The following is a 60,948-nucleotide window of genomic DNA, read 5'->3' as shown; positions in this document are numbered from 1 at the left end:
GCTGTTGGGAGTGTAGCTCTGGGCTTCAGGTGCCTTAGCGCAGAGGCACCGCGCAGTGGTGCAGCTCGAAGAGCAGGGCTGCACCTCGGGGTGCTACCGCAGCCCTTCCAGGGGGCGCGGAGAGTCCCGGCGCCAGCTGCTCACGACGGCCCTGCCCTCCTCGGCGGGGGGAGCAGAGGGCTGCGCCCCCGCCCCCGGGCCGAGCCCGCCCTCCGCGGGGTGTTCCCGCCGGCGGTGCGGCGCGCCGGGAGCGGAGGATGCTGCTGCCGCCGCTGCTGCTGCTGCTGGCGCTGGCGGGGGGTCGGCGGGCGGCGGTGCTGCGGCTGGAGCTGCGGGGCAGCCCCCGCAGGGAGGTGAGCCCCGCTTTCCTCTCCCTCACCCTGGACGCCAGCCTGGCCCGGGACCCGCGCTATGTCGCCTTGCTCAGGTGAGCCGCCTCCCTCCCCTTTTAGGCAAAGGAATAAAGGGCCCTGGGGCGGGGGGGGGGGCTTGGCGGCAGAGGGGTCCCCCGGAGCGGGGGGGCGAGGGAGGTGCCCGGCAGGCAGAGGTGTCCGCGGGGAGGGGAGCCCGGGCACCCCGGCGGGGCGCCGGCGAAGGCGCGCTGCTGCCCAGCGTGCTCCGGAGGGGCAGGGCAGGGGAACGGGGAGACCCCATCGCTGGAGCTGGGGCCGGGGGAGGCTGCTGGACCCCCTCTGCTGCGGGGTTCACCAGTTCCACCCTCCCGCAGCAGCAAGGCGGTACCTGCCGCGGGTGCGAGCCGCGCCGTTCCGCTTGTGCTCGGGGAAGGAGCGGGAGGGCGCAGCTCGGGTGGCCCTCGCTGGGAGCAGCTCGGGGGTGAACTTGGGAGGGGAGCTGCTTTGCGAGCAGAAAAAAAGCAGAAGGAAACCGCCGAGCAGAGGGGTTACGTGTGGTGGGACTGGGGGCTGCCAGCCCTGCCGCTCCACGAGGTAAGCTCTCGGGCAGCTTGGCAGATGTTTGCCGGGGCACTGTCAACGTAAAGCCAAATAAATGCTGAATCGAGAGATCCTAAAAATGAAATATTTTTTTCCTCTTTGAGTAACACTGAAAACTGCCCACCTCGTGTAGGTGTTCCCTGTCTGTTCTTTTGACTCTGACCTCTGTCTTGCCTTTTCTTCCCTGCATTTGCTCTCTTGTATTTTGGTTTTGGATTTTTGGGGTTTTTTTGTACTCTATTCATTTTGACTCTATCTTTCCTTTTCATCTGCCTGATCCCATTTTTCAGCCCCATGGTATTTCTCCTGTCCTGATTTCCCTCCTCCCACCACTTTCACCTTTTCCTTCTCACCACGGTGGGGAGAAAGGTGACACCAGCTTTATTGGAAAGTGCTCAGGTCCCCAACTTCCAGCCCCAACTGCACACCTTGAGGTTCAGTCTAGGGCCAGCACCGCTGCTGTGAAGAGCGGGAAGTACTTGGTGGCCTCTAATCAGCTTGTGTGTCACCACGGAGCAGATAGTGCTTGTACACCCGGCGTCCCCTGATGCCTCGTGGTTTCCCCCAGCAAAGGCCGGGTGTCAGTGCTGCATATCCTGTGCAGGGTACGCGCAAGTCACAGAGGCAGGGTTTATGTTACTTTATAAACCTGCTCTGCTAAAGCTAACGCTTGTCCTTGCGTGGATTCTTAATCTCTCTTGGGTACAAAAGCAATCACTTTAGCTCTTGTTGATGGAAATTGAGACTGATGGTGTAAAGTCAGTTTTAAGCCCACCTTCTCATGGGACTGGTATGTTAGTTTTGTATTAACAAACCCAAAAAATTCTATGGGAGAAGGATGCTTAGAACAAAAAAATACCTGTTTTGATGTATTGCCCCCAGGATTTGACTCCCTGCCTGTGAGCCTCTTCCCTGGGGCATGTCTCCCCTACACTGATGCTCTCCTGGCCCACTCAGCAGCACCTCTGTTGCACAGTGCAGAGGTCCAGTGAGGTGTCAGCAGTACCCTGAGGCTATTGGGTAGCCCCAGGTCACCTGCTGCAGCATGTCCCTCTGAGCCCTTGTCACACTTAGCCTCTACACCAAAGCCATAGTCTGCATGAATACAGTGTTTCTTCTGTTTCTGGATGTCCTATGCTCAGCAATCCCAAACTGCGTGCCCTGGCAACGGCCCTGTCCCCAGGCTTCCTGAGGTTCGGTGGCACCGAAACAGATTTTCTCATCTTTGATCCCAACAAGAATTCAACTTCAGAAGAAAAAATTGTCTGGGAACTTCAGGCCCAGCAAGGTAAAACAGCCATCAACATGTTAGACTAGAAACCGTCCTGGGTTTAGGAGGTGGCTTTGATGCAGGCTGGGGATGGCACGAGGGCACAGCAGCAGCGCTGGGGGTCCTTCATGGGGTCAGCATTGCTCTCCTCCGTGGAGAGGAGATCCATGGCCCTTCAGCACAGAGCATGGGAGGAGCTGCGCCAGCCGTGGGGAAGTGAGGAATGGCGTGGGGAACCTCATGTCCACCCTGGCATCTGCTGCGGCTCTCCCTTTGTTGCCCTGTGCTCCCCACAGCAGCCCTGGGAGCTTTCCCGCCACCTGGGAGGCGGTCAGGTCAGCTCAAAAATTGTGGTTCCATTATGAAAATTAAGTAACAGATAGAAGAAATAATCTGATGATTTCTGTTTTCTCTATCTTGGCCAAAGCCAGAGCTAGGCTGGGGGTGCAGCCTTGCCCTCCTGTCGTTTCGACAGGGCAAGTGCAAATCCACCGGACCACTGCCAACGGCTCAAGCTTGGTCCTGGCATGCAAGGTTTCCCACTTCATTAAAGTCCATTTCCTCTTTAAACTTAGCAAAAGCACATAAACCCGTCTAGAGTTGTTTCAGATGAAAAAAAATCCATCTATTCCTGCAGTACATAGCACAACAGTGCAATCATATATCACTGTACAACTGGTGATGCTCGGTTTTGAAATAGAGTAGTACTTTTCCCCTGGGACTGCTTTGCTGAGTGGCTACCTCCTCTCTAGGTAACTGTGACTCCAGCACGTGCCTTTCTCTCTGGTTATGGCTTGTTAGTGGTTTGCATGCCAAGAAAAAACATGGGCTTTGAAGAAAAAGTGTCTTATGACTCCTGCTGGCTTTGCTGTTGGAGCCATGTGGGCTAGTCGGTACTTTCCCCTGCATGAGACAGGCAGCACAGGAAGCATTGCCCTCTATCTGCCCACAGCAAGGCAGGCCATGAACCCTGCCGTACTGCTTCATGCCGGGGGGGCTTATCTGCTCCTTGGGCACTGCAGCCCATGCTTTGTCAGCTCACTGGACCAAGGGTTTCCGGATGGTGCTCCAGCTAGAATAGTTTATTGGGGTATGACTGCCACGACACCAGCCTCCAGAAGGCCAGCTCAGTCTTCTGCCACCCCCTCATCTCCATCACCTTAAAGCAGGAAATATACATTATATATATAATGCATATTTATGCATCAAGCCAACCCTCTTTTTTCTATGTGGTTAACATTGTGAAAGTAGGGGTGCATTTCACAGAAGTGCACAACTGGCTCTAAGCCTAGCACCAAGCAGTTTTACTTCCTCCTGAGGGATGCAGCGCTTTGCATGCTGAACCCTGGCCATGAAGACGAAGAGTTAATTGCTGTCATCTGTCTTCTGCCCTACAGAGGCTTGTGGCTCGAGGCCTGCGTTTGCTGCTGTTGAGAAGCTACTGCTGGCACAGTGGCCCAGCCAGGAGAAGCTGATTCTTGCAGAGCATAACTGGAAAAAGCACAAAAACACCACTATTACAAGTAAGACTTCAACGGAGTTTTTCTGCTAGGGTTTATAAGCAGGGGCTGCAAATCTGCCCTGCAGTAAATGGATCGTAGGCTGTTAGGAGCTGAAACCACTGAAAATTAATATTTTTCTAAGTGGGTGAAATGTTTCTAAGAAATCTTTTTCTACTCTCTGCCACCTCATATTTAATAGTGTTCAGCTGCTGCAGGAGTTGGGAGGATCTCAACACCTTGCAGGGTGGTGCACAGTAAGCTGGGCTCTTTTGCCTAGCTGGAAGGGCTTGGCACATCTGCAGCACCAGGCTAAATACCTACAGGCGGTAAAGGTTGTCGCCTGGCCTGAGCTTAACAAGCACGCCATAACCTTGAGATAAACATCCCCCTTTCCCCTCCACACAGGAAATACGCTGGATATTCTATACAGCTTTGCGAACTGCTCAGGGTTTCACCTGATCTTTGGGCTCAATGCCTTGCTGCGGAAAGACGAATTGCAGTGGGACAGCTCGAATGCCCATGCACTACTGGACTACTGCGCCTCGCGGTGGTACAACATCTCCTGGGAGCTCGGAAATGGTAAGTGTAAAGCCTGCTTGTGGGCCAGGCCAGCGGTCACCTGGAAAGGTACCCCATGATATGGGCTGGTAATTTTGGATGTTTTGGATGACGGCCCATAAAGACACGGTGATGTCTTATTGGGAAACATTAAGCTCTTAATTTGTGAGGAGGGATTTCACAGAAGGCCCAACAAATGAGCAAATTGAGATGATTTTGCTGTTCCTACCACGGCTCTGAGATGAGGTGAATGATGCCCCATGAGGCACAGGATGTCACTGATGGGGACGGACTGGGACAGAGTGCTGGAGAGCAGCACATTGTGTCACCTGAGGTTTCGGTTTCATGCTTATGGCTTTCAAATATCTTACCCGTACTGTGCCAAATCATGTGAAGCCATGAAAGGTTGGTACTCCCAATGTGGAATGAGCTGCCCTATTTCGTGCCCCGGAACTAGAGTGGGGTGCTGATATGCTCGTGTCTTTCCCAGAGCCCAATAGCTTCAGGAAGAAGTCTGGCATCTACATTGATGGCTTCCAGCTGGGGCAAGATTTTATTCACTTACGGCAACTTCTGAGTAGCTATATGCTCTACCGGCACACGAAGCTCTATGGTCCTGATGTTGGACAGCCCCGAAAGCAGACGCAGAGACTGCTGAGAAGGTAGGGGTGTGGGGCCCTGGCAGCACCCCTGGGGCGGCCAGGTGTGGATAGCAGTGCCTCATCTGCACCCAGATACAGAAGGCATCTGGGCAGGGTTATAAGGATTTTCTGCTCTAGATCAATAGTAAGGAAGTACAAATGGATACATCCAGTCTATTTAAGAACTAATTTCCTGCATTTTTCCTTAAATTAGAAACATGGAAATTTTTTTTCCTTGGCTGGGGATGACTGAAATCTTACCTGCATGCATGAGCTCAAGGCTTTTTCAACTCAGCCAGTTGAAACTAAGATGCTAGCAATTCTTCAGTAATCCGCACACCTTCAATTGAGCACTGGCTCTAGCGCTGTATTAACAAGGGCTTTTAACCCTAGAAACTTCCTTGTGTTACACAAGCATTAATTCATCCACCCAGCAACCCAGTGAGGCAGCTGGGCTGCCAAAAGCCCACCCATTTAAAAGCCATTGCAAGCATGGCCCCAAACCCATTCACCATCACTACTGCCAGCTGGGGGAAGAGGGGAGGGCTGTGCATGGCAGCTTGCTCATGGAGGACTACAACCTGTCACTGGTACCCACTAACCCTCTGCTCTCCACCACATCCCCTCTGGTTGCAGCTTCCTGAAGTCGGGAGGGAAGGTGATCGACTCTGTCACGTGGCACCAGTAAGTACTGCTCAGATACCATCATCACTCTGCTTATCATGTTTTCTTTACAAAATGTCAATTTGAACGTCTCAACAGGACGGAGCGGGTGAAATACCCCTTTCAGCAGTTCCTTGGGTGCCTCTCTGCAAACTCCTCTGCTCAGAATAAGAGATGAATTGAGGGAGCGCGTTACAGAAATGCAGAGAGTCTCCAAAGAGGGTGCAGAGACACAAAAGCAGTGGTGGGGGCTTGTAATGTAGGTACAGCAGTGGGGAATGCAACATGTGCGGGATGGTCATATTGCTTGCTAAATATGTGCACTGAGAAAAACAGAAGTGGGATGTGGAGAAAAAGATGTCATGGCAGCTTTATTTCTCCGAACAGTGTGAGGAGGTAGGTCACGGCTCTCCCCCGCACCAGGGTAGTTTCTGCAGTGGTTGAGCCTTTTTGTATATGCTGTGTTTCAACATGTATCAAAAGCTAGTGAGATCTGAGCAGAAGCCTCAGTTGTCTCAAAGCTCCAAGTTGCCAACCCTTGCAAATAAAATGCACTTTCCCATGGGAAGAAGGGGGTGTCATATAAAAGGAAGAGAAGGTAGCTCAGAGTTACTTGGCAGAGGTGCTTCTACTGAACTTCTGCAAGAGCAGAAGGTTTTTAACTAAGGTTTAAAATAACCCATGGGTGACTGGGCTTTGAAACAGAGTCATTGCCCTTGAAGTTGGTGCTGTCCTAGCCATTAGGAAGGCTGAATCTGCTTGAGTGAAAGCTTTGCTTCCTAAAAGCAAATTCAGGGTCACTGATGACCCCGCTGGCAAATGCACCCAATACCTTATAAAAAATGCAGCAGAAGCCTTGTTAGCTGATGTGTTACATCCTGCCTTTTTTCTCTATGTTTGTTCGATATAAACAAAAAGACCTTGAGGTCTGGCTGACCCATACCCATAGAGAAGTGCTAGCAGCTTCTCCTGCTCCCTTAAGTTTACTCTCCAAGTCAGTTTGGGCTGTGTGTGGGCAACTTGCCCTTGGATCCCACCCTCAGTGCAAACAGCACAGTCCCAGCCCTTTGCTCTTGTGCTGTGGCTTAGAGAGGCAATTTTAAAGTTCTCTGGTGGGCAGTGGGGTATGTTGACCCCAGGGCACCTGCTCTGAACTCCACACATTTGAAAGCAATTTCCATGTGAAAGTGGTTTTCCTTCCTGAGTTGAATGCAGCACAGTGATGTGCAGCAGTCAGGTAACAGTGGGAAAATATGCACATGCTTTATTATATATATGTATACATATATGACTTATTGGACATATTTGGAGCTGCTAGCAAGGCATAAAATGTGTCCTCTCCCCTTCTTGGGCTGTTCTTGCCCTGTGGCTGCCATTGCTTTAAATGGCATGCGTTATTTCCTTTACTAATTTAGGATTATCGGGTTTTAGCTTCCTCTTGTGGCTGGAAGACTTCAGCTACTTCTGGTAGGACTGAGTGATAGCACAGTGAAATGCAGAAACCACAGAGATCCCAATTTCCCATACTTTATTCAGACAAACCAGACTTAAAAGCTCTTCTGCTCATGGTAGAGGGCAACCTTCATCCTGTAGGGATGCCTCCATCCCGTTCCCCTCCAGTTGGCCAAAATAATCCAACCAGAGGGACAGAAGCTGGGATCTGATATTTTTAATACGTAACTTGATACAGTAAAGCAAGTAATTATATATGAGTGTCAGACTCCTCAGCAAAAGAAGATGTACAGAAAATGGCTCTTATTCAGTGATGTTTTCCTCATTCTAAATGAATAGATGCAAAAAAACGTAATACTTCTGTTGATCAAAATTTCCATGATATCCTGCCTCCATTGAGGTAATTATACCTGATAGTCCCTCAAATACAAACAATATACCTACACATTTTGAAACAAAAAAGAACTGGACAGAAAAATAGTGCTGTGGATAAATGTATCAAGCAACTGAGTACTTTCAGTGGTGGTTGTACCAGTGGTGGTGTTTTTTCTTCAATTTCCAGTTACTATGTGAATGGACGAAATGCAACAAGGGAGGATTTCTTGAGCCCTGAAGTGTTGGATACCTTTGCCACAGCCATACGCAAAGTCCTGGAGGTGCTTTGTCCTGTTCAATCATTCCCGTGTTCAGTTTCCAGGGGGTTAGCAGAGAATTTGGAATAAATTTCTCACTAGCAATAAAGAGGGATCCTCAAAGCCTGGCTGCTGCTGTCGTTGTAAATGTAAAAAAAACCCCACAACATTTAACAATACTAATAATAAATGAGTTCCGGTCGTTTGCTGTGCAGCAAGCATGGTATCAGATACATCACAAGCCAAAAACATTTTCATTTATTGATGTAGTCATTACTCAGGGATGTAATTTATGGTCATACCTGTCCATGTCCGTGTGTCATGTCCCACCCCCCACCCCCCCCCGCCCGATTTCTTTGTGTTTTGAGATCCTGAGGACAATATATCTTAAAGTATGCTACTACTCAGTACAAGAAGACTTACAGGACCTCACTTTTAGTGATGTTTGCCTTGTTCTACATGTGTGGACATGATTGTTTGGAGCAGGGGGAAGTAAATATGCTTCTAGTCCTTTTGATTAAAAAATTTCTGACATTCTGCCTCAGTTTATGTTATCCCTTAAATGCAAACATCATACATAAGCATTTGGCTGAAGTACAAAATTTTGATTGTCCATTATTTCAGTAGCCAAAAAACTCAGCTCTTGTCTCTTTCTCTTCTTCCCTATGCCACACTGGTCAGGTTGTTGATGGGACCATACCTGACAAGAAGGTCTGGCTAGGAGAGACGAGCTCTGCCTATGGAGGGGGAGCTCCCAGGCTGTCCAACACTTATGTTGCTGGCTTTATGTGAGTACCATGTCACAGATATGGGGAAATTACACATTTTACCAGCTGAAGGGGGTTGCATACATGGCCCATGGGAGTAACATCTCCCTAAGGCTTCTCAGGGTGTGCAGGTGATGGGTGAGTTGAGGATAGTAACCCTCCCACCGCTCCCTGTGTGCTTCCCCCATGCTTGAGGTTTGATGTAGGCCAGGTAATAGCAGACTCCTACAGGAAATGGGGGATGAGAAGTGTGAGAAAGTTGTATTTCTGCCCTTGAATCTGCAATGCTAACTCTGCTTTTCTGAGGACGGAAAGTCGTTCGCGAGGTGGGTGTCCTTTTCCAATGTCATCCTTCAATCACCGTGAAACAACTAACCAAAGGGAAATCTAGTCCTGAAAATAATTTTCTCCAAGGACTTCAGTTGTAGTATTTTGTTGAAATGAAAGAATTCAGGCTTTTCTTAGTACCTTGATCAGTTTGTAGATTCAGGGAGATAGAATTGCATGGGAGTGTGCAGTTCACACTTTGAAAATTATGTAAAAGTACAGCTGCAATGTATTTTTTTCCCTCCTATAAGGCATGACAATCTTTTCTTCAGGGCCTGGTGGGTCAGCAAGTCAAAACCTGGTACTAGCAGGCAACCTTGTTGTTGGTGTGATGATTTTTCTTAGTCTTCAGGCCCTTGGCCAGTTCAGGAGCATCCACTGCTGCTCCTGGTTTCCACTGCCTGCAAACAGGGGAGTGGAGCAACTGTTCCCACTAACTTGGACCTCCAAAGGTGGTCTGAAATTATTTTTTAAGGTGATCAATGAAAGACTTAAAATCACTCAACTAATTTCAATTCAAGGAAGTCATTGTTGTGCCCTAATTCTTGCTTTCCTACTTCCTGAGCTTGTTGGAGAGGGGCAATGGTGTACAGCTGAAGTCAGCAATTTCATCTGCGTGTTGTTTTCCTCATTTTTTGGCAGGTGGTTGGATAAACTCGGGCTTTCAGCCAGGCAGGGGATTGATGTGGTGATGAGACAGGTTTTCTTTGGGGCAGGGACCTATCACCTGGTGGATGCCAACTTTGAGCCTTTGCCGGTATGTATGCAATCCCGCTAACGCAATCTGAATGCCGCATGTATTTCTGCACAGGCAACACTGGATGTGGAGATACAAGTCTGCTATTTTAATAACACAAGATAGCAACAGATTTTGTAGGATAGTTGCAGTAATCCTTGTGCCTGACGTAGGCTCATGTTTCATTATGCGTTCATGTATTATATATAGATAGAAATACAAGATAATTACTGCAACTGCAGGGATGCAGCTAGTCTTCAACACAGCAGAGAGTGATTTCTGGGACATGATACTCTGATTTGTATGCAGACGCTTCTGGAGTTCACAAGGCTTTTCAGGATGGACTGTTTTGGTTTGAGTACTCCTCAGCTGAATGATAAGTAGGTTTTAAACAGTAGTGATACAAGGTATTATAATAAATTATATCCCAAGTGAAAACCAAACCAACATGAAGTCAAGACTCAAGCATTTCTTAGGTCACGAGCATGTTTAGCCTTCAGTAGTAGCTGAAGGATAATTAAATTAAAACATGCATTTTGTATAATTTGATTTACTAGGAAATAACATTCTGCTGTGACGAAACATCATTATTTGAACTATACATTGTTATTGCTTGTACAGCAAGTTTCTTTGTGCTAGTAGCACTTACCTTGGGGTGAGAAGGATAGCGTCTCTCTTTTTAGCTTTCCTCTCATTTTCCTGTTTCCAAGTCGTGATTTTCACAGGTTCATGGAAACCATCTGAGAGGAAACCCAGCATATGGGGATTTTCTGACCTGCCTGTTCAGCTGGTTCCTATGCCAGGGGCTGCATTGTCAGTCTTGTTGCTTTGGGCTTTTTATTCCCTCATTTAAAATAGATTTCATTTGGACTGAAAGGGTGTGCCTTGTTCCTCACCTACAGGCGGTACTGTTGCTAAATCAAGCTAATAATGTTTTAGAGGCAGGGAAATCCACACCCAGGTCCATCAGTCTTAGCATGGAAACGAAGCAGCACAGCAATGTCAGAAGGTTGCACCTCTTTGCAGAGAGGCTGAGCGTACAGGCCAATAGGAAAACTCACTTCCCTGGGCTTGTGGTGAGTCAGGAGAGAAACACAACAGTTTTCCTTCTAGGAAAACCTCAAAGAGACTAACAGATGAGCTGGGAGAAGCTCTCTGAAACCCACCAGCTGGAGCACATCCTCCCCTGGGGCTGCACTCAAAGAAGTCATGTTGCAAAATGCAGCCTGCCTGCAACCTCCTAGTCCCAAAGCACATCTGCACAAACCACACGCTCTCTTTAGTATGGTCACGGGCTTCATAGAGGAAAAGTAGTAGTCAAGATGCAAGAAGAAGCAGACCTGGAAAAAAGGAGTCTGCACTGGGTATCACTCTGATCTTGGGCATCGTCCTGGGGTGTCAGAGGATTTACTCTTGACCGGCGTTCAGAAATTAATCCTGAGACCTGTTCAAAAGCATGATGGTAGTGAAAGTCTTAAAAGTTGTTGGGGGTGCTTCTGGCATTGCAGCTGTGGATTTGGCACAGGCTTTCCTGCAGGAATCCGCTGCAGGTTCAGCCCTGAGATGCTCTGTACCCTGCAGAAAGGCATTTCCAAAACGCAAACTCCCCCACAGAAAGAGCTCTGAGGTTTGTATATGAAGGGGAAAGTTACTCTAAAGTACCTTGTAAACACAGCTGCTCTGTGGCTTGGAGGCAGGGTTTTCTCTTCAGCTATGCTGTTTGTGGGAATTTAGATCGTATGGTGAAAAATTTGGTAAAGCAACAAAATCCTGAAATTACCAGTAAAATGAACATTACATTAAGCACCGTATGGAGTACCCGGCATATTCACAAGTGCTTACGTGTGTTTTTGTGCCTCCCAGGACTACTGGCTGTCGCTGCTCTACAAGAAGCTGGTGGGTACCAAGGTGCTGCAGGTCAGTCTGACGGGAGCCGACGAGAGGAAGCTCCGCGTCTACCTCCACTGCACGAATGCCCTTCAGTAAGCCTCCAGAAAGGGTGAAATATCCCCAAAACTGAGCCTACAGCTACCCCCAAGCCAACAAAAGCAATCTAGGACAGCGCAAGGATGAACATTATTTCTGTGAAATCTTTCTCTCTTGATCCCCACCATCATCTTCTCTTGCCTTGCAGCCCAAAGTACAGAGAAGGGGATGTGACGCTGTTTGCCTTAAACCTCTACAACATTACCCAACATCTGCAGCTACCTGATTACTTATCAAGCAAGCACGTGGATCAGTACCTCTTACTGCCTCATGGCAAAGAGAGTATACTTTCCAGGTAAGCATGCAATTCCTCAAAACCTCACCTTGTTCAATTTGCAAATGTGGGGGGTGGGGGGGCAGGGAGGAAGAGGTAACTGATCAGTCATCTTTTTTTTTTTTTTTTTTTTTAAGTAAAGTTTGCTGTTAAATCAGGTCTCCTAAAATCAGGCTGCTAAAAGCCTGTAAAGGTACCAGGACACTTGTTTGATGTTAATTGGGAAGCTTTTTTGTAGCAGGCTTCAGGGCTCTGTTTGAGCTGCTAAAGTACTTTTCCTTTTGCACAAGCACAGGTATATTGCTTTCTCAAGTGCTGGCTCCTGATTTACAGCCACATGTTCAGGCTTTGTATGGTTTCTTTTATTGTTACCGTTAATGCATTGGCACAGAAAGGATCTGCTCTGTGGGCATAGAAGATTTCTTAATACTTGCACAAGATAAACCAATTAAAATTTGTACTTTTCAAAGCATGGTCTGCTGTTAACCTGACTAGAAGAGTAAGAAATGTGCTTTTCAACTTGATTGTGCCACTACTCTAAAGGAGTCCTTGCAGAGGGAATGCAGCAGATGGTCTCTGTGTGTGCACACATAAACCCTCAAGGGAAGTTTAGTTTGGCTTTGGGCTGAGTTTACGTTTGCGTTCAGGTCCAGAGCTGTGCTTGAAAGCAAACAGAGCACAGCTGCCCGAACAGTCTCTCTGTCCCTCTCCAGGTCTATTGAGCTGAATGGCCGTGTGCTACGGATGGTGGATGACAAAATGCTGCCAGAGCTTATCGAAAAACCCCTTGGTCCCGGCAGTGTACTTGGCCTTCCAGCCTTCTCTTACGGCTTTTATGTTATCAAAAATGCCAAAGCTATGGCTTGCATTTAAATGATTAATTCATGCACACAGGATAAATGTAAAGCACTTGGCTAGTAGGGAAGTTTAATCCTAGAAATTTATGTTTCTACCGTGAGATTTAATTCTGACGAGGCATGCAAATGTGGCAGCACTGGTACGATCTGTGGGCTGAGGAAAACATGAGGTCCTGCTGGGTAATTTATACGTGAAAGGTGCTCATTAAGCTCCCGGGATAATTATCCGGGTACACCAAGCCCAGGCAGGGGCTGGTTTTGCTCTCTATCCAGCCCGGTTTGCTGCACTCAAGCACAGGGCCCTTCTCCATGCCACACAGAGCTGAATCAGCTTCTCGCACTGTGCTTGGGGCTCTGGCAGCTGGGAACTGCAACTGCCCCTCTCCCTTTCATTTCTGCAAGCACAGGTCCTAAAGCAGTTCCTTCAAAAGCTTGCCTTCAGAAAGGATGAGCAGGTGTTTTATTTTAGCTGTACAGCTGTGATTTTGCCTGCACCATGTAGGGAAGCCTGAGGAAGGGTTGTGTTGCTGAGGGCATCTCAGGGTAGAAAGCTGGGACACACAAAGCAAACCGAGGTCAGTGTGCCTGCAGGGCAAAACGCCTTGCTGAGAAACCAGGTCCTTCATGTGATTTGGGGCAGCACTGCATATTTTTCCCAAGCTAGAAGAGTTCAGTCACAAGATGGAGCTGTGGCCACGTGCTTTCCAAAGGTGAGGTTTTGACTCTCTGAAATGCAGGCTGTTCCTGCAGGGTGGTCTACCTCTGCCCTCACACACTCCATCTCTGGGACAGAGAGGAACCGAGCCCACCTGCAAACCCTCCATGGTCAGTGGGCTGCATGGCAGCGGCTCAGGACTCCTTAACCTTCACCACACTGCAGGCAGGTCAGCTGGAAAGGACTTCCCTGAACCTGTTTGCAGGTGAAGCTCTGCTTTATGCTCCCTAACTCGCTCAGGTCTCTTCTGTTCTTGAGGAAATGGGCAAGTAAAGAGACTGAGCAAACTACCCACCTCTTGACCATCAAGGGGACGTCAGTGGCCTTAGAGCACCCTGGGGACAAACCTACATGGCCAGGCTGACATCTGTCCTGCTGGGAAAACAGCCATTTTGGCCAGAAATCTCTTCACCCTGGCCATGCCTTTCCTGTGAGCAGTTAAGTGAGCCTCTGGCATGCAGGCTGCCGGTCTGCAGGGTAGCAAAACGCCTTGGAGAATACCTGCGGTGTCCCACACAGATTTATTTGCATCTACTTTTTTTGAAGATATATAACCCATGCCACTGTCAATGCCTTACAATGTTTTGAGCACAGCAGGGGAAAACAACACATCACTGTATTTCCCTTTTTAAGCTTTAGAAGGGTGCTACCAGCTACATGGGGTTTCAATGCAGGGTAGGGAGTGGAGGGAAGGTGATGCTTTTTAAATAAGAAGACATTAAAAACAGATGTACTTTTGAAGCTGTGATGAAAAATTGCACAATAAGAAGGTTGTATTTAAGTTCAGTGTGTCGAAGACATCCACAGTGCAGATGCATTCTATGAAGGGTTATGTATCGGGGGTAATATAGATCAGAAATGAGAATAAAGAAGGCTAGGTTTGTTTACATTGTCCAAGTTCATTAAAGGAAGTAAAGAGAGTGTAAAATTGAGTGGAAAGTGTTAAATAAAGTCCACATAAAGTTAATTTATCATCATTATTATTATTATTATATGTTACAACTAAGACATCAAAGTTACTGTTTGCCTGGTAGCTTCTTTTTAGAACTTTTCTAACAGTTTTGCTTATTCTAATGCTTGTGACTTCTATATTTGAAGATTTTTAATTACAGTGGTTTATACCAGCTTTTGGCAATCTTCCTTTTTTTAAGACTCCTCTTTGGCATACTGATACCGTGAAACTCCCTACATTACTTTTGGTCATACATCATCTGCACTTTGTATGATTCCCAAGTAAATAAAAATGAAAGAAATCACACACAGGTTGGTGTGTTTCAGTGGTAGTTGACTACCAGTTTAGAAGTCTTCCACCCCACTGTCTGACTCAGGCACACACAGGCTCATGATTGACATGCAGGAACTACTAGGAGGGGTACAGGGCTGTCCAGGTGTGCAAATGATGGCTGCTCTGGTTTCACCTCCCAGGCACATCTCTCTGAGCACACAGCCCGGTTCTTCGCATGGTGGGGTGGCGAGAAGCATGATTTATAGCTCACGTAACTGCTTTCAACGTAAAAAGCTCTACACACACCCAGATGACTTCTCTTTACAAAGTGCTGTATATTAAGCTGATAGCTACTATTAGTTCTATACAAACAAAGGAGGATGGAGAGGAGTGAAGGAAACAAGATGCTGGATCCTGGCACACCAAGACAGATACGGTTGAACAAGAGGCGAACATCACCCTTGCAGGACCTGTCTGCAGCAGCACCACCTGCCCCACAGGCACTTTATCTCAAGAATATTGTTTCCTCTGTGAAGGTTGAAAACCTTGGGGTCTCAACCCTGAATGTCAAAGTGTATATCTATACACACATTTATCTGAGACCTGCAACAACAATTACATCTCACGCACATTCCAGATTACTTTTGACTTTAGAGCTTGGACTACTCACCTTGGATTTACTGTAAATCAGTTCCTGGAAGGTGGAGTAAGTTGCTTCATGAGACCTTTGTAGAGAGGATCTTCTAATGTATGTGAAAATAAGGAAACTGATAATCTCCTTAGAATCAGGGGCAATCTGGCTGGGAACTCAGATCTGAGTCAAAGACACTGGGGCCTTAATAGCTTTTGGTGATTTTTTGAAGTCTGAAATGTACTATCCCTAAATTTCTTTTTCAATGAGGGGCCAGGCCACCTTACAATGAATATAAATCCAGTGGAAATAACTTTGCTTTTATGCTTGACTTTCATGAACTCCTTAAATTGTCTGCAGATAGTCCAGGGCTGGCTCACCACATCACACATAGAAAAAAAATAATGCACACAGTGTCTGCATGGGAGCACCCGCCCAATGAAAATTGGTGTTCCTATAGATACAGCAGGCAGAAGGGCTGTGGGCATGTGTTGCTGGGACTCGCCTGCTGCCCTCCAGGATGCACGGCTCAAACATGCCTCAGGCACTTGGTCTGTCACTGTGAAACACAGCAAAGGTCACAAGAGAAACCAGTAATCACACTTCATCAGAGTTAAGCAACTGATTCTTTTATGGCCCTATACAAATCATTTGACTGCTGTGGAGTTCCGCTCATTAAAACAGCAAATGGAAAAGTGTGAAAGTGATTTCTCCATCACATTGGTTTTTTACTTCTTGGTAGTCACCATTTTGAGAAATTAGAAGTTCAAAATGGTTTCCCTTGGTTTTTGTCAGTGTCAGTCATTCGAGCTGAAGGAAGTGTGGAATGAGAGAGGAGTTACACACTTCAGGGACACCAAAATCTCCAAGAAATCTTTGAGCAGCAAACCTGTGGACATTTAATCTCTGAAACTATGCCATGCAAGACAAAGACATGGCTCTGTCCAAAGCACCCTTCCCTCCCTGGTTTATGCAATAACTGACATAAGACAGTGGGAGAACTGAGTGATGAAGGACCAAGATCCAAAAGCCATATATGAAGTCAGAAATTTTTTTAACTACAATCTGGAAAGGTTTGGGAGCTGAGAATATGCTGACGCATAAACATGTATGTCTTGTTGATGATACATTTGATGCTATACAGTCATCTATGGTATTTCAACAAGTAGCATGGAAGAATTTTAAGAAGTTTAGTAGTAAAAACAGCACACATGCTTTTCGTGAGGTGCTGAGGTACAGTAACTAAAGATTACAGGGTTATTAAATCTGTGCATCGTGTTGTTTTGCCACCAGCCCCCTCGGGCGCTCTGTCAGTATTTACTGACCGGAGCTGACGGCAGGCCAGGCTCCAGCCTTCCTCACATCCCGTACCAGGAGACTTGGCCGCCGCCCTCCGTACCTATGCCAGGGCCGCAGCACGCTGATTCCTGCCGGGCCCCGCGGCCTACGAGGAAACGGCTGCTCCAGCGCCCGGCCCGACCCAGCCGCAGTTTCGATTCCCGGTAGGGACGGACCAGCCCGGGCGCGCTTCAGCCCCCTCCCGCTCCCGCCGGCGGGGAGGATGGCGACACTACGCATGCGCGGCGCACCGCGGCGCCGAAATGGCGGCCTTCCTGGCGAGGCTCTGCAAGGGTGCGCCCGGCCTCCGCGCTGCCCGCCTGCCCCTCGCCGTCGCCGCCGCCGCCCCGCCGCTGCGCCGCCCCTCTGCTGCGCCGCCGGGACCCCCGCGGCCGCTCAGCTTCTCGGCGGCCGAGCTGGTGCGCGCCGCGCCGGGCCCGCTGCGGCCCTACCTACGCCTCATGCGGCTGCACCAGCCCACCGGTGAGCGGGGCGGGGCGGGGCCGGGCGGGGCGGGGCGGCAGCCCTGGTGACGCCGTAACCATGGTAGCGCGGCAGCCCCTAGTGACGCGGTAGCCTCTGATGCCGGCCCCGGGGGGCTACGGCCACCGGCAGAGCGTTGCCAAAGAAGCGCGCGTCTGCTCGGCCGCGCCGTTGCTCCGCAGCGAGCTGCCGGCCTGCCCCGCGGGCGCCGGCTCCTCGTTTCCCCCCTCACCCCACCCGCGGGTTTTGTCTTCCCTCAGGGACGTGGCTGCTGTACCTGCCGTGCACCTGGAGCGTCGGCTTGGCGGCCGAGCCGGGCTGCCTTCCGGACTGGCACATGCTGTCCCTGTTCGGCATCGGAGCGGTGCTCATGCGTGGAGCCGGCTGCACCATCAATGACATGTGGGATCGCGACTATGACAAAAAGGTGGGGAAACCCCCCGCCCCGTGGGCTTGCAAAGACCTAGGGAAGTGAATTGCTGGTTAATTAACCAAGTACGTGTCGGCTCATCTCGAGCGCCACCGGTGATTCCTTGCTGAGTGCAGGCATAGGGCTCCAGGTTCAGAAATTCTTCCATGCTTCTATCTGAGATGCGTGCAGTTAGTTTGTCTACGCTTCTTCCTAGAATAGTAGAAATCGTTTTATTTTTATAACATTTCTCTGTCTAGGACTACAATAAATCTTCTAGATTACTTAACTCTGTGTAAGATAAAATATATATTATTGTCAGCTGTAGGTGGTATTTGAACAAGTTTATTTTTCAACTTTGTTTTTGCATGACAGAATTTGCTACACTTGCTGGTTATGATTGTCCTGGTTTTGGCTGGGTAGCATTAATTTTTCTTCCTAGCAGCTGTTTGAGTACTGTGTTTTGGACTTATCATGAGAATAATGTGATAACACACTGAAGTTTTAATTGTTGCTAAGTAGTGCTTACACTAAGTCAGGGACTTTTCAGATTCCCTTGCTCTGCTAGTGAGGAGGTACACAAGAAGCTGGGAGGGGGCACAGCCTGGACAGCTGTCCCGAACTGACCAAAGGGCTATTCCATACCATATGACGTCATGCTCAGTATGTAAAGTGGGGGGGAGTTGGCCGGGGGGCAGTGATCGCTCCTCAGGGTCTGTCTGGGCATTAGTCAGCAGGTGGTGAGCGGTTGCATCACTTGTTTTCCCTGTGTTTTATTCCTCTCTCTCTCTCATGGTTTTCCTTTTCATTACATTTTTTTGTTATTATATTTCATCTTATGTCAATTATTAAGCTATTCTTATCTCAGCCCATGAATTTTCTTTCTTTTGCTCTTCCAGTTCTCCCCGCCATCCCACCAGGGCAGCAGGAGGGTGAGCAAGCAGCTATGTGGTGCTTGGTTGCCAACTGGAGTTAAACCACGACAACAGTCTACCTATGAACTACTATTTTTTTTTAATTCTTATTTTTCAGGAGCAGTGTTTCCTTGAGTATTGTTAACTTCCTCATGAGAATGGCTGTTAAGAGTATCACGCTTAACACTGAGCTAATCCTTTTCTATTGTGTTGTATTTTTAATCTCCCTTTTCTTCAGAAAAGGGAAATAAGCAAAAGGCAGTGCCCAGTGTCAGATGTTGAAAAGTGCACAGGTGCAGACTTGAAGGGGAGTATCCTGGTGACGCATCACTGTTTGCTTGTCCTGTTTTCTGTTCCTATGTTGTTCCTCTGGTTTGGGGTTTTAGGTGCGGGCAAGAGACAGGATAATGAGCTAATCTGATATGTGAAGTTCTTACAGCACTGTTGTATTTGTGCTCCTGGGTAGGCAATGAATCAATACGCGTTTTGTGGCCACTTTGGATGGTTTAGGGTTTGGAGGTTATTAACAACTACATATGTGAAAGATATTTGACAGGGTGGGGGGTGTGAGTAATAAGATGGAATTTTCAATATACTGAATTAATTTATGCATTAATGTGATGTGGTTAGATTTAAAGCTCTGAAAATTCCCATTGCAGCTCTTGATTACATACCTTAAAACAGAGGCAGGGTCAATAGCCGGATGTTGACTTGTGTTGGTGATAGTCGTTTGGGGGTTTAGATTTTATTACTGATTATTTGGTAAATCTTTTATTTTCTTTAAATGAAAGATCCTATGTTTGATTATGATGTGCAGTGGAATTGGTCACAAATATATTAAGTACACATTTAAACTGCAAAAGCAGTATTTGAGATTTCACGTAACTTGATTGGCAGAGGCGGGGGGCGAACAAACTAAAAGAGTTTATTTAAATTCACATTATTAAAGCATATACAGAACACTTCATACGTATGTAGTATTCTGTAAAAAGTTGGGTTTTGGGTTTTTTTTGGCAGTGGTCACCTTTGGCAAGTAACTCACCATACATGTCACTCTAACATTTTTCTGATATTTGTTTCTTCTTTCAATTTGCCTTGTATGATTTCTTGTTCCAGACAGAGTTTCTAAACTCCGTTTTATCCTGACTAGGATTAAATTAGTTGCCCTTTCACTGTTACTGACTATAGTTATGTGTGCTAGACAAGCCCTGAATCTTTATATTTTACATGGTAATTGCTTTAAAGCGTTTAAGCACAGAAGCACTGCTCAAAATTGGGATAGTTAGCCCACAATTTTTTAAGTCTGATTTTTTTCCCCCTAAGGTAATAAAGTTCATATACAACATGTCTTCAGTGTTTCTGATCAGCCTCACTGCACACAAGTGACACTTTATTTCCGCTCTAGTTTTTAAAGCCTGCATGCTTCCATTATAAGCACTGCTGCTCAGAAACACAACTCATGTCTGTGATGATATACTAGGCTTGCATCGTTGAAGGAACCCCATCTCACACATTCTGAGACCTGTTTCTGTTTATTTTTCTGCTTATATGCCAATGGTGTGACTTCTAGTTTTAACATACCAAATCCAACATAACATATTCCAATGTATTAACATTATTCTTTCCATTTTTAGGTTTCGAGGACAGCAAGTAGGCCCCTGGCAGCTGGAGACATCTCCACTTTTCAGTCCTTTGTTTTTCTTGGGGGACAGCTTAGCTTGGCACTTTGTGTGCTTCTGTGTCTGAATTACTATAGGTAACATACAAGTTATCTTTTGTTTTTTTAAAATTTGATTCTGGGTCCAGAGTTAAGCACAGAGGTTTTCCACAGAAAAGGTGGTAGGGGCAGAGGGAGGCAGTTATTAGTCATGGAATTGTATTTGAAAGTAAAAAATCACTTCAGTACTATGTACAGCTCCTGTAATGCTGCACTATATCTTGTGATCTTTAGACTGGCAGACAATAAACCTCTTTCTACTTTTTACAGTATCGTTCTGGGAGCAGCCTCTTTGTCTCTTGTGATCACCTACCCTCTGATGAAGAGAATAACATACTGGCCACAGTTAGTTTTGGGTGAGCTGGAAATATTTTTACTATTTTTTTTCTTCAGATGTAGTTTTTGGGGTGTTTTACGAATTAGTAATTGAACTTCAGCAATCTGATTTTTTTATAACTTTATATTAAAATAAAAATACCTTATAGACAAAGTTCTGTTGTGCCAGAAGCTTCTTAAACAATTTAACACATGTAAGAGTTGGTGTTTGGGTTTGGGCATTTTTGTATTAAAAATCAGCTACTTGTTTTGACAGTGAGAGGAAGGAAAAGGGGAGGGAGAAAATAAATATTTGTTATTTGAGAATCAGCTTTAGTTTCAGGGTTGTCTCAAAACCTTTCTTAAACATGCGTTTGTCCTGCATTTCAGTCTTCAGCCTCTAAAATAACACCTGTGCAGAAAGTGATGGTACTTGTATTTCAGGTTGAGTGACTAAAACATATCTGTGTACCTTGGCCTTCACATTCCAGCTGCCCTCAGCTTTTTCAACCAAAATTGTCATTTTCAGCCTTGAAACACCATAGTTGGCTGCTGTGCACTCTTCTGCAGTCAGTTATACCGACATCTTTTGTTATACTGACATCTAAGTGTTTTAACTTTAGACCCATTGTTTGAGTACACTGGCATAGTTCTGTGCGAATGTTTCCCTATGCTAATGAAGTCAGACTTAAATTAGGGAAAAATGCACGGCTATATGTGTTTCTGTTTGTATGTCCAGGGTATTTAATGTCAAATTACTTGTATTTATTACCTGACTGAAAATAAGTGGTAGAAAAATAGAGATGCCAGCATTGTACTAAAAGCTGCTGATATGATATACATTCAAGCAAATAATATTTAATTCTATACATGACATTTAGATTGCTCCTGGCAATGTTGTAACTTTTTTTCTTTTGTTTGTTTGGTATTTTTTTTCCTCTATGTTTTTAGGACTTACATTTAATTGGGGAGCCCTTCTTGGCTGGTCTGCCATCAAAGGGTCATGTGAGTGGTCTGTGTGTTTGCCCTTGTACTTAGCTGGAGTAATGTGGACACTGGTATATGATACCATTTATGCACATCAGGTATAGTAACAGTGGGAAATTTTAGATACCTGTGTATGTTTGTGTGTTTAATTTACAACTTTGTTGTCAAACAGCAGTACTAACCTGTTGCAGTTCTTCACCCTCAGCTGAGCTAAAACAGCACCAAAGAAACCCCAGTCCTTGGACTTTTTATTTCTGTTTGCAAATGTTTTACATATCGGGTAGAAAGCTGGAAGCATAACACACACTGTCTGCTTAAGCATTTGCATTGTGTAAATAAATTTAATGCTGGTTTTAGCTCTTGGCTGCTAAAGGAGTTCTAAGGACCAATCTGCTCATTTAAATTTTAATGTAGGGACCTACAAATGCACTTAAATTGGGTTCCTAATAAGGAGTGCTGGAAACTTAAGCAAGGTCCCCCTTTTTATTTTTCTAATGAAGTGGCAGTTGGATTGTGGATATTTTGCTAATTCATCCTTTCATTCTAGGATAAGAGGGACGACATCATTATTGGTGTGAAGTCAACAGCATTACAGCTCAAGGAGGATACAAAGCAGTGGCTCAGTGGCTTCAGCCTTGCAATGCTCCTGAGTTTGTGCATGGTGGGAATGAACTGTAACCAGACGTTCCCGTATTACTCAGCTGTGGCTGCCATAGGGGCTCACCTAGCGCACCAGGTTTGATGGATTTATTTACACTTTTTCCATGTGGAAGTTCTTGATAAGAAATCAGAGTGCTTTACAACCCCCATCAATTCACCAACCACCTAAAAAACCCAGTTCCTGTAAAGATGTTCTGACAATAAGCTTGCTTCTCTTAAGTACCTTTTGCAGACCTTTTGACCGAAGAGACCTCCAGTGGTCCACAGACTGTAGAGCACTGTTTTTCAATCTGTTCCTAACCAAAAAACTGCCTTGTGTTAAGCTGTGATCTCAAGGGAATGGTTTTCTTCTCACTTCCAGTAGCAGCTGCAGCTACATCCACTTCAATATCCTGCGAGATTGTGCAGTTTTTACTGTTCTGATACAGCTCTTGCTATGTCTGGTGCAGATGATCTGAGACTGCAATTGACGTACATTATGATTGTTCAGTTATTTTAAAAGATTATATGGTCTACAGTATCAAGTACACATGCAGGCTAACTTTTTAAATAACATGCTGTACAGTAGCTGTATGAAAATGAAAGTTGCATGTTCTGTCTCTCAGATGGATAATTTTCAACAAAATAATTCTTCTGTACTGTGTCTGGTCTGGAGCTTCAGTCTGGGATCTGACTAACAAAATTTTCTGTGGCTTGTTCACTACCACCATAATTTTATGGTAATTGGCAGTTCTAATTCACAGTTCTTTTTATAGGAGAGACCAATCCAGTTCAGCCTTGGTAGTTGTATTAGTTTAGAAATTTTAATGAATAACAGAAAGAAATAAATTAGTTTTGTCAGTAAAGGAAGCAGATAGGGTCTTGTTACCTTGTTCTTTCTGAATCCTAACAGCTGTGTTGCCCAGTCTTGTAGTGACAAGTCAGTCTATTTGAAAATAAATAGTTGGTCTTGATAGGTGAGTGATAGCAAAGAGGTTTGTGCATTGCAAGTAGTAAAACCATCGACAGTCTGAGAAGGTAAGTCTGTGGTTAACATTAAACTTTTTAAAGCACATTAGACTTACATTACACTTTAATGGGGGGAGCTCATGCAGGTGATGGATATTAAACATTACCTCTGAGTAAGAGAATTCTTGTGATGATGTAGTCTGGTACTTGTCAGCCAGTCTGGTACTTGGAAATCTATGAGGGAAAGAATACTACATTCTGCTGCATAATAATTTACAGTTTGAATAGTCAAAGAGGCCTTGTGTTGTAGTTTTGGCCAAATGGAAATTACTTTCCTGCAGGGAGGATTTTTCTAAGTGAGAATGCAGACCTATTGAATGTAAGTGGTGAAGAGTGCACAACAATTGTGTAGATTGCCAAAGTCACAAGAGCAGCATTGTTCTGTGTACCACAGAGTAACTTCTTTTTGAGTGATTGTTTTAACAGTAGTTCTGCCTAAACGCTCTCATGCTTATCTTCTTGTGTGGATAACATCATATCTTAGAAGCTTGTGGACAATGTTTCAGATTATTTCATCAGGACCCAGCCCTGTCAACTGTACAACTGCAAATGGCAGAGGAGCAGGTTTCCCAGGGAAAGTTTCACTTCTTTTAGTCGGATACATTCTGTTTTGACTTCTTCAGAGGCTGAATTGCAAAATTTGAGTGTTTGTGGGGTACTTATCCATTAATCCTTTCTCTTTTTTTACTTAATATTTCCTCTTGTCATCTTTCTCAAGACTTCTGCACCCAGTTTTGTTTCTGGGAATATTTTCCAGTAACTTCGCTCCTGCTGCAACTCTGTGGTTTTTTACCTTTAGTTGTGGCTCACAGCAGACAGCTGCGAAGCTGGGCAAGCCTTGCTTCTAGCTGTTGTTGCAGGTGTCCTGGTTCATTTCTGCAAGAGAGCTGAACAGACATGGCTAAGAGCGACTGGACTAAACCAGCCCTGTGTGACTAGGCAGGGCCAGACATGTTCCTGTGCATTCCGGTTAGCCTGGGTCACTGCTGGCTTTCTAGTGCCTTGTCTCTACTGAAACATGGAGCAACACCTTGCAGCAGAGATTTAAAGGTGCAGGCAGGTTTTGGGGGTTTTATTGTTATTTAAAGTTCCCATTGAAGAAGTAGGTGGCTGTCTACTGAGGAAAATCTCAAAAAGACTTATTTACATGCCCAGATATTTTTATATTTTTAACTATTAAACCAGACACACCAGTATCAAGGCTGTTTATACAGTCCTTCATTGAGAGTGTCCAGGAATCGTGTTCATATGTGATCCTTGACTTCTCTGCTGTATGTTGACTAAATCTGTCAAGTAAACTTAGATGCCAGTTATGCAAAAAATCCTTTGTAAGCACAGAGTATCCTGTTTCTTGTGGAGGTGAGGGTAGACTTTAGCATTTGAGATTCAGTTTTTGAAGTTACAGACCTTTTTGCGTCTTTTTGTGATGTGTCAAATATTTATGAGTCTGTAGAATAATAATGCTAGAATGTTATACTGTGCTTTTGCAGATTTACACTTTGGACATAGATAAACCTGAAGACTGTTGGAAGAAATTTGCTTCAAATCGTACTGTAGGAGTTCTGCTCTTCATAGGGATTGTACTTGGAAATTTGTGGAAACAAAAAGACTCAAAAAATGTAGAATACCGTGTAGAAAACAGGTAGTTGAAATTACTACAAATACTGATATTTTAGTCCAGCTAAAATGTAAGTACTGTAAGAAGGAAAACACTTTTAACATAACTATAGCTGCTTTATATTGTTTATTTATAAAAGCTGGTGAAAACATTCTTGTTCCTAAAAACATGCAAATGAGGTTATCCTGCAATGTAAGTTTTGATGATCCTTAAATGAATTCAACGTCCACAGACGCTTCAACAGGTGAAGCTGCTCTGCTGGTCCTGTGTAAACATCTGTCAAGCCCTCAAGACTCTGAGCGCAAGATTTTATACAAAACGGGTGTCTCTTAGTGATGACATGTTATGAAATGCACAGTGATTTCAGATGTAAATAAAATATGGCTGTATATGTTTGGTGTTCTGTTATATTACATGAACGATTCTCAGTCTGAGTTGGAGCTTGTTGCATGAAAGAATTGCAATAACAATCTTTATCCTGAGATGCCTAGAAGCAGTCAGGACTCTGAGTGTGTGAGGTCCAGGATAAGAAGTCAATGGAGAAGTATTTAAAATTACCTTTTGCTGTGATTGCTGGCAGTGGTTTCTTTTAACGTGAAAAGAACAGGCTTCTACAAAAGTTGCTTGCACAGAGTGGGCCCAGCCCATTTATCAAGTATGATTTGAGCACAGACTACTGACTTAAAACAAAAATAGCAGCCCAGAGCTATTGCCAAGTGTTTGTGACTGGTGGTTAACCCTGAGCTACAAATTCATCATGCAAAGTGATCCTCTTTTTTTATTATTATTATTATGTTTTAATTCTATTCATTTTAATTTATGCCTACTGGCTTTATTTGTAGTCTTACAGGAAGAACTTGTTTATAGGAGGATCCCTATAAACAATTTTGGGGTTCTGACCCTGGGACCGGACTAACATCAAGGGTCTGCTGAAGAGGGGAACGCCACGATGAGGCCAAAGTGAGGGGTGGAACTAGGTGAAGACTCAGTCATCACCCCTTGCTTAGGCCACAGCCCCAACTGTGCAGACTCCGATAATATGCCTCTACCACTCCCTACGCTGCTTATATGCTGCCAGAAAATTAGGCCTAAACTTATGTCAAGAGCCTAGACAGTTTCTAACAAAACACCCTGAGGGAAGTATTTAAACCAAATCAAGAAGCTGTCACCCACTCGCCGCTAAACACTAATCACAAGCATAGCTCGTGGTTGAGGGTTTAGGTGTGTTGCTCCTTTAAATCATGGAAGCATGAACATTTTCACTGAACCATCAGGCCTTCCTCTCTCTCTTTTCCCTCATTTATCTACCCAAACAGCCCCTGTTCAGCTCCAAAAGTCATAGTAGGGTGTGCTGTGGCATTCAGGACTTTGAACCCAAAAGATATGTGGGGACCAGGGGCTTCACATCAGCTATAAAATCAGAGAATGGGAGCAAATTGGTGGAACTCCCTCTCAGATGGTCTGAGCCCCACCCCACTTTTGACCTTACTGTGGACTACTAGACCACTGAACAGTCATATCCCCCTTCCCCTGATTTCACGTATTTTCCTCTACCACTTTCTATCTTATTTATTGAGCTTACTATATGGGTTAAAGCAACTTGCTTAAGGACAGTGGAAAACTTAATGAATTGTGGTATATGTTAACTGCCTGGCATCTCATCAGTGAAGCACATTAATAAACAGAATCTGTCACACTGTGGATAATAATCCAGGAATGGTGTATGACAAAAATAGCAACTGTAGGCTAACAATTGTAGTGCTCCAAACTGTTCATGCTTTCAACTGCTTTATGCTCTCTCGGTTACATGATTTGCGTGGTAGTTAAACTTTTCTTTGAGTCATGGTGTTAAAAAGCTTGTGTGGTGTTCTGGAATTAATTTCTGTGGAAGGAGCAACAGACACGCCTGTTCTAGGAAAACAATACAGTGGAGTTTACCTCAGTTTAGATACCAATAGGCAAACACAAGCATGCTTTTCTCCACAGGTGGCTTAGCGTATGCCTGCATGCAGGGCTGTGGTTCGGTGATGCAGTGTGTTTGATTGCCAAACTCATTATGGTATTCCAACAACCTTTCCTGATGTCTGCTCTGCTCCTTGAGTGGTGGGGCACAACTGTGCGTGCAGTCACACTGAAAATAAGGCTGCGTACTCCTCTAGCTCTGAAGATGGGTATCATATTTTAAGGTTATTTGAACTGGTACGTGTGAGAGACATTGCAGTCCAGAGCCATGCATTCAAGGGTTTGCTAACTGTAGTTTTGCATTGCTGATGATGCTGAACTGGCGAAGAAGTTCACGTTGCAGGGAAATGAGAAGACATATAATGAATCAATGGCTTTGGTCACAGGAGATCCTTTTGGGGTTGGAATGGACTTCTGTGGTTTCTGAACACCTTTTAATGTACACCTTGTAAAGTTGTTTTTTCTTTTACTATTTAAACAAGTGACGTCAAATGTATTTTAAGCAAATTAGAAAGTGTAGATTTTTCAGCCTGACTGCATGTAAGATAGAAATAGCGAAAATGTTAGGAAGCATAACTGCTTTTAGGGGCTCCTTGGTCCTTACACAGAAATTGTTCTTAAATAGGGTTTATAATTTTGGGGTGGAGGAAGTATTAAGTTGAAGAAAAAGCAGTTTAAAAATGAAGAATAATAAGGTTATGAACATAATGTGGCAAAGTTGCATTTTGTAGAGTGAGAACTGGATGCATCCACTTGGTGTTGGACTTTGGTTATAACACATTTACTAGTAATAAAAAAGCCTTGTGATGTAATTAGTATGGATCTGTTTCTTAATACTTGCAATATTACCTTAGAGGTTATGGCAAAAGTTATTCCTCCATTTTTAACATATTAAAGTGTCTTTAAGTAGCTTAGATTTGGGAAGAGCTCACGTTTTGTAGTGCCTTCGAATGTACTGGTGTCTTCTGTCTGATAACAACTTGTCACAAGTGTTTTTCTTGTAATGAGAGGAAGAAGAAGGTGTAGCTAAATAGAGTAAAAATTCAAGTTTTAAAGCAGTCCTTGTGTCCTAAACTTGAAAATCATTGCATGTCTTCTGTGAGGGTTTTCCAAATTCATCTCAAAATGCATTTTATGAAGATGAGCCATAGCTGTATTTTAGGTTCATTGCCTGAAAAATGAAGGAAGGTTTAGGCTCTAGGCTATAATACTGAGAGTGTTATTTATGTGAGCATTTTATGATTAATACACAGAAATAAGAAATAACTTATTAAGTGCAAAAGAGTCAAAGGCTGAACTACTACTTGGCTAAAACCCTGTTTGTATCTGCTAGGAGGTATATGTGTGTATCTTCTCTTCTCCTTCCATTTCCAGGCTACTCTTTTCCAAATCTTCACAAAGACACTCTCCACTCTATTTAGATACAGTCTGTTAAAAAATTGTCAAATTGTCAAATACACCTATCTCTAAGCAGCAGCTTCATTATCAGCTAGCATGCTTTTGCACAAATATACAGTGTCCTCTAGAAGTTTCTCCTCCACTGTCAAATGCTGCATTTCTCCTCCCCTTCCTTTTCCAAATGTTCCTCCACAGGATGTTGAGATAACAAATGCTTTTGGAGGCAGCAGGAAGGTCAAATGTGCCTTGCAAAGGCAAATATGAAATGCTGGCAGTTGCTCAGTGAAAGAAAACTCTGTAGCCAACACAAACGCTTGCCTTTGTGTGTTCCCGTTGTATTTTGTAGAAAGGTATATCAAAGCAACACCAGCTCTTTGTCCAGGAGGAGCTGGTATGTGTAGGAGTGCTAGTTCCTGTTGGGGATACAGGGAGGGGTTGCCAGGGCATCAGCAGCGCTTTGTGGTGGGGCTGGATCTTTGACTCAGAGCTGCTTGAACACTGGCACACAGCAGCTTTCACACTCACCGTTGCCGGGGAGGGACTTGCCATAGGGTCATCCAAGTTGAATTGTGCATGGATTTTGCTATTCATGTGTTTCTTGGTAAATGCGGTATCATTAATGCAAGAAGGTCGCATTTTTCCCTCCTCTTAATTTCAGGAAAGTATGTGCTTCAGGCACCTAGCTCAGGAACCATGGTGTGCAAACTGCATGGGCTGGAGGACACAGGGCAGCCAGCATGGCTGGAAGTCAGTCTGGCTGCACGGTGTCAGTAGGTCAGGCATAGTGCCAGCCACTGGTAGCATGACATGGGAACAAAAAGGGAGCTTGACTCAAAGTCAAAGGTGTGTCCGTGTGTCGAAAGATCCTGTGGGCTGAAGTCACTAAAAAGCCAGCTGAAAATTGAAGTAACCCATCAGGTGTACTAGCACGGCATCATGGTTAGCCGGTATTCAGGGAAGACACTGAAAGCACAACCATACTGATGAAGGACTGGTGTGGTAAACAGAAGTGGGTGTATGTACTTTGTGGGCACTCCTTTGTTTTTTCCTTTTGGCAAAAGCAGGAAAAGGCCCATTAATTTATTTCTAAATGCATCACAGTGCAAACTGCAAGAGAGAGGATCCGTTTAAGCTTCAAAAATAAAAGTGGCAGGGAAAATGTGGATGTTAGTGAGCTATGGATAATGTGAAGTTTTGGTACTAGCTGAAGGCTCCTGGCATACCAGAGAGGTGAGTTTCCTGCAGTGCCTCCCTGTAGTTTGTGACAGAGGCAAAAGGCCAGAGCAAATTTTAACACGCTGTGCTAGATACAGTACCAGAATTACAAAGGAAATCAAAAAACCTTATTGGTTTTACAGCACTATTTTTTCCTGGATGGTGGTGTTTAAAAAACACACACACAGAGCTGTACAGATGTGGTTTTGTCTAAGCTAAGCAGGAAGAGTTCTAACACTGTTAAAAACCCAAAACAAAACCACCAACAAAATAGTGTTAAAATGCCAAGTTCAAAACTTAAAAATACAGCTTTGATTTCTGGAAGAGTGAGTGGAAACCCCTGCCCTAATGGGGGGAAAAAAAAACCAAAAAAAAAAAGAAACCCAAACAAAAAACCACCCACCCCTGAATGTTTACACCAGCAGAACACAATTCCTCCGAATTGCAGAGCTCCTTGGCTACAACAGGTAGAGTAACGAGAAATATTGAATATAAAATATGTTGTTTCAACTGCATAAAGAAAAGAACCGAGCTGTGAGGGTGGCGGGGGAAAGCAAATGCATGCCCATTCAAGAAGACTTTGGTTTTTTTCCTGGACTGGTGTCAAAGTTTTGTTCAGCTCTGAATGAAAAGTATATTGAAGGGAGATAATTTTATCTCCAAGTTAACCCAGCAGGCAACAGCACATGCATAGCATGAGGGGACTATTTTGAGGAGAATCTTCAACAGTGTTAAGTGGCTGCTTAATAGAAACACCTGTGTGCATTTTGTGTTGGCTGTCATGCTGTAGCATGCCCAAATATTTTATCAACAGATTTTCCAGCTTCATCAGAGCTTATTTGCCCCCAAATGCTATTAACCACTTTTTCAGGAAACATATAAATGGAAATAAAAGTACCTGAGAGGAAAATGAAGGAAAGCACAGACTTCATGTACACCATAATGTGTTTTTTGGCAATATGTGCATTACTGTTACGCTTTATTTAAGCATTGGTTGGAAGAGACCTTAAAGAATCTATTTGCTTAGTGTTGGCATGGTGCTTCCCCACACGCACTTCCATGTGCATGACACCACACAGCTGATGCAGTAAAGCAACAAATGAAATATTTGACAGGTTGCTGGAAAAGGTGTCGTGTTGACCCTATCTGTCAACAGGGGCTGGGAGGTCTTCTGTCTTGTTCCTGCTTGGGGAGAAGACCCAGGCTGTGTAAGTACAGGTTGTGAAGCTGACAGGCCGTGGGCTGAGGTTGCTTCCAGTGGGGTAAAAGACAGGCTGAAGGTCTGGTGCTGCAGTGCATGCCTCCTCTCCCGGGTGACAGGTGGTATTTGCTCAACCCCAAGCAGGGCTCTGGCACCTGCAGGTTCGCCACTTGTTGGGCCTTTATCTGGCAAGGGTGCTCTCCACAGATGGCCCACCACCAGTGCAACCCGAGGACCAGTCACCTGGTTTTTCTTATACACTGGCTAGGATGGGGAGTGTCCTCTCACTCCTCTTGTCTCTTGGCCCAGTCATGAGCTGCTGTGCATCAAGTGTCCACCAAGATCTTGGGACATCCATACAAGGAGCCATCCACCACAGAACGGGTGCAAAGGCAGGAACTGTTATGTGTGCTGTCTTCAGGCCTTGCTCAAGAAATCAGTGGCAATCCAGGGGGTACCAAAAAGTTGCCTTCGGGAGTTCAAGCTGCTCGGTGCTGGTTTATTTACACCAAGGTAAGCCAGAAGGTGCTTCAGAAAACTGGAGGTTAAACACATAGGGAGCTACCATGAGAGGGTATCAGGGTGAGTGTGTTGGGTGCAGGGTGGATGAAGTCACAAGAAACAAATCCCATTGTACACAAGAAGCACACAGAGGGGAGAAACAGGATTGCCATCAAACTGAAGGTGAGCAAAGCTCTCCTCTGAAGAGGACTTGTGGGCACGTGCACACAGGAGGTGCAGAGCAGCCCAGCTTCCCACTCTTGCACACCATCTCTCCCAGTCCAGCTCTCTCTCAGATTGCCTTTTCCCATCTGTCTTAAAATGCATCTTTGTTATTAAGTAGTTGTGCTGGTTTTGGCTGGGATAGAGTTAATTTTATGCAGAGATGCTAGTTGAGGCTGTGTTTTGGGTTTGTGCTGAAATCACTGTTGATAACACAGGGATGTTTTAGTTACTGCTGAGCAGGGCTTACACAGAGTCAAGGCCTTTTCTGCTTCTCACCCCACCCCACCAGCGAGCAGTCTGGGGGTGCACAAGGAGCTGGGAGTGGACACAGCTGGGATGGCTGACCTCAACTGACCGAAGGGATAGCCCACACCATATGGCGTCATGCTCAGCCTATAAAGTTGGGGGAAGATGATCAGACTGATGATGTTTGTCTTCCCAAGTAACTGTTATGCTTTCCTGGAGATGGCTGAACAACTGGAAGCTGATGGGAACTAGTGAATGAATTCCTTGTTTTCTTTGCTTGCATGCGTGTCTTTTGCTTTACCTATTAAACTGTCTTTATCTCAGCCCATAAGTTTACTCACTTTTACCCTTCCAATTAATTCTCTGCCCATTCCACTGTGAGGGGAGTGAGCAAGCAGCTGTGTGGGGCTTAGTTGTTGGCTGGACTTAAACCATGACAGTAGTAAAGTCCCTTTTTAATCAACAGTACAACTTATTCTACTTAAGTAACAACGATACATTTTAAAAGTACTTGTCACGTGTCAAATTCTGTTGCAAAGTGTGTTGGATGCCATTCTACCAATACCTTGGTTAATGTTGGATTAACTTCGTGATGCATCATGTGACTGTTCACTCAGCTCCTGCACAAGTGTTGGGCTAATGTGCCGCTCCTCATGTATGCTGGGAACAGCATCGTAGGGTTAAAGCAAGGGCATCATGTATGATGGACACAAGTGACAGGAGAAGGTAAGGTCCACCATCCCCTGCAGTGTGATGGCAGCAGCTCCCAGCTTAGCATAAAACTCTTGGAATGCCATAGTAATGGCACAGAGCACACATCCAAGCTGGAAGCTGGATGACACAGTCAGCTTACCCAAAAAAGCCTCCAGAGCTGATGCAAGGGCAGCCAGACTGCTGATTTGATTTAACTGTTGATTTTTACCTTATTGATTTTTACCTTAGTTGTTTTTTACCTTGTGAGCTCCTGAGATAAAGTTTGATTCCCAGAGAGTGTTGTCCTATAAGTCTGAGTGACCCAGAAGTAGAGTGGCACCACTGAAAGGATGGTGAGAAATATCAGATGACAAGCACAGGAAGCAGAAGCTCAGACAGGCTGCATGAAGCATCTTAAGACAAACTTTTGCCAAAGCCAGTATGCAACAGCAGATGGATGTGAAACCACTACTACTACTTTCTTTTGGGTCTGACGTGCTGTGGCTGTGAGCTGCCGCAAAGCAGGGGATGCTCTTGGCCCCAGCTGTGAACTCCCCACTATGCGCCAGACTTCGTGTTTTGGGTATCTGTGCCACAAGGAGTTCAGGCAGCTTGCCCAGGTGGCAATGCCCCCACCCAGTCATAACCCCAGAGCCATCTTCTGTCTAATCAGCCAGCCGAGTGGACCCACTCCACAGTGTGCAGTGTCCCTGGCATGGGAGGGAGGAAGGACATGCAGGTGTGGGCAGGGAACAGCTTTCTCCTGTACAACTGCATTTGCTTCAGTTTTGGTGAGATGTGAACCTGACCCTTAGCCATATTTCTAAGATCTATGAAGATTTCCATAGCACTTGCTCAGCTCCTTTCTCCTCCAGCTTTTACAGTTGCAGGGATTTTCCTTTCCTCAGAGTCATACCAAGTTGTGGGAAGGTGGCAAGGTTTGGGGGAGAGGTGTTCTTCCATTTGACCAGCTGAGACATCTGGAAATAAATTACTTTCAGACACAGAAGCCCTTCTCCATGTCTGAAACAAAGCCCTGTTGAAACCCTGAGGTTGCTACTCTGCGTCTTGAAAGGGCTGTTGAGAGAAGAGCTTTGGAGAGAAGCCCCCAGGCATGCTCCTCCGCCAGGCAGCCCCCCCTGACCTGCACATCAGTGGGCTTACAGCAGACCCTCTGTAAACAAACCTGCTTCTCGCCACTTGAAACACCAAAGTTTTTGTAACTAGGAGCATGAGGCAGCATACTGGGGAAGGTGGCTTCATTCATTTGTGGTGGAGTTTTAAGCTGTGTGATGGAGTTGTTTCAAATGGTACAGAGAACAGGTGGGAACGCTTCCATGTGGATGGTGTTGGCATAAAATGGAATAAACTAGTTTGTTTGCAATTCTCTGTAAAATACAATAGTAGACCATGTAATTTATACTTTGTTCTTTGCAGAGAAGGCAAAAATGTGTTCAGGGAGGTTTTCTTTAATCTGTATTCCTGAATCTTTATCGAAATTGCATTTGCCGTAATAGAATCATAGAATGGCTTGGGTTGGAAGGGACCTTTAGAGGTCATCTAGTCCAACCCTCCTGCAGTGAGCAGGGACAGCTTCAACTAGATCAGGTTGCTCAGAGCCCCCTCCAATCTGACCTTGAATGTTTCTAGGGATGGGGCGTCCACCACCTCTCTGGGCAACCTGTTCCAGCATTTCAATACCCTCACAGTAAAATTTTTTCGTTATATCCAGTCTAAATCTACCCTCCTTTAGTTTAAAATACATCTTAAATCGGTGAATAGTAATTTCAGCTGAATTTTTCTATTGTCTGCTTGGAAACAATCTTTTATTCTTATCATGGGGAAAAAGGTATTACAGGTTTTGTTTTGTTAGTACATTTCTTTTCTTCCCAGCTATTGGCACACCTTGCTCTTTGTTGTCTTTCTGTGGCTAAGAGGCCTCTCTTCCTGTATTCCTGCAGTGCCACTCCATGGACCAGGAGAAGCTGCACGTGAGGGGGACCACAGCCACCAGCCATTGGCAGAGCCCCAGTCAGGCCCTGTGGTGAGCTCTGGCCAGAAACCATGGTAGCTGCAGCGGGAGGCACAGGCACTCTTGCCTGGCACTGGGCGAGAGTGATGCTCTTGCTGTGAGTTTCAGGAGTTTGTGTTTTGATTTCACTGATGAGATTTTTGCAGGGTTTTTGTCCAACTCAGATGCCAGGTGAAGGGGATCAGCTGAGGTAGGTGTTTATGGTGGTGCTTTCTCAGGGTGACAAAGGGCAGTTACACTTTGATGAACCAGGAATGCAGGTAGAAGTGGGCTGCTTTTCTGCAGAAGAAAAGCACTTGCAGGGCCTGATTGCTCAGACAGTCAGTGTTACCCCAGCTCTGAGTAGAGGACAGACTGTTAAAATTCTTAAAATACTGCTGATGAGCTTTTTTTTAATGTGTTGTCTCCCATACTGACCGTGCATTTCAGCTTCCCATTTCCCTCCCACCCCAGCAGACCCCTAAGCTATCTGGCATTTTGCATGAGCCTAGTGTAGCCAGCTGGTGGGATGTCAAGTATCTCCTCTTCTAGAAAGCATCTGCTGAACTACAGCTTTTTGCAGACCTCAATTCTCACAGCCTTTTGCAATGTTCTTGAAAAAAAGATGTGTACACTCCAGCAAGGGGCCAGCCAGGCAGCTCTGCCATAAAGCAGGAGCCGCTGCAATTAAACTTTGGAGCCGTTGGAAGCCAAGCATTTCAGGGCACGGCTCACTGTTATCTCAGCCACACTACTGGTAAAAGTCTCCACTTAATGCACCATAAATCCCAGCCTGTTGACACAGCTGGTAAATTGCAGTTTAACCCAAACTTATTCCCCCGTTCTTGCTGATAGCAAGAAAGAAGGGGAATGCACCATGAGCACTTCACATGGGATGTTTTGAACTTGCATTTTTCCTGGATAAACAGCCACTCAGACCCGCTCTATTTTCTCTGCACACTCTGTACATCATGCTGGGAAACAGAAACTGCTGTCCCGGTGTCACAGCTTCTCTACAAAATGTAGAAGTGCAGCCAAAACTGTCAGTGACTTGCACAGGGCATGACTGCTTAAATATTTGGGGCATGTTAGTGAAAAAATAGTAAATATTAGTATCTCATAGAGGGAAACAGATGTGTTTAAAGTAAGGACTCAGTTAATGTTAAAATAGCTGGGCTATGTGGCTTGTGAAAAGCACTTATCAGCCTAATTTTTATAGGAAGCCTCCACATGGGGTGTATTTACTAATTCAGAAATGAAAACCCAAACACATTCCTAAAAAGGAGCAGGGAGCACACCTGCTGCAGCTGTGTCACTGAAATCGGGAATAAAACTCCTTAACACCAATGTAGTATTAAGAAGCAGGCATTCTTTATTACGGCATGGAATACACAGGGTCAATTCCTCCTAGCATGCATGCCGCAAGTCACAACAGACAAAGCTTATATTGCTCAGTTATGTACATATACAAATATATATATGCATATTAATTCACAGTGTATTGCAAGAGGTATCAGTTTCAACTGGTGTTCTGACTCTTATCTAGGTGCAGATGACCATAGCTCCTTTTATCTTGGTCTCATCTGGTGTCTGCTGCTAGGTTGTGCCAATCACACTGTGCCTGCGGCCCCTTACAACAGCTGGAGGAGAGGATTAAAAGCAAAGGTACCATCGCATTCTGGTGCCTCCTCATCTGGGGCTGAATGAAGGTGGGAGAGGACAGTCAGGGCTGGGGCTTCCTCCCACCAAAGTGTCATGGCACAGGGTGCTGACCTGCAGGGAGCCACCTCCTGGTGCAGATGGGTTTAGCTGCTGCTGGCTCTGAGAGTGTCCTGCTTTGCCCCCTGCATCAGTGAGCTGGAGCAGGGGATGTCATGGTCAGTACAGGGATGCTTTGACCGCCCAGGAGCCCCTGCCACAGCCCCTTTTCGCTACAACGCTGCCCACCCACCGTTGCCCAAGCCTGGTTGTGAAAGCAAGCAGCCCTGCACAACCCCTTTGTCTGAAGCCTTTTCCTTGAGGAAAGGGAAAAGCTCAGAGTGCAGCCACCCTGAGGTGCCCTTCGTTTAGTCTGGTCTGGGATCTGAGAAGCATGCTTTTCCTTTGGGGAAAAATGTTGGAAAATTGTCTATCCCAATGAATGGACATAATTCAGAGCTGTTCTCCCCCAAACAACCACCACATGTACACAGAGTTACAGAATAAGACCATGTACATGCAACCATTTTTAAAAAAGATTAATAGTGGTCTATGATTTAATTCTTTAATTACAAGGTAAAAAAAAAAATCTTACGTGTTAAGCCTCTAGTCCTGCCGATAGCTCCTGACCTCCCCCTCTGGTTACCTCCCACCATTATACTTGCTTACTGCTGGCTGCCAATAAGAGCCTCCAGGAGTGAGAAAATCAGTTTCATCTTCCTCAAAGCCTCTGTACAGACCCCTGGCCAGCAAGGAAGTCTGCACTGAGAAGAGGCTGCTCGCCAGAAGGTTAGTTCTCTTAAAGCATGGAAATAGTAAAAACCTGTTAGCCTGGGAAGAGTGGGATAATAGGGCAAAAGTAGAGATTTTTTTTTCCTGCTCAGCAGAAAATTTAAAGCAAAATATATGGCAAATCCTGCTTGGGGAAGGGGGTAGGTTTTTAAAAAGCTATACACAAAAGCTGGATTATGGATTACTACTTCTTTGCTGCTTTCTCCTGCTACTAGAATTTTATAACTGCATTAAAGGAATCTGGCTGGTACTTTGCTTTCTGTTTAAATTGGGCTTTCTCTTGTCTACATGGATGCTCAAGACCAAATTCCTCTCAGCAAGGATGCTTAGCTATATGTTTTTTTCTGGTAGGCTCTGAGGATGTGCTGGAATTAGCTGCCGTCCTGCCAGAAGCTAGCACATCAGTCACTTTTATATGTTGCTGCCTGGTCTCGCTGTGTATTTGCTGCCCTTTTCAAATGGGGTGTGCTATGGGTGACAAGAGGGTCTTTATGTTGCAGTCTCTTCATTAATGTTTGCAGCCAAAAGAGAAGAAAGTATGTGAATAATACTCATATACAGAATACTGTGCATCTGTAAAAGTGTAGGAAGTAGAGAGATTTACAGTGTCAGTAGTATTGCGTGGGTCTGCACAGGGAAGCGCTCGGAGGCAATGCAGGCTCACAGTTTCCCTCTGGACACACACCTGATACTGCCTCTGGCTGCATTCACACAGGGCTCGCAGGCTGGTGTGTGCTGCTGGGTGAAGACAGGAGCGGGATTTCTGGAGGAACGTGCATTGCCCCAAAAGGGGAATAGGGAAGGCGCCCCGCTGTCCCCCGCCGAGGGCGCCCCTCCCCCCACAGCATTGCCCTTTGAATTTCGGTTTCTGTTCCGGCTTCTGAGCTCAGGAGGTGCGTGGGGAGGAGCCCACTGCCTAGCAGCATCGTTCTGACTTTGCCAAGTTGCTATTTCTACAAAGCAGAAAAAAAAAAAAAACCAAACCCCAGCAACCCCAGTTTGTAGCAAAAGGTCTCAACAAATGTGAGCGGGCAGCTGATTTTTTAAGTCCTTCCCGTTTCTTCTGTTTGTGCATTACTAGAAGAACTTGGAATCAGGGCAAAACTTGCTTTTAGTTGTTGCCAGAGAATGTTTTGTGTTGTCTTTTACTTGGCTAGGATGATAAGAGCACAGAGAACACAACCAGACCTTGGTTTTCAAGGTTTACTTGCTTGCTCAACTGCAAGAAGGCATGGACTGCAGTTCTGCCTGGGGACTTAGCACTGAGTTTCTGCCTTTCTAACTCTCTTAGATGAGAAACCAGAGATACTAGTTTTCCACAGTATCTCTGTTGCATGGAGCCCAGTTTCGTCAGGAGGAAAAGTGAGACCACAGTTTCATGCTTTGTACCCATGCTGAGGTGATCCTGTGTAAACTATGCCAAGTTCAACAACCGAAATGCCCAAGTCACTGGCTTTAGCCTAGGTTCACTGCCCAGCCCTGCTTGGCACAAGGGAGCTTGGTGAACTGTGTCTGAGTATTAGTGAAGCCTTTCTGGGGTGCAGTGGGGAACATTAATGGCCTGATGCTATTTTGAAGGCCGGATAAAATGGCAGAAAATGCAAAAACGTTGGAAAGACACAAATGCAGGTAAGATGTGGTTATGCTTCATCCCCTCCAGGAGCAGCAAGGGAGCGGGGCAAAAAGCTGCCTGCTGAAGAACGATGGCAGCCAGCTTGGGGATCAGACTGACTGCAGTTTTTTCACTCACTGTCCTGTTCCCCTCCCGTCTCTTTCAGAAGAGCAACTAGAAATGGCCACCCCATCTGTTGTGACAGTGCAGCCACAGTACGTCATGGCCGTCCCGAGTGCCTCGAGGAACGTATGGCAGACCGGGCTGATGGACTGCTGCACCGACTGCAGTGTCTGTGAGTGCCTCAGGCAGTCCCATCTCAGCCATTGGCAGTGATGTGCTGCAGTGGGTCCCACACCCTCTTGGGACACTTTTCGTGCCCCTGCAACCTGGGTCGGTGGTGCAATAGCTACAGTCATGTAGCTTGGTCCTCTAGGTTCCTCCCCCGATGCTGGCGGTGCCAGGCAGGGAGGCAAAGCCTCACCCCATCGCTTTGTTTCTCCCCCTGCCAGGCTGCTGTGGGTTGTTCTGCTTTCCCTGCCTCGCCTGCCAGGTGGCTGGGGACATGAATGAGTGCTGCCTGTGTGGGACCACCGTGGCCATGAGGACCCTCTACCGCACCAGATACAACATCCCGGTCAGTGGTTAACCCACCCCCTCACTGTGCTGTGAGGCTGAAAGCGGAGGTGCCCCTGAGGCCCCTCTCTTTGCACATCAGGGACGAGCACAGGGCAGCAGCGCTCTCTGCTCACCCTTTTTTCACTTTTCTATCCTGCCTGATGCCAGGAGCACAGGACAGGCATTGGGACACCCTCGGCCATGCTGATCCCTGGGCTGGTGTCCAACAACGTATGTTAATTGGACACAGCTCCTTCCCAGCACCCTTCACTGGGGGCACATGTCCTGCCTTCAGCTGCTGCCAACCGCAGCGGCTCACAGAGCCTCGGCTGCTGCTTCCCCATGCCATCCCCAATCTTTGAAACATGGGAAAGGTTTGAGATAATAGCGGGCAGACTAAAGAATAGATTGTCAGTTGCACAGATGAACATCTGTAATCAGATGCAGGAGAAAGGTGGGCATTCATGTACAGTACATATGTGAAATGATTTCTTCCCACCAGGGATTAGTGCCATCCCCAGTGCAAACCTTCATGGCCCAAGTCCCATTTGCCCAAATTGTGTCTTTCTCTGTGTGTTTTTCCCCCAAGTCTTAACCTCGGAAGCCAAAAGATCTGCAGCCTGCAGCAAGGGCTCCCTCTTTTCCACTGTGTGTGGGTTCACCAGCCCCAGTTTTTATTTAGTGCCTTCTACTCGGCATGCTGCAGCCAGCCAGGAAACAAAGGGCACACAATATGCAATGTGATTTACCTTTTCTTGGCCAAAACATGACGTTTGGGAAGCCTGTCTCCCTAAACAATTTCTTCCTAACAGGGGTCCATTTGCTCTGACTGCTGTATCACCATGTGGTGTCCTGTGTGCTCCGTTTGCCAAATTAAGAGAGACATCAACCGGAGGAGGGAGATTGGCATATTCTGGTAAGCTGGGTGTGGTAGCACTGGTTTATAAAGCCACCTTTGCAAGCAGCCAAACGATTCCTGGAGTCTCTCCTACCAACGCCTGATGTGAGACACAGGGTCGCTGCAGTAGGGAAATGACCATGGACAGGTGACAAGAGTGACCTGTCCTGCAGCAAAATGTTGCTGGCAACCTCGTGCAGGGTGGGGGGAGGAAGGACTGGGGGCACACACATGGTGTGGTGAGGCATAGTCCCACTCCCTGACCCTCCTCTCCCATCCCATTGCAGATGCTGCTGTCCTCGCTGCACCCTGTGGAGCCACCGCAGGCAGGAGTCACTGCTCCCCTGGCTTTTGCAAAATGCACCACGGAGGGTTTGCCTTGATTGCAAGTTGATTCCCCTTTTCCTGAGTAGTAAAATGAATAAAGAGCAGGGTTTGCCATTCTGTCTGTGTGCGTGTCACTCCTGCACCGCCTGAGAGCACCCGTCCTTCTGCTCCATCCACCCCTGGTGCAGCTGAGATTTCCCTGGGCCAATTGCAGAGCGAGATTTTCACTAGTATTTTGTTATTCACTCAGCTTTTAGAAATGATGTTTAATACATAAGTGTCAGCATTGGTCATCCAAGTTATAAAACTTGGAAAAGTGACTTCTGCTCCAGGGCAGAGCTGGGGCGTCCCACAGGCAGGCGATGGCTGCAGGCCACCGAGTGCCAAGTTGCCCCTGCTGTGGTGGCCCAGGTGGCCGTCCAGGGCTGCTGGCCAGTCCCACCTTTCTGAACATAAAGCCACAGGGATTTTTGGCTGCATGCCACCAGCCCACGTCTTGTGTTGCAGACATGCTCCCCTATGTAAGGATTACCACCTGCCTGCAATTAAAAATCTGGTTGTGTCGTGGGTTGGCCAAATCCTGCCATGGGCAAACCCTGCCGCTTCCCGGCCATGGGCAGGTAGAGCACGTCCACCTGTGCTGGGCTGTTAGCGATATGCTCTCCATCCAAAAGGGGGAGGTTACACCTACCCTCTCTCCATCATGCTCAGACAGATGCAAAAGGATTTTGGATCCTTACAAATCTCCTCCAGCTTCACTCTTTAAGGAAAATATGGTAGTTTTTTTGTCCTCTGCCTTCACCTTCACTACAAACCTTGTAAAGGGCAGGTAGAGGCTCTGTCAGTGCTGCAGGGTGGGTCTGCATTGTAGCACTCCCACCTAAACCCCAGGTAGCCCAGACAGTCCTCTGTGGATGATCCCTAGAAATACAGAAAACTGCATTTTTAGCCTGAGAGATAAAGGCCAGGAATGTGGAGAAGGGGAGAGAAGAAATATCATGCTGCCCTCTCATCCCAGCACAGCATGTGTCATTCCCCAACCTGAGGGGAGGAAGGAGAGCAACCAAGGTTCTAATGATCCCCTTGGACTAAATTAAGGTGAAATGACATGAACCATCAATTAAACATTTTATTTCAATGCAGAGAGAACTTGAAAAGTGTCATAGTTTAGCCCCAGTCAGGAACTCAGCCCCACACAGCTTCTCGCTCACCCCACCCCGGTGGGATGGGGGAGAGAATCAGAAGAGAAAAAGTGAGAAAACTCATGGGTTGAGATAAAGACAGTTTAACAGGTAAAGCAAAAGCCGCACACACAAGCAAAGAAAACAAGGAATTCATTCACTACTTCCCATGGGCAGGCAGGTGTTCAGCCACCCCCAGGAAAGCAGGTCTCCATCATGGGTAATGGTTACTTATGAAGACAAACGCCATCACTCCAAACATCCCCCCTTCCTTCTTCCCACAGCTTTATATGTGGAGCACGATGTCATATGGTATGGGATATCCCTTTGGCCAGTTGGGGTCAGCTGTCCCAGCCATGTCCCCTCCCAACTTCTTGTGCACCCAGCAGAGCATGGTCCTTGACCAGTGTAAGCACTACTTAGCCCAACTGAAACATCTCCACATTATCACCACTGCTTTTAGCACAAATCCGAAACATAACCCTGTCCTAGCTACCGTGAAGAAAATTTACTCTATTCCAACCAAATCCAGGACAAAAAGGCAACTTGAACTTGAAAACATGGAAAAGCACTGATGGTGGGTGTTCTTACTAGGAATATTTGTAATAAAAGAGGAAAAGAAAGGGGGTGGGAGAGAGGGAGGGAAAGAGGGAGATATCACCGCCCTTGGATCCAGCACCAACGACAACAGACGTGATGATTCTCCAGTAATGGGCACACAGCAGTCTCTGTGTTGTAGTGTCTTTTACAGTCTAAGGCCCACCTTCAGTTATGCCTCCCATAAGCTTTTATGGTTCCTGTTTCAGAGGTTTCATGATCTTCTGTGCAGGCACCATTGTGAGGGCTGGTCGCGAGGGGTCTTTTAGGTAGTCATAAGCCTCTTCCTCAAATAAACTTTGTATGACCTCAGCAAGTTGGTATGTGAGGCACAGCAGAACCTGGAACCGCACATCCTGTGACACACTCCCCACACCCTGTGTCCATCAATTTCCCCACCTGCAGTTCGCTACGCCCCACTTTACAATGTCTGAAACATTAACTCTTTCAGTCCCTTACAGCATGGTATGATTTCGTAGCTGTACCTCAAGGCAGCACCTGTGTCACCCAGTGGAGTTACAGTCAGTTCTTGCTGATAGTCAGACATAAGGAAAGGCACTGTACTTCCAGCAGCAGATTGCTTAAAGGCAGTGCCAGAGCCTGAATGCAAACTGTCCTTCTGTGAAAATCGCTACCAAAAGTGGTGGTAGCGATGGGGGCTCTGGGCCTGCAGGATGCTGTGGTGGGGGAAGGTGGGGGGGGGCAGCAGGAGCCTGGCAGAAGCATCAGCAAGCTCGCAACCAGCTGTCTCCAGCAGGGAAGCTGCAATTGCGCAAAGCCTGCATCTGGTTTGTTAGTCAGAGGGAGCAGAGGTCATTCACCAGGGAGCACCCAGAGCATATAAAAGATGAGAACAAGGAAAAAGACACGCATCTCCTGGGACAAGGGCGGCTTGGTGGGTATGTATGGCTTGGCTTTTGTTCAGCAGGAGCTGTGGTACAAAACTATGGAAACTGCTCATGCCTGAAGCAGTGTTGCTGGTAAAGGGGAAATGGTGGAAACAGAGGTAAGGTTTTCTACCTGGAAAACTACTTCAGAGCTAACCCAGAGCATGCAGATGCTGCTGTAGGGCATATCAATAGAAGTGGGCAGCAGAGATAAAGCACAGCAGCTTTTGCACTGTATTGTTTGTGCACATATCCATGTGCCTATACATAACAAAATGCTCCTTTATGACCTGGATTGTTGGTGAAATGTAGCTGTGTGCACCTCGGGATCCGTTTTGTTCCCATCAGCTGTTCCAACACTGCTGGTGCCGCCATGGAACTATAGATCTGGGGGCACTCGGGGTGATGTGCTGGGTGTGCTGGGCCTGGGCTGCATCTCAGGAGATGTGTGCGCGATGGAGGTTTCTCCAGGCTGCTGCCTGCTCCACACTGCAGCCTCCATCCGTGCAGGGACATGGTGCGCTTATACCTGGCGAGAGGAAGGGAAAGTCTGTGATCAGCCTTGTCTGCCAAGGGCACAGTGTGTGTGGCAGTGAGCACTGCTTGGCTGCACTTTCACCATGTGCTGCTGTTAATCTCATTAGGTGGCAGCTGGGGAGCACCTCCTTTGGCATGGAAAGCTGGTGGGGTCCTGCCCCTAAACCTTCTCCTGCTGCTGCTCCTGCACACACTTCTCCCTGTGGTCCCTGCAGTCCTGCAAGCTGCTGGGCATCCCTGTCCCTGCATAGGACTCTCATACTCCCAAGCTGTCCTTGCCTGGTGTTCCAACTGCATGGCCTGTCCATGGTCTGTCCCTTCCCCTGCCCCTCCTGGCTCCTGCTTCTTCTTAAATCATTCTGAACCCAGGCTTTCCACTGGGGCTGCCATTCTGGCATGCCATAAGGCATTACATCAGCAGCAGAGGTGGTGGGAATTACCTGGGGCCTCGTGCATGAATAAGCAGGGAAAGCTGGCCAGGGTTGGGGAAAGAGGTGTCTGGCGAGGGACAGTGGGCACCGTGACCCCCACTGCACCCATGGTTGGTGGGGCTGGCTGCACTCGCTCCAGAGATCCCTGCCAATAGCCAGGTGACTTGCCCAGGAGAGGGCACAGTAGCATTTTTGCTGCTTAACAGCCCTGTTTGGTAGCAGCAGGAAAACACTCTTGTCTTTTAATGCTAGGCAGGGGCCAGCAACTGAGGCAATCCCACCAGTTGTCGCTTCACCCTTCAAGGCCGTGCCTCACCTAATGGGAGCAGATACTGGTGTCTCAGCTAGTGTCAGCACAGCCATGCTTCTGGGGCCTGAAGGAAGCTGCAAAAAGTCATGAGCAAATCACATGGAGACTTTTTACAAGCTTTCTTCCCTCTTAAGGCATAATTCAACATCCCTTTTCCTCTCCATATACTACCAGGGGACACAGGTCAGCCATACAGCAACAAGCTGTGTCTGACAGCAGAGGTGTGTCCAGGCCAGTCTGTAAGTGATGGGGAGCCACAGGAACTGCTGGCAGAGCCACTGACCCCTTTGCTGCCTGTTGACAATAGGCAATACAAATGCAATGTCACAGCCTGTATCTGTCTGGTGTCGGCTGTGGGTAATACACTCAATGGCATAATCTGAGTCCTGGGCATAGTAATATATTTATTCCATCGTATTCCTGGGGACTTGTATTTAATACTTAAATTCTCTGTAGATGTGTAATTCTACTGTGAAAATAATCCCATTCCCTTAATAGAGTTTTAAGAGAATTCACAGGGATTAATGCCACCATCCCTTGCTTCAAAAGGTAAATGCTTCCCCTGTTTTTGTTCTTGCTCCTCCCAGCATCCCGAAACTCAGGCGCTCCCTTGTCACACAAGGGCAGGGAGCCCCAGGGCTGGGAGGGGAGGCTTAGCAGGCACCCCCCACCCCTGGCCCTCACCCAGACAGGCAGCAGTGCTGCCTGCACAGGCAGGACAAATGTGTCAAAGCTGGGCAGGGGCAGGCAGGACATGAACTGTCCGAAGGTGCTCTGTTAAACACCTATAACGCCCATAGCAGAAGTGCCCATTCACTGTGCGGGAACGTGGCAGCTGAAGAGGACCTCCCCAGGGAGCTGCCCTGGGACCCTTCCCAGGCAAAGGAGCAGCAGCCTGTGGTTACGGGGTCCAAAGCTCCGGCTGCTTTCCTGCTGATGATTTATTTGCAAAGGATGTGTGGCTGTGCACTGGGAGCAGGAGAGAGCCCTTGTAGCTGAAAGAGCACAGGAGCCCTTTCATCTCATCACTGTGCTGCTTAGCAGAGCAGTGCCGAGCTTGGGCACAGGGCAGGGAGTGTGTCTGTGTGGGACTTCCTATGGAAGCATCCTCTATTTTAACTTTTTTTAATTAAAGCTCCAAAGCTGAAGTGAGAATGGCAGAAGGTGGTGCCATGCAGGGGGGCAGTGGGGAGGGAAGGGGCTGCAGGTGGAGATGGAGGTGCAGGTGGAGATGGAGGTGCAGGTGGAGATGGAGGTGCCACTCGACATGGGTCAGGTGGGTTTGGGGATGGTGCTGTGGAGCAGGAGCTCTGCTGCTCCCAGAGGCTGCAGTCCTTCACTGGGGAAGGATGGACAGGAGCAGGGCTCCAGGGGCCATGGTGGCCCCAGGGAACCAAGGAAGATGAGGATGAGGATGGGGATGAAGATGAGAATGAGGTACTGGCACAGACAGGCAAGTGGAGGAGGGGTGGAAACTGGTGACTGAGCTTAGGGTGATGGAAAGAAAAAGGAAAACCTGCTGCCTTGAAGCCTGCTAAAAAAGCAGGTGAAGAAGGAAGGGAGAGGGAGAAGCAAACAGGCTGAGATGCTCAGGGAACAAAGCAAAGATTAAGGTGACTACTGAGAGCTTGAGAAAGCTAGGACCGAGCTGTAGTAGCTTTAGGAGACTGCAAACATTAAAAAAAAAAAACAAAACCACCAAACAAAAACCACAACCCAAACCCAAACCAAAAAGCCAAAATATTTTAAGCAGATAATGATGAAAAATGAACTGGGGATGAGAAGACAGGATTGAAATGGTGAAGCACTGAGGTTCTGAAGCAGAAGGACCTCTGTTCCTACAAAGGCATTTTACTTGCATAGGCAGGGGGATGAAGTGCTGCTGCCTTTGGTGGGGGGCTGGGTTTGGAAAAGGCTTTGCTGCAAAGGACAGTGGCAGCTCCTGGCAGTGCTGTGCCCTTGCTTTGTGGTGGGGATGACTGTGCCCTGGCAACAGGGTCCTCTCAGGGACCTGTGCTGCCCTCTCTGTCTTTGAATGCAGCACCCTGAGCAAGATACCCACTTCAGAAACACCTGCAGCATCTTCCTCTGATGGCTTTTCCTTCCAGACCACAAACTGCCTGGAGGGACCCAACGCTGAGCTGGCAATGGCCTCTCACCATGTAATCACGGTCCAGCCCCAGTTTTCAGCTGCCCCGCGGGCAGGAGAGTGGCAGTCGGGTCTGATGGACTGCTGCTCTGACTTCAGCGTGTGTAAGTATATATGTACCCCTCATTCCTGACGTTGCCTCATGATATGTTTCTGATGTTTTCCCCGCTGCAAACCAGCAGGGCACCGCCTCTGCTGCAAACCCCACTTTTGTGGGTACCAGTGGTGGAGCAGATGGCCACATCCCCAGCTGGCTTTTCCCCCTTTCCTCTTTCTTTGTACCCCTCAGCCAAGCCCCTGTCTTGGTGTCCCACAGGTATTTGTGGAGCCTTCTGCTTCAGCTGCCTGGGGTGCCAAGTTGCCGCAGACATGGATGAGTGCTGCCTGTGTGGCTCCAGCGTGGCCATGAGGACACTTTACCGCACCAGATACAACATCCCAGTCAGTGACCAACTGCAGGGCCTGTCCCACTGGGTGCTGGGTGTGGGCTTAGGGAAGGAGAAAGGGATGCCTAAGGGGAAGAGCAGCAGCAGGGAGCTGCATGGGCAGCTCTGCAGGCAGGGAGCCAGGGACACATCTGCACTCCTGCTGTGAGCCAGAGGCAATTCCATTGCATACTGCCTCATCCCAGCCCTTGCTAAGCATGAGCCGCAGTGTGCTGTGGGGCCCAGGGGTGAGCTGCCCAGGGGTGCTGACGGTGAAAAACTGGAAGATTTAAAAGCTGACATGGCAAGGCGTTATTCATACAATGTCCCTTGCTCTGCAGGGCTCCATTCTGGGTGACTGTGCCTCCACTATGTTCTGCCCCATGTGCACGCTCTGCCAGCTGAAGAGAGACATCAACCGGAGGAAGGAGCTGGGCATATTCTGGTATGCTGGGTGTGCTGGTGCTGGTTTATAAGGCCACTGCCGCACAGAGCTGAGTGGATTCCCAGAGTCTCCCTTTCCACTGGTACCTGATTTAAGACACAGGGTTGATGCAGTACTGAAACAGCAATGGCCAGGTGAAAGGGTGACCTGTCCTGCAGCAAAATGTTGCTGGGAACCTCTTGCAGGATGGAGGAACTGCTCAGGGCCCGTCACCTGGGTCCAGTGAGGCAAGACTGGGGGGCGGAGAGACAGACACATTGCACACACACATATACTTTGTGCTGAGGCATGGCCCTGCTCCCTGATCCTCCTCTTCTATACCATTGCAGATGCCACCATCCTCACTGCACCCTGCAGAGCTGCTGCAGGCAGGAGTCTTCACTGCCCCAGCCCTTGGGAAACACACCGCAGGGGGTTTGCCTTGATCGTGGTAGATTTCCCCCTTCCCTGGATAACACCAGCAATAAACAGCAGAGTTTGTCTTCCTGCCTGTGTGTTGTTATTTATTTCTCTGTGTCCTGCAGCACCAGAGGACAGCATTGTACTTTCTTATGCTGTGCGGTCAGAGCAATGTTATCAGGTAAAGGAGACTTTCTCTTGCAGACCCATGCTGGGATGAGACCAGACCACAAAGTTCAGTGAGAAGATAAAACAAAACAAAAGCCAAGCCTGCTGCAGACAGCTCAGCTTCTCCGTGGACACTGGCAGTGTGCAAAGCTGGTGACAGCATCGCCCTGTGCTCAGAGAGGCCTGAGGCACTGAACCCACCTCTGTTTCTACCTAGACTGTCTCCAGCACCGAGACACAGAAGACAGCAGCAGCAGAGTGATGGTGACAGTGTGGGAATCGCAGTCCCACTCAGCTTCCTCTGCACAAACCTTGTTAGGTGTCCATCACTCAGGAGGTGCTGCTCTGTGCAATGAGAGGCCTGGAGCTGTGGGTGTTGGGTGTAATGCACTGTGGTGGAAGAGCTGGGACGATCTGTGCCTCGCTGGGGCTTGGGGGTTGCAGGGCTTTATCTGGTACCTGCCATAGTGAAGAACAGGGAGGAGGTAACTGGCTCTGCAGCTGCCGAGTGCTGGCTCAGATTGGTTCAAGTTCTGTTGCTTTTAACAGAAAAAGGTGGTTTTTTTCCCCGAATGGGTGGTGGGCTGGGGCTGCACGGGGCCTTCAGGCTCTGGCACATCTGTGCTTCTGTCCTGGCACCTTCAGAACAGGGGTGCGTTTTATTCAAAAATACCTTCCCCCCCAGCCCCCACCTCATTCTTCCCGCCCTGTTTTCTGTGCGCAACTCCCATTGCATTTTCTGCAGTGGCTGCAGCACTGTCACGTCCCTGGCATAAAGGGGTGAAGTTGTGCCCCTACTGACTGTGTACAAATGCATTTGCACACTCAAAACACATGTGTACAGAGAAGCAGGAGAAGGCAGCTGTGGGTATGGTGACAGCCTGAGCTGGGAGCTGACAAGTGTGTGTGTCTGCTGTGGGGACAGATGTCACTGTGCTGGTCTGTGCATGGCCCACAGGTGTGCTGGGTCACCTCTGCTCACTCTTGGCTGCTGGTCCCAAGTCCCCATCACCTGCAGCCGGTCAGGCACAGACAATGGATGGGAGGCTGGGTCTGAGCCTCCCCCCGTGGCGCAGGCAGCTGCATAATTTGGGGTGGCCAGTTCAGCAACAGCCCTGCTGCTCTGGGAGCTTGTGGACAAAATAAGAGCACCCGGGGACAAGGTCTTCAAATCTACCCAACCATCAGTGCTGGGGTCCCCCCTTTCCAGTGACAGGTGAGCCCTGTGTCCCCAGTGCCATGGACTTCCGCAGACCCCCTGCCCCCCCATCTCCCATCCCACCATGATGGTTTTTATGGCATCCCCTGACAGTCATTCCTGCTTGGGGCCTTTCCCCACCTTGGCCCATCCTGGCAGGGGCTGCCAGGATGCCGTGGCTTTGTGCATCCCTGGTCACGGTAGTCTCCTCTCCAGAGCTGTTTCTCCCCCAACTCATGCAGGGGTTGGGCCACTGTGACCAGGGACAGAGCTCTGACCCCTGCAGGGACCTGGGTCCTCACAGGGCTCTTGTCCTTGCAGGCATTGCTGTGGCAGTGCAGTGAGGAGCCAAGAGCAGCCAGCCACAAGCCTAGGTGAGGGACACTAGTGCTCACCTCGTCCAAGGAGCATCGAGGGGCTGTAGGCGATGCCTGGTGAGTGCCCAAAGCAGCGAACAGCCTTGAGCCTGACCACACCATCAGGGCTGAGCTGGAGGTAGTGGGGCTTTGCTGCTGGCTGGGGCACGGGGGTTTCAGGGTCATGCTGCAGGACAGGTGCTCTGGAATTTCAGCTCCTGCCCCAAATTACAGCCCTGACTGATACCCCAAAGAAAACAGATTTTTCTTTTAAGTAATAACAATGAACCATGTAGGCCTGGCAAAACAGAATTTGGCAGCCAGAGGAGGGAGCTGAGAGGTAGGGAAGCATTTGTTTTACGACTCTATCCTTGAAGAGAGCTCAGAGACTGATAGAAGGGAACATCCGGCCTCAGAACACACTGAGAACTGGGTGATAAAGTCAAAGAGAACAACTAATTGGGATGCTGATAAGAACCAAGTGTCCTTTAGGTAAACTATCCTCATTATAATACTAAAAATCACACCCATAGGCCAGGAAAAAACCTCCACTCAAATAAGCCCCTTACTCTCTCAGCATGCTTGGTAAATTTAAAGGGAGCTATACCTTTATTGTGAAGTGAGAAAGAAATTAACCAGGTATTAGCTGAGGGGAGTGAATATTAGCTGTTATTGACACATTTAACTGTATAAATACCTTGTAGTTTCTTGGTGTGGTGTGCTAACTTTGCGGAGTTACCACCTATCACCCATCTCTGTGCAAAAATGAAATGAACAAAATACCTCCACTCTGTGCATAGTTTGGTGTTTTGCACACCAGGTGAATGAACCCACTTTTTCAGATAACATGACTACTGCACCGTTGGGATATGAGATACTCCACCTCTGGCTAATAGACATTCCACCTATACTGCAGCTCCAACAGATGGATGCTTGGGCTTCTTTTGAGTTTCAGGTAATACCAGCTCCAGCTTCTGCTCCTGGTTTTTACAGCTCTGGCTGATGGACACTTGTGCTTCAAGTAATTTCAGCTCCAGGTAGCAGATGTTCCCACCAGGTTATTTGAAGCCCTAGGTTATTTTAGCTCCAGCTACTGCCCACGCTGGAGAATAGATACCCCTGCTACTTCCAGCTCTGGATTGTACGAGCTCCTTCTTGTTACAAGCTAATTAAAGCTCCGCCCCTTCATCTGACAAGCTCCACCTAATTACAACTCTGGCTTAATAAATCCTCCTTCTTCTTAAAAGCCTGGGCTTTTGGCGAGGTTGTAAATCAATGTAATAACTTGAGTGTTTACTGCCATAATTGTACACGGCCTAAATATGGTTTATTAATAACTATACCGGTGGCTGTATGACCCTTGACTAAAGAGCTGGAGAACAGCACCTTTCCCCCCAGAGACTAGCTCAGCTGGTGAGTTCGGCCGAGTGCATGCCACCCTGCCTAACTTGGGGGACCGAGGCGACCAGACCCCCCTCTCCCGGCCCCCGGGAGCAGAGCACGGCCCCGCCCGCGCGGACTGGGGCTCCCGCCGGGACCGACCTGCAGACAAGGCGGACCCCGCGGCCGCGCAGGGCTACCCGCGGCCCCGCTCCCGCTGCCCCCAGCCGCCGCAGCCGCAGCCGGAGCCGGCCTGCCAATCCCCGCCCTGCCCGGCTGCCGTCCCATCAGTCCGGCCCGGGGAGGCCGCCCGCGGGCAGGGCACCACGGCGCCCCGCGGCTGAAGGCCTCGCCCTCTGCCGCCCTGGGCCAGCCCCTCCCGTGGAGGCTGCGACTGGAGCGTGAAAGCTGTCCTCTGCCTCGGCAGGGCGGCGGAGGGCCGGCTGGCAGCGCCGGCGGGGAGGGGGCGCCACCTGTCCCAGCCAGCAGCAGCTTCTGCCGCGGGGGACGCGGGGCACCTCCGCCCACCCGCCGCCCGGCACTGGCGCCCGCCGGGGACGCTGGCGCACAGCCGCCTGGGAGCGGGCGTGCTCCCCGAGCACCGGCAACGGCGGCCACCCCGCGGTCCCGCCACTACGTACGGCAAATATTCACAGTTGTTATATATCTATCTATTTACCTAATATAAATTTTTATCTACTATACTCATATTTCGGTATTTCTATTCCTATAATAAACACATGCAGTGTATGTTGTAAATACATGTGTGTACACTTGCACCTGAGGATTTCCTGGTCAAAAGGGGGCAGGCAGTAAAGCACAGTGCTGATGGGCATCATGATGACCAAAAACAGCGGCTCCCTGGCCCTCGCGGTGCTGCCATTGACAAATGTCAGCGGCCTGGTGCGAAATGGTGGTGCTCTGTCATAAACGGGCAGCCAAAACAAAATGGAGGCACCATAGAATTAGTGGTACCCGTGCAGCCACCTCCGGCTGTGACACTTCCAGCGACAGTGAAACACCACCAGCCTTGGACGGTAAAACCTCCACAGTGATGCTACATTACCCCCAAAACCCTGACCATAGTATGGCCCCAGAGACACTGCAGCATCACCAAACTCAGACTGTAGAACCTCCCAAGGACACTGCAAAGCCACAAAACACCTACCGTAAATCCTCCACAGCGATGCTTAGTAAAATCCTGATATTAGGGAAAAAGGGTTAAGATTCAGAATGACAGGGACCAGGGCATGAATCAAAAGTCTCCCCAATGGAACCCCTGGTTACCTTGAAGTTGGGGATAGATACAGGGGAGGCATGTCCAGTGTTAAATACCTGTGCAGGTAAACTGAGTAAACAAAACATATCTATTATTGGGGCCACAGGGAAAAGGAGGCCAGGCCTTTCTTCCAACCAATTAAATGTAGAATTGGAAATGCAGTTTTTACGCACAAATTTGTATATGTTCCTGAATGTCTAGCACCCTTGACTGAGAGAGATTTATTGAGCAAATTAGACGTGCAGGTAACTTTTATGAATGGAGAAGTGCTATTATTAATACCTGAATCAAAAGCTGTGGAAGCAAGATTTTTTATGTTACAGAACGCACAAAGACCAGAGGAAGACATTCCTGCAGGGGTAGAGGATGCAGTTACACCCTTGGTATGGACTGATAGAATCCCAGGTCAGCCTAAATTGGTGGAAAAAGTAAAAGTTGCCTTAAATTCTGGAACTAAGCCGGTAAGGCAAAAACAGTACCCTATCAAGTGGGAGGCTAGGAAGGGGTTGGAAGGATTAATAATGAATTTTTTTGGATTATGGATTATTGATAGAGTATAAATCAGAATATAACACTCCAATATTGCCAATTTTAAAAAATGGCAAAGAATATAGATTAGTTCAAGACTTAAGAAACTGAAATTGTTCAAGATATTCACCCAGTAGTGGCTAAGCCGTATACCTTGCTGACAACCTTGAAGGAAAAGCATAAGTGGTTTACTGTGCTTGATCTCAAGGTTGCTTTCTTCTGCATACCTCTAGACAAAGATAGCCAGGTAATATTTGCCTTTGAATGGGAAAGCCCCACCACTGGGGCAACGCACCACTTATCTGGATGGTGCTGCCTCAGGGGTTTAAGAATAGTTCTACAATATTTGGTAACCAGCTGGCAAAGGAGCTGGAACTATGGAAGGAAAACCCAGAGAGAACAATACTGCAGTATGTAGATGACATTTTGTTGGCTGCAAAGACTCGGAGAGAATGTTGGCAAATGACTATAAGCCTGTTGAATTTCTTAGGACAAGGAGGGTATCGTGTATTGAAGAGCAAAGCAAGGTGGGAAGAGACATGATTTATTTAGGTTTTGAGATTTGTCAAGGACAATGGAGACTGGGAGCTGACAGAAAAGCAGTTCTCTGCCAAACTCCAGAACCAAGAACCGTATGAGAGCTGAGGGTATTTCTGGGTATGGCCAGGTGGTGCAGGCAGTGGATCCTCAGTTATGGCCTATTGGTAAAACCCCTTTATGAAACCTTGAGAGGGTTAACAGAGAACCACATACTCTGGATGCTTCTGTAAGGCCAGGGCCAGATACCCACCTGATTACAGGGGCTCCCTCCAAACACCTCCTGCCGAGCGAGCTAAGCTGCAGCAATTTGATCAGAGGCCTAAAGGACAAGCTCACTCTCTCACACACTCACACCAGCGTGGACAACGACAGGGGCAGGGACAATCATGACTTTCCAGAGAGGACAAAGTGCAGCCAAAATCTTGGGGACCCAGCCCTAGCTGCAAGCAGGAAAGGAGAGCCTCAGGATCTGCCCCCAGGCTGCATGGACGCCAAAGCACTCAACATGCCAAGGGACTTCACAGGTGGTCAAAGGGGAAATGCTGTGACATGCCTCAATGACAGGGTGTCACGCTGGCCAGGCCACCAGCAGGTGGGGAAATGGCGCTCACCAGCTTACAGGGTGGGCTTGGGGTCCAGACATCTCAGTTTCGCCCTTGGGTGCAGAGACAAGGACTCTCCAAGACCCTCCTTACAGGATTGTCGCTCTCCCTAGTTACAGGGAGGTCGCCCAGTGCAAAGCCAGCCGGGGCACTAAAGGTGCCAGTGATGCTTTTGTGAGACCACAGCTCTGGTGATGGGCAGGTCCCTTTGCCCAGGGTGCCTTTCTCATTCCCCTCTTCAGTTCACTGCTCCCTTTCATGCTCACCCTTGCCTCATAGTTCCACATGATGCCTCGTCTTTCTTCTCCACCAGCTGCTTCAATGGAAGAAGGACACAGTAAGAACTGAGAAGCATCACCTGCTAATGGCTACACCCAGGGATGGACTGTCTCTTGGATCACCACTCCCTCAGTCAGGCTTGCGACCTACCTGCAGCCCGCATCAAGGGCAGTTTTCCATCCTGGAGTCCTCCTCTCCTTTCTTCTCTGGCCTCACTCCCCCACTCCCCATCACCCCATCATACCCTGTTTGGCTCTCTCAAATTTACAGGACAATGTACCCTCTTATTTAGTCTTTATTTCATGAGCTTATTGAGAAATACAACAAACAAACATGGGCTCAATCCCCTTTTAACCAGACTAGTCTATTGCATGATTTCATTTAGTCACCATTCAAGTCATAAGGTTTCATAATTTATAACCCGTACCTCTTATTATCATGCATCTATGAGCAAAAGAACAGAATTAGTTACCTAGCCAATGGTGAGAGTGCTCATCCTTCCTCCTCCATCACGGTGTGGGCACCCCCTGTATCACACTAGGAAGCACAAAAGTGTCAGCAGGCCAGCTGCTTTTGGATCTGCTTCAAAAGGGATAGGCTGATGTTTTATACCCTCCAGCTTGAAGGGTTGGTCTGTACCATTTCCATAAGTTTGTGGATTCTGAGGAACCTGCCAGACAAAAGATAATGGCTGCCAGAGACAGCAATTTCCAGATAATCATGGGTGCACAGAGACCTTTAGCTCTTTCTTGCCACCTGTCCTGCCTAAGTGGTGCTCTCACTTTGACCTAGTACACAGCTCCCAGCATACATCAGGCCTTAGCATGAGCTGGGTTAGCCAAATCTAAGCAGGAGTTGAGTCACACCCTACCCCTTGGTATAGACCAGATATCCAGCAAACTCATTGCCTCGGTAAGTGGAGGTACTGTTACTCCTCTTGCCTCGCCAGAGGTGAGGGTAGGGGAAAGTTTTGAGCACTTTCACTGAAGTCTGGCTTCACATTTTGTAATCGGTTAACAATTGCTGGTACATGCTTCCAACATGGCAAGATAAGTGATAAACACAGATATACAAGCATACTAATAACAAAGGTAACAAAATAGAACACAATAATACAATTATCATAGGATGTAACATAAGACGCAATATACTGGTTGCAGATGGTGTGTATCCCATAGAAATGTCATACCAGTGATGTCCAGCGATCCTGACGATTTGCCCGGTATCATGTTTGACAGCGATAGTTGCTTGGTATGTAATAGCTTTCTCATAGCTGGCAATTAAGGAATCCAGTTCTTCAATTTGAGAGAATACTGTGTCCCATATCGGTCCTAAGGGTGCAGACCAAGTTGTAGGCCAGGATTCCACCAGCATTGAAGTGAGGTTTGCTTTATAGCTTCTGTAAAGTTGTCCACAGGTTTCAAGAGCTGTAATGTTACACCGACATTCTTGGCAGGAGCCATCGTTTTGTTCCCATCATTCCATAGAATGTCACAAGGCAACACCACACATATACAACTGGGTTTTCCCTTAAGTACAACTGTGTAATTGTCATACACTGAGTCTAAATAAGAGGTACCTGATGATATATAACTGGAACATGGGTCTTGTCTTACTAAGCACTCAGAGCAGTACCATTCGTGTTTTCCCCATTGTTCACATCCACAAGTATCAATTAGATTGTCTTGGTCATCTATCCATTTGTACCCTTGAACTGGTACCCATATTCTGTTAACTACAATGATGGGAAAAGGGGTATATTGGTAAATGGGTTCTTCTCTAATTTTTCTCATTCACTGTGCAGTAATAGATTCACTTAACAGGTTACCTTTACTTCCTACCTCTGAGTATACAGTTTTGAGGAACCAGGTGTCACAGAGGTACACAAAGTCAAATTAGGCAGGTGATGTAACCCAAAATAATATTTATTCTAATCAAAAGTGTTTTGGTACTCTGACGAACATTAGTAAACCACAGCTTCAGGATGCCAACCAGACTTAATACTACATAGCTGACTTAAGAATTCCTAAGCTTTAGAACAATCATAGAATCATAAAGGTTGGAAAAGACCTCTAAGATCATCAAGTCCAACCGTCAACCCAACACCCCCACGCCTCCTAACCTCTGTCCTGAAGTGACACATCTACATGTTTTTCGAACACCTCCAGCGATGGTGACTCCACCACCTCTCTGGGCAGCCTGTTCCAATGCCTGACCACTCTTTCAGTGAAGACATTTTTCCTAATATCCGATCTAAACCTCCCTGACACAGTTGGGGGCAGCTGGACTTAACTTCTCATTAACTCAAATATTTGCTCATGACTAGGTTTCTTTTACAGTCTCAGAAACAGAATTAAGACTCAAAATGGAGTCAATTGCCAAGTCACTTTATTTGGCCAACATCGAGTATGCAAGAGAAAAGGAGAGAAAGAGAGAGAAGAGTGAGAAAGGGAGAGATAAAGAGTTGTGATAGCTACCACCACGGATCTGTGGCATCCCATTGGTCCAATGTATCTTCAAATCCGGTGGGAGAACGTTCTTCTTTCTTCTGTCTTCCCTCCCTTCCCTTCCCTTCCTGCGGGTCTCCACTGGTTTCACCTTTTATAGCATTGTTTTCAGAACTGTTTTGCATACCCACGCCTCCCATTTGGTGATGGGGACACATGCCCAGTACCATCACTGGAGGGTCCAAACCCCCCATATGTTGTCAGTTGACCCTGGGCCCAGGCGCATGTGCAGAGGACTAGGGCTACGTGCTCTGAGGCAACAGGATGCATATGTATTCCTGTCCAGTCAAACTGTCCTGGTTGCTGTGGTGATGAGGTTTCAGTCGTTAAACTGTCCTGCTCGGTTGCCGTGGTGGCTAAAACTGTCCTGCCAACAATATTGAGACACATTTCTAGTCCCTTACACCTCCACCTAGTGGACTGCCAGTAGGAGTCTGCTGTGAGTTCCGTGCTCATGTGGCTTCCCATAAGATCCTCCCCCAATTAGCATTACTGTTTCAACATTTGAGCTGTTGTTTAAGCAACCCATCCCATCTTTCTACTAGACCATTGCTGAGGTTGATAGGGTATGTGGATTTGGTGCACAGCAAGCCATCGGTTTATTCTTGCATCAGTTGCCAACACAGATGCAGTGCATATAGGGTAAACATGACCCAAACCACTCACTATTTCAATGCCAGTCATAATACATTTACATCCTTCAGAAGTACATGCCATGGGTCCAACATACTCAACTTGCCAAGTACCCCAAAGCACTTCCAGTCCCTGAGGTTCGCTTGTTGTTGACTTTTGACAAGATAATCCCTTATATCATTACAAGATCCACAAGTGGTCACTAGATGACCTTCTTGTTCAGAAATTGGCCAGCTTCATCTTGCTGCATGCTGATATAGGTCATATATGATTCTATGATACACACTAGTGTGTCTCAACCATTCAAGCAGCCATTTACCTAACCATTCAGTACTCAAGGTAGAGAAAAAACCTGCCACATCCATTCTGGCTAGGTGGTCGGCCATATCGTTCCATTTGGCCACGAGTAGTATTTTTCTGATGTTTCTCGATTCCCTATCTGCCAATTGTGTTTTGCCCAATTTCCTAGCCATTGTGTAGCACTGGCCCATACAGCATAGGAGTCAGTGTGCCATTTCTAAGAGCTAATACTATGGCATAGAGCTCTGCCAATTGAGCAGAACCTCCTTGCTCATTCAGTTACTGCAAATTCATCAGCTACAGACACAGCAGCAGCCATTCCTTGCCATTTACCCTGTATTTTACAAGCACCCCCATCAGTACACCAGACACCATCTGTTTGGTGGGGACTGAATTCAGGAGGTGTCGTGAATCCTGATTTAGGATCCTGCCAACTACACCAATTTGTTGTGAATGAGTGATTTAGGTTGCTTAAAGAACCACCATCAAAAGTAGTAGCGAAAGTGGTTTTAATATGATGGGTAAAAGTGCAACTCAGCAAAGTTCAATGGCAAGGTTTACTCTATTAATTACTGCGTGGAAGAAATATACAAAGAAAAATTGAGTTACACTTGAGTTAGAATGATTCACAGAGAGACCAGGGACACAAAAGGGTAAGGAGGACCCTCCCGTTGAGTCACAAGGTTCAAAGTGGACCCCCTTGCTTTCTAAACTCCTTCTTCAGAGAAGAGTCCAGGTGTGGCTAGGTCCAAACCTAGTCTCAGACTTGGTTAATGGTTTATATCTAAGAGATCATATCTAGACAATTTATGTAATGTTTCAGTAGCGTCAATTCAGCACGCAAAGTTACTGTACTGCAAGGTTATGAGCTATATCAGTCGCTTACCAAAGGTCTGTCATTGGTAAAAGGTCTCTCTGCATCGAGGAGCAACCTTGAGAGGTGTCCCAGCTCAAGGGGAGATCACCGCCATGCAGCCACACTGCCTAGCAGGAAGAACTCAAAAAAGGCGCATTTAGGCTGTCATATTTATAGGATAAAGTGGTTGGCTTGTAGTCAAATTACATGCAATGGAAAAGGTATGCAGGAGATACCTTGTACCCACAACTTCGTTCCTTGATAAATGAGTCTTGGAAAAGCCACTCACTATTCATGTGTCAGTTGCATGATTGGTATTCCAAGCTGACACGCATCGATGCTCACTGTGTCACTCTGCTCCCTTGTGGGTTTTCAGGGAACAGATTGAAACTGGAGGTGTTCACAGCCCGGCTACAGCTCAGGCCTTTACCTCTTCTGTAACCTGCACCAAACCACTGCCAGTCTTGTCAAGGGGTTGAGCGCATCTGTCACACATGGATAGGAAAGCGTGGAGGATCTGTGTATTCTGTAGGCATTCATATACATTCCATTACTTCAGTAACTTTATTTTCCTTAGTCAGGCCAAAATCTAAGCAAGAGCTGAGTGAACAGTCACTCCCTCACCCATTTACTGAAGGCAAACCTCTTGCTGAACTTATCAGAAGGTGCTGGTGATCCTTCGTCTCCCTTCCGCCAGAGACAATGTCTCCATGAGTGTGGGAAAATAACAGAAGAATGGCAAGGAGGACTGTAAACACGCTCAGGTGACTTGGAGCTACGGTGTAGAAAAACACATATAATGTACTAATTGTTGTTTGCCCTTGTGTGTTGGACAAGTAGAACATCTGTGTTTAGGTAACATAGGCCTGCAATAGACTCAGAGGCACCCTATTGAACACACTTGAGATTCCCGCCCTGCTGTGGGAAAGGTCAAAGCACAGGGGTAAACTACACCTGTGCAAATCCCTGATATACAGGCAAAAACAGCAGGTTCAGTGATCCTCTAGCAAGGACCGAGCTCCGCATTGCCTGTGTCCCCGCCTGTGTGCCTCTGCCTGGTTGCTGCTTCAGGGATCCCCCAGGCAGTGAGGTAATAAAAATAAATATACGCTTTGCATTTCATCTGAAGTTTTGTGGTATTTCCTGCATCCTGCCTGTGTCAGCTCACACAATGGGTTTCTCTTGATCTTGGGCTTCAGAACTCTAAAGGAAAATGCCATAGCTCCTTTGTTAAATTGGATCAGTCCCTATGCTGATGCTTTTCCATGAAAATCCTGCTACATAACCCCCTTTTCATCCCTCCTGGACCAGAGTGCCTAGTGCCAAATTAACTCCACAAACTAAGAAGCTCATTCAGCATGGACTAAAAATCATCATCCTTTCTGCTACTTTCAGCATTTTGCAACATCATAGCTTCTCCCACAAAAATGCTGCCAATATCTTCCCTAAGATGTCATCCTCAAAAATGCCTACCCCATCCTAAGTAACCTCAACTTTACTCTCATCAGTGATGGAGCTCTCCCCTGGGGCTTGCCCTGTCCCCTCAGTCACCCCCATCTTTCTCCTCCAAAATGCTGGTTCTGTCCCCTTTAAGAAACCTAACCCTTTCTCTCCAAAATGCTTACCCAGTCCCCTCTGAGGTACCTCAGCTTTTCCCTAAAAATTGTCACTCTCCCCCTAAGTTAGTTTCATTTTTTCCCCAGAAATGTCCCCTCTAAGTTACTTCAGCTTTCTACACAATAAGAGCTTATTTTGTCCCAAGATACCTCAATTTCTTCCTCCAAAATGTCACCTCTGTCCCGAGTTGACCCAGCTACTTCCTCAAAAAATCACCTCTGTCCCCTCAAAGTTACCCCAGCTTTCTCCCCAAAAATGTCCATTCTGTACCCTCTGTTAACCATTTTCACCCCAAAAATATCACTGCTGTATCTGCTAAGTTACCACAGCTTTTCCCAATAACAAGCCCTCTCAACCTCATTTCCTTCTATGACCAGGTGACCCACCTAGTGGATGAGGGAAAGGCTGCGGATGTTGTCTACCTGGACTTTAGCAAAGCCTTTGACACTGTCTCCTACAGTATCCTCCTAGAGAAGCTGGTGGCTCATGGCTTAGACAGAGGTACTCTTCACTGGGTAAAAAACTGTCTGGATGGCCAAGCCCAGAGAGTTGTGGTGAACACAGTTAGATCCACTTGGTGGCAGGTCACAAGTGGTGTGCCCCAGGGCTCAGTTCTGGGGCCAGCCTTGTTTAATGTCTTTATCGATGATCTGGATGAGGGGATCAAGTGCACCCTCAGTAAGTTTGCAGATGACACAAAATTGGGCAGGAGTGTTTATCTGCTCAGGGGTAGGAAGGCTCTGCAGAGGGATCTGGACAGGCTGGATTGACAGGCCGAGGCCAATTGTATGAGGTGTAACAAGGCCAAGTGCCAGGTCTTGTCCGTTCTGCCGCCATTTCACCACTACCCACCATGTTCCAGCTCTGTCCTGCCAGCTCTTGCCAGTCCTGTTTGTTTTCTCTGGGGGGGGGAAGACACTCCTGGACCTGTACTGCCTGCAGGCAGCAGAGCCCCAGCCGTGGTTAACCCTCCCTGCCCTCAAATCTTTGCTCTTCTTCCTCTGCTCTGTGATGTCCTGAAGGCAGGGGGGTACAGGGTATCCTAACAGGCCTAGGGGGCTGCATGCTGCCTGGGGGTGCAAGTCCCAGGGGTACATACGCAGGGGGTGTGGGCTGAAGGGGTTACAAAGGTGAGGGTAGGAGGCTGGGGCAGATGTTCAAGGGGTGAGCAGCCCAAGTATCCCCTGAGGAGGGAAATCCTGTGGGCAGGGGGTGCTGGGCCTCTGCTCTGCTGTCACTGATGCTGCTGCAGCCCCTAGCACTGTCCTGCTGCTGTGCAGCCACCAGAGAGACTGACCAGCACTGCAGG

General features: G+C 47.3%; 4 protein-coding genes and 1 long non-coding RNA gene across 9 annotated transcripts; all 5 read left to right on the top strand.

Moving 5' to 3' along the window:
• The first annotated feature begins 202 nt into the window (after positions 1-202).
• HPSE (heparanase) lies at positions 203-14,457 on the top strand. The gene is made up of 12 exons (XM_075090397.1): positions 203-427; positions 2,096-2,241; positions 3,621-3,746; positions 4,131-4,304; positions 4,774-4,945; positions 5,561-5,608; positions 7,602-7,695; positions 8,353-8,459; positions 9,408-9,522; positions 11,365-11,483; positions 11,636-11,782; positions 12,475-14,457. Exons 1-12 carry the CDS (start codon positions 258-260, stop codon positions 12,632-12,634), a joined length of 1,578 nt encoding a protein of 525 aa, XP_074946498.1. The 5' UTR covers positions 203-257; the 3' UTR covers positions 12,635-14,457.
• Positions 14,458-16,574: 2,117 nt separating this feature from the next.
• Positions 16,575-25,031, top strand: COQ2 (coenzyme Q2, polyprenyltransferase). Of its 2 annotated transcripts, none has more exons than XM_075090394.1 (7): positions 16,575-17,010; positions 17,271-17,437; positions 19,968-20,089; positions 20,321-20,406; positions 21,317-21,450; positions 21,900-22,088; positions 24,511-25,031. In XM_075090394.1, exons 1-7 carry the CDS (start codon positions 16,791-16,793, stop codon positions 24,664-24,666), a joined length of 1,074 nt encoding a protein of 357 aa, XP_074946495.1. In that variant the 5' UTR covers positions 16,575-16,790; the 3' UTR covers positions 24,667-25,031. The 2 variants fall into 2 exon arrangements, 1 of the variants encoding a protein (XP_074946495.1); XR_012660227.1 differs by having other exon boundaries at positions 16,752-17,010; positions 21,900-24,070.
• Positions 25,032-36,419: 11,388 nt separating this feature from the next.
• LOC142056115 (placenta-specific gene 8 protein-like) lies at positions 36,420-40,152 on the top strand. Of its 2 annotated transcripts, XM_075090393.1 has the most exons (5): positions 36,420-36,577; positions 38,359-38,487; positions 38,705-38,829; positions 39,623-39,726; positions 39,996-40,152. In XM_075090393.1, coding segments are annotated over exons 2-5 (345 nt in total). In that variant the 5' UTR covers positions 36,420-36,577; positions 38,359-38,372; the 3' UTR covers positions 39,997-40,152. The 2 variants fall into 2 exon arrangements, with proteins under 2 accessions (XP_074946494.1, XP_074946493.1); XM_075090392.1 differs by lacking the exon at positions 39,996-40,152 and having other exon boundaries at positions 39,623-39,730.
• Positions 40,153-42,633: 2,481 nt separating this feature from the next.
• Positions 42,634-48,058, top strand: LOC142056913 (placenta-specific gene 8 protein-like). Of its 3 annotated transcripts, none has more exons than XM_075092426.1 (5): positions 42,634-42,712; positions 46,087-46,231; positions 46,444-46,568; positions 46,894-46,997; positions 47,327-47,487. In XM_075092426.1, coding segments are annotated over exons 2-5 (336 nt in total). In that variant the 5' UTR covers positions 42,634-42,712; positions 46,087-46,125; the 3' UTR covers positions 47,328-47,487. The 3 variants fall into 3 exon arrangements, with proteins under 3 accessions (XP_074948527.1, XP_074948526.1, XP_074948524.1); XM_075092425.1 differs by having other exon boundaries at positions 42,683-42,819; XM_075092423.1 differs by having other exon boundaries at positions 42,689-42,712; positions 46,020-46,231; positions 47,327-48,058.
• Positions 48,059-51,809: 3,751 nt separating this feature from the next.
• LOC142056114 (uncharacterized) lies at positions 51,810-54,069 on the top strand. The gene is made up of 2 exons (XR_012660226.1): positions 51,810-52,160; positions 53,761-54,069. It is a non-coding gene; the product is annotated as an uncharacterized LOC142056114 (long non-coding RNA).
• The last annotated feature ends 6,879 nt before the right edge of the window (positions 54,070-60,948 follow it).

Source organism: Phalacrocorax aristotelis, chromosome 4, assembly GCF_949628215.1.
Source record: "Phalacrocorax aristotelis chromosome 4, bGulAri2.1, whole genome shotgun sequence".
NCBI lineage: Eukaryota > Metazoa > Chordata > Aves > Suliformes > Phalacrocoracidae > Phalacrocorax > Phalacrocorax aristotelis.
This window is presented reverse-complemented; position numbering and strand designations above follow the sequence as displayed.

What these genes read in the sequence shown, in the direction of transcription:
- HPSE (XM_075090397.1), top strand. Translation starts at nt 258, where the DNA reads ATGCTGCTGCCGCCGCTGCTGCTGCTGCTGGCGCTGGCGGGGGGTCGG. An exon ending in CAAAAACACCACTATTACAA is followed by an intron (nt 3,747 to 4,130) that starts GTAAGACTTCAA and finishes CCCTCCACACAG; the next exon opens with GAAATACGCTGGATATTCTA. An exon ending in ACTTATGTTGCTGGCTTTAT is followed by an intron (nt 8,460 to 9,407) that starts GTGAGTACCATG and finishes ATTTTTTGGCAG; the next exon opens with GTGGTTGGATAAACTCGGGC.
- LOC142056913 (XM_075092425.1), top strand. An exon ending in CTGCTCTGACTTCAGCGTGT is followed by an intron (nt 46,232 to 46,443) that starts GTAAGTATATAT and finishes GGTGTCCCACAG; the next exon opens with GTATTTGTGGAGCCTTCTGC. An exon ending in GCACCAGATACAACATCCCA is followed by an intron (nt 46,569 to 46,893) that starts GTCAGTGACCAA and finishes CTTGCTCTGCAG; the next exon opens with GGCTCCATTCTGGGTGACTG.
- LOC142056115 (XM_075090392.1), top strand. Translation starts at nt 38,373, where the DNA reads ATGGCCACCCCATCTGTTGTGACAGTGCAGCCACAGTACGTCATGGCC. An exon ending in CTGCACCGACTGCAGTGTCT is followed by an intron (nt 38,488 to 38,704) that starts GTGAGTGCCTCA and finishes TCCCCCTGCCAG; the next exon opens with GCTGCTGTGGGTTGTTCTGC. An exon ending in GCACCAGATACAACATCCCG is followed by an intron (nt 38,830 to 39,622) that starts GTCAGTGGTTAA and finishes TCTTCCTAACAG; the next exon opens with GGGTCCATTTGCTCTGACTG.
- COQ2 (XM_075090394.1), top strand. Translation starts at nt 16,791, where the DNA reads ATGGCGGCCTTCCTGGCGAGGCTCTGCAAGGGTGCGCCCGGCCTCCGC. An exon ending in ATCGCGACTATGACAAAAAG is followed by an intron (nt 17,438 to 19,967) that starts GTGGGGAAACCC and finishes TTCCATTTTTAG; the next exon opens with GTTTCGAGGACAGCAAGTAG. An exon ending in ATACCATTTATGCACATCAG is followed by an intron (nt 21,451 to 21,899) that starts GTATAGTAACAG and finishes CTTTCATTCTAG; the next exon opens with GATAAGAGGGACGACATCAT.